General features: G+C 38.3%; 3 protein-coding genes across 4 annotated transcripts in view; 1 reads left to right on the top strand and 2 right to left on the bottom strand.

The window, feature by feature from the left end:
* The window catches only part of LOC140170095 (uncharacterized), a 10,466-nt gene extending 141 nt beyond the window's left edge, over positions 1 to 10,325 (bottom strand). The window contains exons 1-10 of the mRNA XM_072193415.1: positions 9,952 to 10,325; positions 8,596 to 8,993; positions 8,150 to 8,329; positions 7,427 to 7,624; positions 6,433 to 6,480; positions 5,929 to 5,985; positions 3,454 to 3,545; positions 3,082 to 3,256; positions 2,595 to 2,709; positions 1 to 1,860 (exon numbers count right to left, since the gene is read on the bottom strand). The exon at positions 1 to 1,860 is cut by the window's left edge and continues 141 nt beyond it. Coding sequence (XP_072049516.1) covers positions 594 to 1,860; positions 2,595 to 2,709; positions 3,082 to 3,256; positions 3,454 to 3,545; positions 5,929 to 5,985; positions 6,433 to 6,480; positions 7,427 to 7,624; positions 8,150 to 8,329; positions 8,596 to 8,623 — 2,160 coding nt within the window. The 5' untranslated portion in view covers positions 8,624 to 8,993; positions 9,952 to 10,325 and the 3' untranslated portion in view covers positions 1 to 593. The remainder of the gene's footprint in view (positions 1,861 to 2,594; positions 2,710 to 3,081; positions 3,257 to 3,453; positions 3,546 to 5,928; positions 5,986 to 6,432; positions 6,481 to 7,426; positions 7,625 to 8,149; positions 8,330 to 8,595; positions 8,994 to 9,951) is intronic.
* Positions 10,326 to 36,476: 26,151 nt separating this feature from the next.
* Positions 36,477 to 51,988, bottom strand: LOC140170090 (uncharacterized). 2 transcript variants are annotated; one of them, XM_072193410.1, is made up of 4 exons: positions 51,390 to 51,988; positions 43,550 to 43,639; positions 39,744 to 40,183; positions 36,477 to 36,562 (listed from the first exon to the last, which is right to left on the bottom strand). In XM_072193410.1, the coding sequence occupies exons 1-4, from the start codon at positions 51,865 to 51,867 to the stop codon at positions 36,554 to 36,556; spliced, it is 1,017 nt and encodes a 338-aa protein (XP_072049511.1). In that variant the 5' UTR covers positions 51,868 to 51,988; the 3' UTR covers positions 36,477 to 36,553. The 2 variants fall into 2 exon arrangements, with proteins under 2 accessions (XP_072049511.1, XP_072049512.1); XM_072193411.1 differs by having other exon boundaries at positions 39,750 to 40,183.
* A 223-nt stretch (positions 51,989 to 52,211) lies between these two features.
* Positions 52,212 to 68,849, top strand: LOC140170091 (trafficking protein particle complex subunit 4-like). Its single transcript, XM_072193412.1, has 5 exons — positions 52,212 to 52,488; positions 59,174 to 59,351; positions 60,026 to 60,129; positions 61,974 to 62,100; positions 66,864 to 68,849. The coding sequence occupies exons 1-5, from the start codon at positions 52,314 to 52,316 to the stop codon at positions 66,940 to 66,942; spliced, it is 663 nt and encodes a 220-aa protein (XP_072049513.1). The 5' UTR covers positions 52,212 to 52,313; the 3' UTR covers positions 66,943 to 68,849.
* Positions 68,850 to 72,089: the final 3,240 nt, after the last annotated feature.

Genomic DNA, 72,089 nt, shown 5'->3' with positions numbered 1-72,089 from the left:
TACACTGCTCCATAGACAATGCGTTGTAATTTCGTTCTGGTGCACCAGAACGAAATTCAAATTTCACGATATCTTTGCAAAACGAATTAATCTGCAAGAAATATTTTGTACATAAACATTATGTAGCCAGAGGTTTCCAGTGATATAAAATCTCACCTTTTTTTGAGAAAAGTGGGGGGATGAGGCTGTGGATCACGAAATGCCCCTTTAATCGGCGGGACTCATAACATCGTAGATTGCTATAGAATTGCGTACAAACAGCTTGGCGCACCATCTACGCGGACCGCGATTTGCGTATTACTTGACTGATGCTTGCTTTTGTGAATTTACGCAGGCGTAAGTTTGGACTTAATTGACGCGCGCAATAACAAAAACCGAATAATACTCGCCTATTACGAACTGATCATAGTATAATACAATATTAAAAGAGCATGCTTAATTAACAAAAATGTTGCTTTGTTTCATGCCTTTATTGTTATATTTTGATAAAGCCTAGAAATTTATTTATCTTGATCTTTGAAGTTTATTGATCAAATCAGATTTTTAGCTCATGCATTGTCCTATGATTGAACTCTTGATATTCATATTTAGATTTATGAAGCATGTTTGGCATAGCTAACTGACGTGTCAGTGGTGGAAAGATCTGGTGTTTTCTCTGTAACGACATTAGAAATGACATATTCTGTGTCATTAGGGTTGATAAGTTCCAAATATTCTGGCATGGTTTCAGAGACTACATATTCAGTTAAACTCTGTTTGTCCATTGCATTCGGATCGAGTTGTTGACGTTCTTCTATTGATGGAGGATTCTCATTATACAGTTCAGTGGCATCGGGATTAGTGAGTTCCAAGTACTCTGGTATAGTTTCAGGGATTAGGCTTACATATTCCGATGAACTCGGTTTGTCCATTGTATTTTTATCAAGTTCTTGATATTCTTCACTTGATGTGCGATGTTGATTAGAGGCCTCGTGTTTCTTCCCGTTAGGCTTGGACAGATCCATGTACGTCTTGGTTTTTGATTTATCCATATTGTGCTGATCAAGCTCTTGGTATTCTTCACTTGGTAATGGAAGCGAGGTATTATTAGACATTTCATCGGCAATAGCAGTGGAATACTTTGGAGTCTTTAGAACCCTTTGAGATTCAATGTCTGTTACGCTCTTCTTATGCATCGTACATGGATCAAGTGTGTGGTATTGCTTTTCTGACAGATGGTGTGGGCTGGAAATCTTCGCTCCATTGGTTCCTGGCTTAGAATGTTCTGTAACTACATTTGATTGCTGCATTCTTTTTTGATCCAGTTCCGGATACTGTTCATCTAATGTGCGATTAAGATCGGTCAAAAGTGTAGCTTTAAAAAGTTCTTGGTACTTTGAACCGGGCTCTGGAATCAGGTATTCTGACGTACTGTGCTGAATGTCCATCGTGGTTCGATCTAGTTCTTGGTACTGTTTGTCTAAAGTGCGCTCAACATTGGTCATTGCTAGCTCTGATTTAGAAAGTTCCTGGTACTTTGAATCAGTGTATCCTCGTGTACTGTGAATGTCCATCGTTGTTCGATCCAGTTCTTGGTACTGCCTATTAGAAGAACTACCATAGCTGGACTTTATGAATTTATTATGGTCAGGAGGGTAAATTTCTATATATTCTTTTGACGTCACACTTTTACTGCCATTGTTGTCATTTTCCTTAGAATTCACATCTGACGGTAATGGAGGTAGAGACAACAGCTGTCTTTCATAGACATGTGGCCTGTCTTTACTCTCAGTTACTAATTGTAGGTCTTGGTATTCCCCCTCATCGAAAGGTATTTCGTATTCAGTATTGTTGGTTCTCTTCTTAGGTGCCGATGGATATCTGAAATACGAGGCACAAATATGAGATATTTCGTTACATCCTGACTCTGGCGAAGTTGAGGTAAATAGTTCAAGAAATTGGAATAATTTTGGAAGCATGAGTATATCAGAGTTTTAAGAGGACGAAAAACATCTTAGAGAAGAAAGATTTAAAAGGAGTAAAATTAGTAGCAGTAGGAAAACAAAATACCAGCATGGGAAGAAAGAGAAGAAGGAGAAGTAGTAGTAGACGGGATAGAAGAAGAGCTGCTAGAAAAAGAACTTTAAAAAGTAGGAGAAAACAACAAGAAAAAAATAACACAAACAATTCAAAGAAGACGAAGTGGAAAGGGAACAAGAATAATAGAAGAAAACGAAGAAGAGAAATATCGACGAGTGTACAAGGTAAAGGTAAAGGAGACGATCCTGTATAAACAGTGATCGGAGTGCCCATCTCTCTTTCATTGGCGATTGGGCCAGACTCCATGTAGTGTTGCTATAGTGGGATCGCTACACCTCCTCTACAGCGAGTATGTTACCTTCTCAGCATTTAAGAATGCCGGTACACATTTAAACACCGGGTGGAGAGGAGTAATCGAGATAAAGTGCCTTACTCAAGGGCACAACACGATGGCGTCGCCGGGGCTCGAACCCGCAACCTTCCGATTATGAGTCAGTGCCCGTTCCGCTAGGCCACCGTGCTTAGAATATATTGACTATCAAGAACAGGTTATTCTTTTTATTTCTTAAATTCACCTTCGTTTGTAAATAACATATATCAATAGGGCAATCACAACAGCTGTCAGCAGAACAACAGCGGGTATTCCAACAATTAGAAACAGGTTGGTGGAAGTGGTTTCAACAGGAACATCTACAGGAGAAAAGTAAGATATTTAGTAAAACATTATGAAAACTTTTAATAATTATTTTAAGGCCATAAAGAAGTATGTTCCTCTTTCAAAAATCTAAACGGGCATACGCCACACTGATCGCGCTAATTTATTGTAGTTTATTATTACATAAGCATGCAAAACATCATTCGAATACCCCACCCATTTGACGAGAGTGGTCTATTTCAACAAAACCACTTATTATAAGTGGCCCTTATTTTAATTACCTAATGGGTACAGTGTTGATAAATCATCGTTGAATTGAGAGCTGAAGAAATATCTTTCGGATTTAAAAATTTGATTCAACGTCAAATCCACATTTTATTGCCGGGGATAATGTTTTGTTAACATACCTGACGTAGTGACGTCGATGATGCCTACATTAATTAACAGCCCTTCCTGGGTGTAAGCTTCAACCCTTATTCTGTACGAAGTGCCAGGGAGGAGATTCGTAATAACAATACCGTTTTGGTATCCATCCACAGTTACAGAACTTTCAATGTTGCTAGCTCCAGCTTGGTAAAACACCTACAAAATTCACAATAATCATGATAATTCGAACAAACTCATAATTATACCCAGCTCATATAGAGTTCTTTCATGTGTATATAGTGTTAATGTCTTTCAATTAACGATTCTTTTGTCGTATTTTATATATATGATTTTGCTTACAACTCCTCTACGCCTATTCTCTTCCCAAATATTGACAATGTTTAATTACTTACACGATATTGAGATATATTATCATTAATTGATCGGAATGGTTCCCAGTTGATTTCTATGTCATTTGTGTCAACGCGTACAGCTGTAAGAAAACCTGGCAAAACAGGGAAGTAGACTCCATTATATACAAGTGTACTTTTGAGGTTAACATGAATCATGTTGCGTCTTCTAAATAAAAGATAATTGAATACATTTAAAATATACCGGAAGGTATTTCCCATATTTTTTTGGTTGAAATGGTTCTAGCTTATGTAATGGTATGTTTACTATTTATAAAGAAACAAGGGACATATAGGTAGGGATGACCAATGAACCATCAACTTGATTAGAACACTCCCATAGACATGCAGGGAGCTCAACTGTGCACTGCTTGCACAGACATTTCTAAATTGAGCTCATACTTTTATTTTTCATAATTTTTCTGTAAAAATTGGAGATGTTAATGCCAATTATGTTTTGTAACTATCCTGCAAATTACAGCATCATAACTTATTTGGTTTTTCTGTAAGTGTGAGTCAAAATTGGTCCATCGCCACAGTGCGCTTAATTGCCAGTGGCCCAGTGCAGCACTGCTCAGAATGGCACAAAATATTCAGATGAATAAGATCAGGTGAACACCTTGACCTACTGAGCTGTAATTTGGCAGAGTTGTTGTTATTACCTCTATCATACCCTCTGTAAAAAGGAAAAAAAAACGGACAAGTAGATCTCGAGTTAAAAATTAAATCACCAGCTTCCCTTTGGAATTTCCAAACACCTTTCGAATCATGTTAAATAGACACCTTTCTGAACATAAATGTGAAGTTTCATGCTCATTGGTTGTATTATTCACCTGATCTCAACCCTAAACATTTTCTTATATTTATACCATCTACACTGACTTGCTGCTATAGCCTACACGCACAGGAGCTGTACTTTTAAAATACGCGCCTAATCAATAATGAGTCTTTCACTCCATTGTTAAAGTACTGTGCTCACGTAGCATATGGAGTGACCAGTCCCTGGAGTGTGATGGTTTTGTAGCACATGACAGTATTCATTCAAGCCTATCAAGGTCAGTTATTAGCCACTTGCTGAATGGCTGGGCATTATCAGCTATCAAAGAGATACCTTATGCTGCTGCCAATCACAATAGAGGTTAAACATTTTGTTAAAACCCCAGAAGTGATATCAGGACAAAGCTGTGCATGTTGGTACTTGATTGTTTGGATTCCTATGTTGAAAATCCCTTGTAGTACATTAGTATTTTTCTTATGTGTAGTGTATATTGTTGTGGAAAAAAAGTTCACCTGGACTTTTGATTTTGTGCCACTTTGGCCATTATGGATGATTTTTGGCAAATGTTTTCTAAAAGCATGATTTCAGTGCCTCGGTTTGAAGAAATACTTAATGCTATTGACTAGTAAAGTGCCATTTCATAAGAAACCCTTTGATACTTTCACAATATGCTTGTTTCATGTTTGCATATATATTAAAATAAAGAAATATAAAAAGGTAAACATATGCTTATACCAATTTTGCTCACATTGCTATATTTAGACTTTGTCAATTTATTTCGTTCAATGACCGGTCAGAATGGGAAACTTTGAAAATTCATAATTCGAAAAGTTTTTGACCGATTTTGACCATTTAACCACCAAAATACTTCTGTTGATGAGTTCTTTAAAGAAAACAATCTTTTGTAGCAAAAGGGGCAACATGAAATTATGATGGTCATCCCTAATATAGGTATTAATAGAGTATAATTAGTAATGGAGATCATCTCTGAATACTGTTTTAAAAACTGTGGCTCTGAAAAGAGCCGTTCACTGGCTGTTTATTGAAGAACTTATCATAAAAGTTGACCAGACACATTTTTGATCTTGCAACGTCGTCGTTGGGAGGAAAAACTCCAATGTGTCATTGGCCCTGAACATGTTTTAAACCAAACTTCCTATGCAGTGGCGTAACTACGGGGGGGGCAGAGGCGGGCAACATGCCCTGGCGCCACCCTTTAGGGGCGCCAAATTGACCAATTCAGCATTGAATCTGCGCCCCTCGAAGCGATGAAAGTCAAAATTTTCGCGCGCTTCGCGCGCATTTGAGCACAAGATCAATTGGAAGAACATTTCAAGACGGAAATTCAACTTCTAGTAACCAAAATTATTTAGTGTATAGGCCTTATTTGACCAAATTTTCGAGCGCTCCGCGCGCAATTGTTTCAAGGATGGGGGAGCATTATGTATCCTTAGTCCCTCAGCTACGCCACTGCCAGTGTCTAAGATATTCTTGGGTGGGGGTATGGGGCGCCAGCGCCAATTTCGTTCGCTACCAACCCTAGTTACGCCACTGTTCCTATGTAAACCTCTTGGCAGTATTGTTTGAAACATGTTCAAGGGCTACAAGTACATGGGCTTTTCCTCCCTAAAGACGATATAATAATCCAGAAATCACGATAACATAAAACTCAATCAAAATATTGTATATGATTTACAGACCACCAAGTTTCGAAGTAAGCCGCCCTGTCGTCATTTCCAATTGACGTGATGTCAAACCTGACAAGAACAGACAAAAAGTAACATTTTTTTGGTTTAACGTTTGAATGCTGGGAATTCAATGTAAAAAAATCGATAATTTGTTGTAAACTACTTGCTTTAATGACAAACTTTTCTCTCCGATACCATACTTTTCTCTACGTTTGCCATTTTAGTTGCGTGTTTATAATACCTCTGAAAGGAATTAGTGTGAAACTGCTTTTTCGTACTAAAGGATACATAAATATAGTTTATGCGTCCTCGAGGACAAGAAATGCCTTCTAAAAGAAACGCTTCCGAATTCGGAAATCACACTTTCAGTAATAGATATCATAAGAAGAAATGATTTGATCTACTTTATGAAAAGTCATGCGTTATTATCAATTCGTGGAGCATTATTGGCAAACATTATGTGTCCCGGTCATTATGTACGTACATAATGTCTCCCAATGTTACTTTAATACTTACTAGTTGCGACATTGGTTGTAATATCAGATGGATGCGTAGGTAACGTATCTAGAAGGAATTAACATTACACCCGATCAGTACGGATATATTTATTACCATGTTGTTGTTTTCGTATATTTATGGCCTTGATCAAAATGTTGAGAATTTAAAGATTAAGCAGCGTCTTTTCTACTTTTAAACGCATAAACGTTGTGATAGTGTAGCGCTTTCTGTTTTTATCTATCGCATCGTGCCTTGTCATATTTCGTCTTGCTGATGTACATATAGTATGCAATGGTGGATCATCATAAAATATTTACAGCGCATCTGAATCATGTGCTGTACAGAGAGTCGCTGATCACTGAAAAAAAACATAAGCCCTATACATGTGTATAAACGTTGGATGGAACAAGTAAATTTACGTCTTAATGTTTCCAAATGTCGAGCTCCAACGGCAAAGACGGGCGTTTGACAAAGTTTCAAGTATTGACGTTAATGACGATATTCTATCTAGAAATGGAAATGCACCATAGATCGTAGACTAGGTATTGTTGGTCGAAGCAACCAACAAAAATTGATTTTCATATCAAAATCAATATATTATTGTAAAATAACACTTTGTTGTGTTGCAAAAGTTCATTCTACAAATCATATACTTTGAAAACTTACTTGATTTATTGTCGGTAATGAGATATGTACGTTTTACAAAAGTGTTTTTGTTTCAGCCCTCTTTACAAGATAACTCAAGAACCACAGGACCTACAAAAGTATATCTGTGATATTTGAATTCTTCTACACAATCGCTATGAAATGATCAATGCAATTTTTGCCAAAGCTCACTACCATTCGCAAGATGCTATGATCTAACAAATCACAACAGTTTAAAATAGTTACGGTACTAACCTTAAGGTACTATAATTTCTGCCCGTGATCGTTCGGCGTTTCCATGCACCCGAAAGCCGATATTCGAAATTTATGACGTATATTCATATTTTTAGTGTAGAATAAACTATACCTGTCACTGAAATGCCAACATAATTTCTGTCATGACCTTGGCCGAGTTCTAATGCAACAATACACCAAAAACCTCGGTTATCCACCCAATCTACGGCTTGGATCATTAGCTCGCTGAATCCTTGTCTGGATTCATTTACTGTCATAGTATAATTAGGCGGTTGGTAATTGGGTTGGGTATACCGAATCATCGTCAATCCTGCAAAAAAAAAAAAAAAATCCGGTAAAAATAGTTGTTCAATAATGTAAGGGCCAGCAAATAGTCCGACGTCGTGCATGCCTTTTGCTGGTACGACAAACGCGGCGCAAAAAAAAATTGAGCGGAAAATTGTAGCGCACGCAGAAGCAAACTTCACAGCGATGAACCAAAAACGCAGCTTTGTCTCAACAGATTAACGCACTCACAAACGACACTTCAGACCAAAGATATGATGACGTAGTTGGTACTTTTTGGTAGCGTCTTCAGTTTAAGTATTCCTCAGTTTTGGCGCCGAAAACGGAGACCAAATTAATGTACAATCTAAATCAACTAATCATACAATTTCTACGTAAGACAAGCGTACAAAGTATCAGGGGCCGAGCGGTCAGGCATTTTGAAATGGTTCAGGCGAATTGAACTCAAATGGCCTATTGTACGCTGTGACGGGCTCGTGGTGGCCCAAAAACTAAGCGGACCAGGCGGAGATCCCAAAAGTCATAGCCAGTTATATTCTACTTTTCAAACCTGAAATATAGCTTGCGATGGGTGTGTAGTCATCGTCCGATTCCTTCAGTGCCCATGCTATGCTCTCAATTCTATAAGCTGGGTCATGTATGTAATTACACATTAACTTGATTGGTGAACCTAGAAGCACTTGCGTTTTTCCCTCATCAACTGACACTCTAACACGCACATTTGATGCATCTGCAAAATAATAATTTAATGATGATAAGTTTAATTGGATGAGCTTTTGATATAAAAGAGTGGTATTTGTCGGTAGGCTAATCATGGTAATAGCAGAATTTTGCCAATGTATCTATACTACTTAAGTTTTTGTCAGTGCCATTGATATTGTGCTAACTTGCATCAAATTCTCAAATTCAGTAATGTTCTCCTCAAACTATTTATTTATCAAAGCAATGGTGCGTAATATATATCACAACAAAAGGATCAATTTCGTTCGAACTTACCGACAACTGTAAGATCAACCGATTCCATGAGAGTTGCCCGTGCTCTACAAACGATACGGTACACCAGTATCTTCTGTTATCTACTTCAGATGCAGAAAATATGGTCAGCGAACTCCATCCCCCATCTTGCTCACTGTCAATTCCATCAATGCGCATGACATAATTAGGTGGCCCAATTGGATCATTGTATGTAAGGTTGGGTGCACCCGGGGTGAAATAATCGGCATAAAAAAAGAAATATGCCATATTTGTACTGGTGTAGAATTCGTCACCATGTGTAAACGCTAATCTTGCTAGTTTATCTGAGATCAGTTTGGTGTAGTTACAGTACAGGGTAACTTTTGAACCCCATTCTACCGAGTTGCCTTCTTGGATGTATATACGGACACTGGGAAAACCTTAAAAGGGTAACAAAAACAGAAAAATATTTGCAAAAGTTGCTAGAAAAAAGGGCTTGTAGATTCGTATAACTCCGTCTGACTTGTTTGTTGCCCATTTTCACCTCTGTGCATTTCACTCCTGTATCTTGTATGCCTTCTATTTTCACTTTAACTTTATTTTACCTCCACCGGTTTTTTTAATATCTTGCCATTTGTCAGTCTGTTTTCTGATGTCTACCCCTTGTAACGAGGCAAACAAGATTTGATAAATAGCGCCATCATTATTCAACATTTACTTAAAAATGACTAGTTTGATATGCCATCAAACAACCGATCTAAATCCGATGGCTGCATGCTCGTCGGCAACAGAGTGGCAGGGGTGCTAAGATTGCTAAACATGCAAATTCCAAATGTTTGGTTGTCACCTTTGTAGGTACCAGAACTTAGAAACTTACAAACTGACTAAGAAGAATCAAGAAATGAGGATGGCGGCAGAAACTACACAGGCAAGAAGTTGGTGGCCAACCTCCTAAGTAACGAATCACTCGAATGGAAAGTCATTGGCGGTGCACACACTTAAAGTAGTGCAAAGCAGATAAACACTCTAATGATTAATCACGAGTGTCACAGTGCATGAGTGCCGAGTCCCGGTGGCTGCACGTCGGCAACAGAATGGCGGAGTGCTAAGAAAGTGCTTGAAGTTTGGTTACTACACTGGGGAATATTCAATATAGCCATCCTGCAGTGGCGTAGCGTCAATTTAGAAAATCCCACAGGAAAATCACCAAAAAATGGCCTGTGCCCCTCACCAATCAGACCCGGTGCCCCCCCCATCATGCTCCCCCATGATGAGCCACGCTACGCCACTGCCTTCCAGTGTCTTTATGAAACCTACCTGACTGAAAAAGAAAGTCTCATAAGGAGGAATTCCGGGGAGGAATTATAATACTATTGATTATTTCTCATAACCACTTACTTGGTGTAACTTGGATATCTGCATAGTCATGACCATTATTTCCGTACGTGATTGGTTGACACCAGTATCTTCCCTCATCCTTAGATTCTACAGGATCTATGGTAAGCGTAGATTGTCCAGAGCTCACGTCTTCGAATGATACGTGATGAGTTGAAGCGCTGTAATTGTTATGATAGTAGATAGTATCTGGATCGATCACACGCCAGTCGACGATCCTCGTGGTATCGGTTAATCTAGGACCGAATTCCCATCTGACTTGGGCGAGTACATCGGAGCTACCGATGATAAAATTACAAGAGAATGTCACGGATGACCCTTCTTGAGGAGTTGCTATTGTTACCGTGACATTGGTTGATATGGACTGCTGGGACAACACCGCTAAAGAAAATGGACAATATTGACATTTATTTTGAAATTTCGAAAATGCGTAGCAAGTTCATTTGGCGGCTCTTTATTGGCGCTGCGTGAAACATGAAGTATATGAGTGAATAAAATATATACATTGACAGCCGAACGTTTATCAAGGATTAACTAATATTACTTCTACTACTAAGTCTTTCTCCTCATTTTCTTTCGCTCTTCTTAAATCTGCACTTTATATAATGGCCATTAATGTGAGTGACACCATAATAAATGTATTTAGCCAATAATCGGATGAGGATAACGCCAGTCTGCTCGTTCAAGCTCTTGATCGGCTTGTCTTCCAAAAACCAAATTGATTACAGAATACAACTCGGATGAATACAAATTTCCACCTTTTGCAGCATATTTGCACGGATATTATGACGACATGAGCTGGCATCCAGGGGGGGGGGCACTCACATGAAAAGTGGTACGGGTATATGCAGGGTTCCTTTTTCAGGCTCTCCGGCAATTCCTTAAAGACCCACATTTGGATATGTACTTTGAGCCTCAAACTCTGACTATTGTAGGTCTTTAAGGTCAATTTTTTTTTTGCTTCACATCCTATAATTTGGCCCTAATTTCAGTTCATCGATCCCCTATTTTGCCCGAAAATCAGTACTTAGTTCCTAAAGTTCGGCGCTCCGTGCCGCATACCCTATCAAAATCATGGCCTAATTACTTGGCAATAGAACCAAATCAGTGCGATCTTTCGATCGAGCATTAATGCTTGGTGGATCCTTATTATTTATGAAATACCAATTAGTTGATCATCGAACATGTCAAAGCAATATCGACGGTCGATCCAAAGATCGAACTCATTTGTTTCTGGTGCCTTACAGTGGTATTAAAGGACGAAGTTCTAAAACGTGTGATAAATACAATACAGCCTCTCTCAGGGCCAGATTTACCTTTTTTGGGGCCCTGAACTAGGCAAAACTTTGGAGGCTCCAAACGCACCGTGAGGAAGGCATGTGCACTCAAATGGCAAAGCGCGCGAAAAAAATCGATTTTGCTATAAACAGTCCAGTGCGCGCGAAGCGGGAAAAATTTTGTACCCTATTTTGGTCCAAAACATGGTGTTTTTCGCCTAAAGTGGAAGATGCATACTGCACAGGGCAATTTTGGGGGCCCGGACCCATCTGGCCCTAAGGTAAATCCGGCCCTGGCCTCTCTACTCTACTTTACTCTCCCTCTTTCTTGCCGACTCTCCTACATTTACATGAAATAGTCATACTTCTGTGATAAACTTACCTTCAGAAAATAAAACTATACACAGCTTAGCGAAAATCAAAAGTTTTAGTGGCATTCTGTATTACTAATGCTTATGCATCCTTTTTGGAAACGTCAGTAGTTTCTCACTCTGGTTCAATTCTGTTTTCATACTGTTATTAATTTTGTTTCACACTAAGAGCCTGCAAAGCAGTATACAGCAGACCACTGTAGACTGCTATAACTTGATTTCGACGCAACGTACAAAAGATAAACGAAGAAAACGTATTCATTACTGTGAGAAATGTAAATAATATAACAATTGCATTTTGTTGCCTCGTTAACTTTGATGCTAACAATCAAGTTTAATGCTTCCTGCGTGACAATAATACATGTTAAGGTCCCTTCGAGTTCACGGCTCATTAATACAGGGTATGTACAGGGTGTATCAAAATAAAGTATAGTTTGGATAATGCCACTAGATTAAAAAGTACATGTATGAGGCATTTAGTCAAAATGCTATGGTTGACATCTGAATCAGCATCTTGCCCTCCCCTAACGGTAAAATCACTGGCGTGTGACCAATAAAAAATGAGCACCATATAATGTAAACTCACGGAAGCACATTTTCTATCAAAAATTATTTGACACCATCTCCCGACACACCCCAATACATATTTAACCCGTGTGGTTTATGTAGACCCCTTTCAGATTAGTCTACCCCTTTCAGATTAGTCTTGAAGCTTCGTGAGTAAATATTCCATACTAAATGTCAAGTCTGTATTAGTAAAACCTATACTTTGTGTTACTGAGCTTCAATTTGGAGAGTCTTCAGCTGAGTCCTTGCAAATGTAAAAATGTTTGGTAAACGTCAGGCTAAACGTGTTATTAACGCGTTTTGATTTTGGTCAGAACATTTTAAAGTCGGGTTATATAAAGGTCATGAAAATATTTTCAAAAAATTTGATATGAAAAAACAACAGAGCAACATTAAAAAATTCTTTTGAAAATATATTAGTCCCAAACAGAAATGTTTGGTAGACTCATAACCGGTGCGATCTTACCTTTCCGATGTTGATTAAGATACTTCTTCTTGCATCGATCCCGAGATGCGGAAAAACCAATAGTCATTTTGTCCCACATAAATGAATAAATAACAAAAAAACCGATCCCCGGTGGACTCACCCAAAAGGTGACGTCACACCATCTGAACGTCCCTTATCCGACTTGGGATCCCCTACTCGGACCAAACTTGTAGGGGTGGCCGGGGTCGGGATAATCAACATCGGAAAGGTAAGATCGCACCGGTTATGAGTCTACCAAACATTTCTGTTTGGGACTAGACTCAGTACACCGGTCGATCTTACCGTTTCCGATGTTGATTAAGATACTTCTTGCATCAACATCTGAAAGATCGATCTAGCAAGTAACCGACGGATGGAGGTACAAGATTGGTCAGCATCTGATCAGGGATCGGGAGCGGGTAACGATGGTTTTCGCGAGGTCAGAAAATATTTTCCCCCAACGGTCGGGAAAACAAAAAAGACCACGCGATCACAGACATAAACCTCCTTACTTAATAAGTTCGGTGGTTAAGAATAGAGACACTGGTTCTTACCATGCTGAGTATTCTGTATAGTCTGAAAACCTGGTACCCGTACACCACCGTATTATGATCGCCCGAACAATGTCCCGGTAAACCTCCGCCCGTCTCTGATTACTAACGTAAACGGAAGTATCGTAGAGAAGGGCGAAGGTGGCTTCCGGGACACCGTCTGCTAGATCTCCTCAAGGGACAACCGAACGGTATACCCAAGATGATGAGATAGCTCGTGTCGAGTGGGTCATGGGACGCGAAACCTTCGCGATCGCCCGGACTCCACCAACACCTGGACCAGCCATTGCGACAGCGGCTGGACCGAAAGGCTCTGTAAGGGTGATGAATGCGGTCGTGAGTCCCTCGCAAGGCTTGTGTTCGGAAGAAATAGTGCTGCAGCGCCTTATCGGACACCCCAGCCTATCTTTGGCTTCAGCCGAACCTTGCCCAACCCTGGGGATTGGAGAGGGACGAATGTCGGTATGCACCGCGCCCGTTCGTAACCATGAGAACAGAGCGTCGAAACAGTGTCGCTCCAGTGTTTGTGAACACGGAAGCTAACCTCGAGACCGTGTGCAACTCAGCACCGGCGTCCCGAAGCCAACGCCAAACCGGAAAGCCATCTTGAGAGTTACGTATTTAAGCGTCGCTTTTGACGGAAGCTCAAAAGGGTGACCCTTAAAGTAATCTAAGACTGTGTTGGGATCCCTTAGGAGGATCACTTTCCTTTTTGGCGGACACTCGTTGAACATACCGTCGAGGCGTAGACTAATAAGGTAACCATCGGCTATGATAGTCGACCCGTCTCGAAACCTCGGTGAATGGAGAGGATAGCTGACTTATAGCTGGCCCCAGTGGCCCGCTGAAGTCTTGCTTGGAACTTTTCTGTCAGAAACTCCGGCACTAGCAGCGCAGAGGCTCTAGCGGGAGAGCTATTTGTCTCATTGCACCAAGCGTAGTATGGAGCCAGACTCTGGCTATACGTACGGAGGGTAGACTTCCGTCTAGCCCCGGCGATGAGAAAAACAGCTTCTGATGAAAAGTATCCTCCGCTGCGCGTTCCTGGTAAGGGCCATGCAGCTAACTGCAGGTGCTCTAGTGATAGACTGGGTACCTCCGCTCCGGGCATCCGGAGTAGATCTGGTACCTCGGGGAGTGCCAGCGGCCTTGCCGCTAGCATAATGACAATGCAGTCTTCCCACCCGATCTTGGCCACCACCCTCATGAGTAGTGAGATCGGAGGGAATGCATAAGCTGTCATCCCTCCCCAGTCTATGGACAGAGCGCCCACGGCGAATGCTTGGGGGTCCGCGACCCTTGAGCAGTACACCGGCAGTGGATGATTGCGATGAGATGCGAACAGATCTTTCGAGGGTGGTACATCCCCTGAAGATCGTCTGAGCGACCTGCGGAGCAAGGGACCATTCTGTTGGTCCCGACACCCTTCCTCGTGACAGATTGTGCGTGAGGATGCTGGTGACGCCCGCGATGTGTATCGCTCTCATCGTAATCTGCCTGAACTTGCACCACCCTATCAGGTGTCGTGCATGCAGGCACAATCGTGGTGGCCCGTAGTCCCCTTGTCTGTTGGGGTAGGCTACCACGGTTGTGTTGTCCGTCAGGACAACGGTATGTGATTCCACGATCACCTCCTCGTAAGTGAGGGAGGTTGATGTGAAACTCTGTCTCTATGGCCCCCATAAGCCCGAGACGGAGTCTCCGTGGATGTGGACCCCCCAGCCCCGTTTTGACGCTACCGGGGGTGCAGGAAAACCTGACACCCTGGGTCAAGTTGGGCTGATGGGTCCACCACCAGAGTTCCTCTCGCGCGATCTCCGACAACGGAACCGCGAGGGATATTGGGTGACGACTGGGCCTGCAAGCAGGCTAGAAGGTGTAGTTGGGTAAGCCTAACGTAGAAACGGCAGTACGGTACGAGGTCTACCATACTGGCCATTAGGCCTACCACCTTCATCCATGCCACAGCGGGTATTGCCCGAGACTCGGCCAAGAGTCGGGCACACCGCACCATGTTCGTCACCCGCTCTGGTGAGGGCACCACGAACCCCTCCGTGAGGGTGATCTGAGCCCCTACAAATAGTGGTGTCTGCGTCGGGACCACGCTGGGCTTTTTTTGAGCTGATCAAAAAATCCAGGGTCCCGCACCCTACGGACTATCAACCCCATGAGACCCGTAGTCTCCAGTGGAGTGCGTCCGTATATGAGCCAAACGTCCAGGTAGCAACTGATGTTGACACCCATGTGCTTCAGGTACGCTGCCACCGCTCTGACCAAGAGTGTAAACACCCTGGGAGAGATGGACAGGCCGGATGGCCGGTATCAAAACTGGTAATTTTGATCCTGTACCTAGAAGCGCAGATACCTCCGATCTTGAGAGGCGATTGGCATATGCAGATAGGCGTCCGAGAGATCTAGCGATGCTGTTCCCATACCCCTGATGGGGCAGGCTAGCACCGAGGCGAGAGTCCCCACCCTGAACCTCTTGGGCCTGAAGAACTTGTTCAACAGCCTGCGGTTCCGGATGGGGCTCCCGTCGCCGGTCTTCCTTGGAGCCAATGGCTCCAAGATCACCCGTAGAACGGGGGGTAGACCGGGACAATCGCCCGCTTCGTGAGAAGCTGTTTGATCCCTGTCAGTAGTGCCCGACGCTGGGGGCCGTCTGACGGCACTACTGTGGACCTCTGAAATGTGCAGACGAATGTGGGGAGACTGGGTTGCCAGTCTGTAACCCCCACTCACCACTGACCATACCCAGGCGCCCAAAGAGATGGTTTCCCACCTCTGGGCGAAAGCCATAAGCGGTCGTCCACTGGGAGATCCCCCTGTGGAAAAACCGCCGAGCCCCCAGGAATGCTCCGCCTAGCTTCCCTTGGAAGAGCGCTTGCTCTTCTTCGGGGCTTGCCAGCTGTTCCTGTGCTACCCTTGCGCCTCCCAGAAATGGGTGCTGCAGAGGTAGTGGGCTCGGGTACTGTTGGTGGTGCACTCCCCCTTAGGGGGTGTCCGGAGGGAGATCAGTGCTGTTGCTCCCCTCACGGGGCAGCGGGGGAAGGAGATTGTAGTGATGTCGTCAGACTCACTACCGGACTCAGCTTCCGACTCCTTTCCCTCGCCCCCAGTATCCGTATCATGCTCCGATGATGACGGTAACTGGGGACGGGCATCTGAAAGCGGGTAAGAAGGCATAACCACCGTGTGGCTCGCCGACTACCTGCCAGCAGAAGAGGAGTACTCCGCAAGACCCTGAGGTACCCGTTATGGCACCACTGGGTCCGCATGCTCTCGCAGCCGTCGCCCTAGCGCTAGCAGCACGGGGCCTACCCTGATCAAGATCTGGGTTAGCCCCATGCCGGCTGGCCTGGTCAACAGCTGATGGTACTGCGTGGCCATCGCTAGGCGACACTTGCCACGGTGCTAGACCGTGGAAGAAAACACCCTGCGGCGGGTACCACGGGGCATACCCAGCCGGCAGCTGACCCTGAAAGGATCCGCCACCAGGGTAACCCCATGGTACTGCAGTACCAGCACCGCCTCCCCCTTGTTGCCACACAGACTGTGGCGACTAAGGCAGGTGCTGCGGTACCGGTGCGGTATCAGCGTGGGTACCCGTGAGGGTTCCCCACTGTGGACCGCTGTACCCTCGCCACACTGCGTGCCCGGTTGGGGGATCAAGCTGTGTGCTGGCGTGGTACCGGCGCGGTACTAGCATGGGTACCCGTGAGGGTTCCCGGCTGTGTACCGCTGTATGCGTGGTTCCAGCGTAGGTGCCCGTGAGGGCTCCCGGCTGTGTACCACTGTACCCATGCCTCACTGCGTTCCCCGCAAGGGGATCAAGCCGTGTGTATGGGTACCCGCTATACCGGCTGTCCCTTGGCTAGAAGGAGCTTGCCTAGTACCACGGGTAGCTGAGCGTGCATACCCCTGATCAATCACCTCGCCACCTGAATAGGCAGCGTCAATCAATGGAGCTATGCTCTGTTGATTTGACAGTGATCGATCAAGAGAGGGTAATTGACCCATTGACGATAATGGATCACCCACGCTCCGCTGGCTCTCGAGGACATAAGTGGGTTGTTGATCAGCTAGGCTGTTCAAACTACCTACTTTACCCTCTAGAGCTTCGCCCAAGGTCGCTGTGTGTGGCGGACCACTCACGGCAGCTATGGGCGGGTGCATAGCGGCTACCACTGAAGTCAAGCCGTAGCTCGTCTTTGTAGCTGCCACCGAATGCACCTGGGTCGCTGTCCCGTGAGAGACTGCGAGCCCAACCACTGAATAATCGCCAGCCAGTCCCTGTGGACAGCCAGCAGCTATTCTAGGGCCCAGGCATGGAATAATTGATAGGAAGAGGCACTCCCTAATTAGCATGAGGCCGCATTCTTATTTAAATTAGCCATTGTGCTATAAATTCATATTCATGTTTACCAGTAGCACTTTACACCACCAGGTAGGGTAAGCCATGAATAATTTAGTGTTGTAAAGTCAAATAAGCTTCATTCTTTCCAGTCTTGAACAAAATAGTAGGCGGAGGCGGGAATCGATCTCGGTACGTCTCGGTTGAAAGGCACAGCGTACGACCACTACGCCAAGTAACTATCTGCTGTGAGACGTGTGATTTTAATCCTTGATATTGCTCAATGGAATAAATCGTGAAATTAAATCAATAATAAAAGAAGCAGAGTTTTATTTTGGGCTCAAATTGGAGACAGCTCTACTAGACACGGTTGTTTGATGGGATCATTTATTAGTTTTTCAAGCAAAACATCACATACTAGCAAATCTTAGGCTTAAACAGCTAAAAGTGATATCATGCTAATGTATACAGATGCTTTTGAGTCATTCTCAACTTTAATTTCCCCTCTTAAACAAAAATTATTCACTTTTATCGTATTTTTAAAGCTTTTTCTGATATAAAATGTATCTATTAATGACAAAATTGGTGGCGCTATTTAATTACTGGAAATTACTTTTTCAAGCTTTTAATACAAATAATTCCTTTAAATGTTTGATCAAATATGTTTATAAAATTTCCTTGTTGCTTCTTTCACCTATTCAGCTGTTTTAATGGCAATATTAATCACCTAACCCATGCAAATAAAGAAATATGATTTAGGATAAATAGCGCCATCTATAGTTTGCATTTACTTAGTAATGAAGCCAATTCTATATACATCAAACAACCGTGTAGAGAAAAGGGAAAATATTTGTCTTTGCTCTAAAGAAAATATTTAAGTTAGAAAATAATCAAATAAATTTAAATAAATATTTTGAAACAGAATGTTATGCCTCTATTGGAAAAAATATATTACAATAACTTGTGTGTACTATAATTTATTATTTATTTATTATTAATTACTTACTTACTTAATTAATTAATTTTAATTAGGTCGAAATATGGTGAAAAAATGAAATGTGTAAAAAACGCGTTTGAAAATTTAAAAAAACGTTGTTTAAAAAAAATTTTATCCGATTTGCATAACTTTTGAAAGTTTGTTTAATGTATTATCAAAAGTGCATTATGTTAATGTGTCTAATAATGAAAAACACATTGATATAATGATGATTTTTTGATTTCTCTTGACACTTGTCTCACTTTAATTTCAAAATGGCAATTTATTGCTCGCATTTATTTCAAAAAAATTAATTCATCCACCAATGCCAAGAAATCTACCGTCACCACTGTTTATTTTACCATAATGACAGATTCAGTAATCATCCATCTTACAAAATAATATTGTGTGAAATAATATATGGTCAGTAAATCAATCAACCAATCAACTCCCTCCTCTCAATTACTCTTGCATTCATTCATTTACCTGTTATACCTTCACACTTTATTCCAACAATCAATCATCGATCAAGCAATCAATCAATCAATCAATTCATCAATCAATCAACCCATACATCAACATATCAATCAGTCAATCTGTCAGTCATTTAGTCTCACGTCATCACAAGTCATAAAATTAAAATTGATCGACAACTTGATTGGTCGATCAGTTCATTGTTTCATTGTTTGATGGTTTGATAAGTCTATTGATCGAAATTGACTATTATATAATTATTAATATTGTTATTGTTTGATTGATTGATAACTTGAAGAATTGATGTATCAATTAATTCGTTGAGCCGTTGCAAGTGAGTACGTGAAATGTTTAAGAGCTGAGTCACTTCAATAGGCCTAAATTAAATAAATAAATAAACAAGCAAATAAATAAATTAATAAATGAATAAATAAATAAATAAATAAATAAATAAATAAATAAATAAATAAATAAATAAATTAATAATTAATTAATTAATTAATTAATTAATTAATTAATTAATTAATTAATTAATTAATTAATTAATTATTTATTTATTTTTATTTATTATTTATTTATTTATTAATTTATTAAGTAATTAATTCATACATTCATTCATTAATTAACTAATTAATTATTAGATGAATAAATAAAAGTTGTGCAAGAAAAATCAATGCAATAGATGTCCCATTTCGTTTACGGCTATCTATCTGTATATTTGTTTTGTTTTCATAAAATTGCTGTAGGCCTATTTTCTCTTTTGAAATCATTAGGGGCTGTGCAATAGTTATGATCCTGGGGAGGGTAAAATTGGGGGGGAAGAATTTTTGGCGAGCCGCAAGGGAGGACAAGCAATTTTGGCCAGCCGAGGGGGGAAAGCGATTTTTGGCACACATCCATGGGGTGCGTTTTAAATAAAACGCTCTAAAAAGGCTTCGAAAAACAGTACGGAAACGCTTTAATATGCAAATTTTCCTGCTCGCCGCGCTCGCAACATAATAAGCCATACCGCATGATACCCGCAAATCATTGGCATGTGCAAGAGGGGGGGCTAATTTTGGCGGACCGAGAGGGGGTGCAAGCGATTTTGGCAGGCTGAGAGGGGGAACGATATTTGGCGGGCCATTCGGAAATTTTACCCCGGTAACGTACTGTTATCCTAAGCCTTTTAGAGCATTTTATTTAATAGGCGTAGGCCTACCATGAATAGGGCCTATGTGCAAAAAAAAACCCTCCCCCCCCGCCTCAGAATTATTACACAGCCCTTGATAATCTCCGGGGATAATCTCCAAAATCATTCAATCATTCTTTTGATAGACCTAAACTCTTCTAGTAGGCCATAGATTTTAAATACTATGAGTAGGCCTATACGTATTCAGCAAGTGACATAAGTAGCCTACAAGTGCTATAAACGCCGTGCATCAGTGTGGAGTTATGTAAGCTATCCACCAGTGGAGCTTCTGCGACCCCTACGCAGAACTTCCGATAGTGGATTATCTGCGCACGGTGGACGCAAGGAATCCACAGTCGGATTTTCTGCGCATGTGCACTGAAAATCCCCTCCGTATATAGTTACGGTGGAGTATTTCTGCGCATGGTCGCAGGGAATCCACTGACGGATTTTCGGCGCACGATTTAATCATCTATTAAACATTATTAAATGGTAGAAAGTAAAAATATTATTTTAGGGCCTATATGTTTAGAGTCAGTTCTGCGCATCAAGTTTCATGTTTAAAAAACATGCGCAGAAACTCCCCTCCGTATAGAGCTCCGGTGGAGTAATTTTGCGCACGGTCGCAGGGAATCCACTGACGGATTTTCTGCGCACGTGCTCTGAAACTCCCCTATAGTTCCGGTGGAGTAATTCTGCGCACGGTCTCAGAGAATCCACGGACGGATTTTCGGCGCACGTTTTAATCATCTCATGAAATGAATTGTTATGATTTAATATTATTAAATGGTAGAAAGTATGAAATATTCAGGGGAAAGAAGAATTACGCATCGCACACTAGCACAATTAAACATGAATTTACAAATGGAAACATTACATGCATAGGCAGATATACCAGAGTAAAAACTCTGGACATACCTGCCTGTGCGGGGACTCGAACCCCAGACCTCTCGCTTGTCGGGCGAGCGCTCTTACCACTGAGCTACACAGACTGTCCCTGATAAACAGGACTCAAGTCTGGTACTTATGGATATGAGCAGTCATGCAGGGTAAACAGTACAAACAACACATTACATACCAGTGTACGAGATCAATTAATGATGCTTACCCGCCGGCCTAATATAATCATGCAAACAAGGGAAGAGGCCTACGCATCATACACTGGAACATGGAAACATTCAAACATTACAAACTAGCGCACGAGATCAAATTAATGATGCTTAATCGTATTCTTAATATATCAATATACAGGGAAAGAAGAATTACGCATCGCACACTAGCACAATTAAACATGAATTTACAAATGGAAACATTACATGCATAGGCAGATATACCAGAGTAAAAACTCTGGACATACCTGCCTGTGCGGAGACTCGAACCCCAGACCTCTCGCTTGTCGGGCGAGAGCTCTTACCACTGAGCTACACAGACAGTCCCTGATAGACAGGACTCAAGTCTGGTACTTATGGATATGAGCAGTCATGCGGGGTAAACAGTACAAACAACACATTACATACCAGTGTACAATATGAAATATTATTTAGGGCCTATAGGCCTATGTTTAGAGTCAGTTCATGTTTAAAAACCTTGTTTAAAAAAATAACTTAGAAAGTAAGAAATATTATATATATTTTTAGAGTCAGAACGGTGGAGTTTTTCTGCGCACGGTCGCAGTGAATCCACGGACGGACTTTCGGCGCACGTGCGCAGAAAATCCCCTCCGTATATAGCTCCGGAGTTATTTCTGCGCACGGTCGCAGGGAATCCACGGACGGACTTTCGGCGCACGTGCGCAGAAACTCCCCTCCGTATATAGCTCCGGTGGAGTAATTCTGCGCACGGTCGCAGAGAATCCACTGACGGATTTTCGGCGCACGATTTAATCATCTCATGAATTGTTATGATTTAACATTGTTAAATGGTAGAAAGTAAAAATATTATTTTAGGGCCTATATAATGTTTAGAGTCAGTTCTGCGCATCAAGTTTCATGTTTAAAAAACATCTGCGACCGTGCGCAGAAATACTCCACCGGCGCCTATATACGGAGGGGAGTTTCTGCGCACGTGCGCCGAAAATCCGTCAGTGGATTCCCTGCGACCGTGCGCAGAAATACTCCACCGTATTAAAAATAAACTCTAAAAATGTATACATTTCATACTTTCTAAGTTATTCTTTTTAAACACGAGACATTTGATGCGCAGACACCGTAACTTCTGGACTCTAAAAATATAGGCCTAAATAATATTTCTTACTTTCTACCCTTTTTATCTTATCACTTATTAAACATTCTAGGGTGGCAAATATTAAATCATAACTATTCAAGAAAAACGTGCGCCGAAAATCCGTCAGTGGATTCCCTGCGACCGTGCGCAGAAATACTCCACCGGCGCCTATATGCGGAGGGGAGTTTCAGCGCACGTGCGCCGAAAATCCGACTGTGGATTCCCTGCGACCGTGTGCAGAAATACTCCACCGGCGCCTATATACGGAGGGGAGTTTCAGCGCACGTGCGCCGAAAATCCGACTGTGGATTCCCTGCGTCCACCGTGCGCAGTCAATCCACTAACGGAAGTTCTGCGTAGGGGTCGCAGAAGCTCCACTGGTGGATCATGTACATACATGCAGTGTGTCACTTCATTAATATTACTAACCGGCTCACACGCTGTAGTGTATAAATCAAAATTCAAAACACTCGGGTGATTACATAATCAGTGGCCTCAGCTCAATTGAGGGCGTTTCAATTTATTACGTGATTTGGGAAATGCACAAGATCAAATAGAACGGCGAGTAATGATTATTTACTTGTTTTTAAAACAAACTGCTTAGGGCGGTAATACAACGTGTACGTCCGATAACTATAGATTGAATGATATTTATCATCACACGAGGAAACAAAACAAACGAGGTCAGTGGAGGTCAGTGGTCTCAGCTCTCAGAGGGGCGCACTTTCAAGCTTGGTACTCGCATTGAACAGACAAAGTTCGCAAACTGAATGGCGGCTTTATTTGTCAACCGTAATTAACATAATCAAGGGGTCGAACATGCTAATATCCATAACCGATCGATAACTGGACTCATTTTCTACCAAGCAAACCAGCGGGATTTGTCATAGGTTTGCGTGCGTAATAGAATAACCGTGAATTTAGTGTCACCCCCGTGGCCCAGTGTATCACTCGGCGGCCCAGGGTATCACTCGGCGGTCCCGCCATGGAACGCTGCCGTGTGACAACCCCAGTTGGTTCTGCTAAGACTACACCCACAGCGTTAGCCGCGGTATCGTCTCTGCTGAACCCATGCATGCTAGGGTTCAACCCAGGCAAGCCAGGGTACCCTTGCATGCTGCCCGTCGCTGGCTACTACTGTGGCTGTTTGAGCCCGTAGATATGCCTGCAACAGACGGGTGTCCTCCTGCTAAAAACCCGTGAGGATTTTTGCTAGAGGACTGGTATCCTCCTGCTACAAAACCCGCTAGGGTTTTCGCTGGTGGTTACCGCTCTGCTGCCTGCTACTTTGCTCCGACGTATAGTCAGTGCTTTCGCTGGCTGCTGAGCCTTTGGACGCGCTAGCAGTCCCCGAAGGAACCGCCTGCTTGTCCGGGGACCGGAGCCCCTTAAGCAGACCTGCCATGACCCATAGGGGCTGTCACAGCAGAATCTACCGTATCGACTGGTATCCTCCTGCTATAAAACCCGCTAGGGTTTTCGCTGGTGGTTACCGCTCTGCTGCCTGCTACTTTGCTCCGACGTATAGTCAGTGCTTTCGCTGGCTGCTGAGCCTTTGGGCGCGCTAGCAGTCCCCGAAGGAACCGCCTGCTTGTCCGGGGACCGGAGCCCCCTTAAGCAGACCTGCCATGACCCATAGGGGCTGTCACAGCAGAATCCACCGTATCGACCTTACCAGTGCCCTTGGTAGATTTCTTCTTCGTCTTATGGCGATGACGGAGCCTATCCCAATCGTCAAGCTGGAACTCGGAGAGTCCTAAGCAAAAGAAAGACATCTAGAAGATCGTGAGCACGCCCTGTGGGTGAAACAGAGCGGGTGTGGGTCCCACTCCGTCACCAGGGAAGGGCAAGCCCGACAGGGCCGAGGCGGAGCGAGGAGAAAGGGAGGGGCACTACCCCCCCAACACGCGACTCAAGACCAGTAAGCAAACCTGAGCACGGAGGCTGGTCGCTAACGTTAGAGGTAAAGTAAGGACTGGCTAACTTTATTACTAAAATGTCAGACGGGTCCCTACCAAGCCCCACCGTATGAATATCTGATTAACTCGTCTTATCGGACGGTAATGAAGACATAACGATAGAGTAATCACCCTAACATAGCAACAATAACCTACCGTACATGAAATACAATGTGCATGTACAAACATCTATTGTAACTTACAGGCTGCAATGGTTGTTTTACGTGGGAAACAAAATGTCGTCAAAACTATCCTCAGCCGAACAATACCGGTTTGGTTTTACCTAAGGTGTGAAACTACAACCGTATATCTCGCCTTGGTCGAGAAATTGATACACAGTGCTATGAACAATCGATAGGCACGTCTGTGTCAGTCGGAGACAAAGGAGGATAAGGGACGTTCAGATGGTGTGACGTCATCTTTTGGGTGAGTCCACCGGGGGATCGGTTTTTTTTTGTTATTTATTCATTTATGTGGGACAAAATGGTTTTTCCGCATCTCGGGATCGATGCAAGAAGAAGTATCTTAATCAACATCGGAAACGGTAAGATCGACCGGTGTACTGAGTCTATAAAATATTCTTGGCAAACATTTCTCCAAAGTATTTTGTCAACATAATGTTAGAATGTTTTGCCGCAAGTTTTTTAATTTTATTAAAACAATTTATAAGCAATATGTAACCCGATATTTAAACGCTTTCCATAAAATAGTTGGTCTTTGCTGAGTAGATCATCTCAAGTACTAAAGTAGCAATCTTTCTGAAGCACCCTGTACATAAGCTAAAGTACACTAGACAACTGTACTTAAACGGTATACATGACTTCCGTACGTATGAAATGTGATTCAACGTCCCAGATGTAACTTTTTCAAAGCAAACTTTGTTCTTTTACATTGCATTCTAGCAATAAGTAATCATGTGTCGAAGTCAGTAGCAATTGAATACACGAATTCAAAACCCACCTAAGTCCATGGAAAGTGATTTTGAGAAGAAAAAAAAAACGTGTATCATTTTAATTCCTTCAGTTAGATTTACCTGGTCAATATGGTAAGTTGTACGTGCAAATGAGTGGGTTAAACTGTATTAGGTATGACGATTAGCATTTAAGGGACTACGTGGGGGTTCATTTTAAATGCTGGACTTGGGTGTTTTTTTTAATCATATACAAAGACAACAATGTTGGAATGAGATTACCACTAGTATTGGATAATACAAAATAGAGCACACATTTGTGTATAATGTTGATAAGCATACTGCCATGTAAAATAAACCACACACTTTCCTTGATTAAGCCCCCTTTTTTCAAAAGCAATGAATCTCCAGCAATGAATGTGTTACAAGTGGACTTTTATACATCAATCAATGTGTTACAAGACCCAAATCCTGGACTTGGGTGGTTCTTTCATACATGCTATTTTTCACATGCTCAATAGACACAAAGGATGAATTTGAGTTGTTCTTTAATACATATAACAGGCATATGTACATTTATAGCAACAATTTCCCATGCTTAACTCAATTTAGCCAAGTGTGGACTTGGGTGGGTTTTGTATTCATATATTCAATTGTAAATTTTGATTTTGAATGCTTATTCTCACTGACCATTTTGGAAGAAATTCGATCACTCATCAAAATCTATAGGTTACATCTACCCGTATTCTTGGTAAAGTTATACCAAAAGGCAATATTTGACTGAGATACTCTGACGTCCATCAAGACTCTTTAGTTATACTTTAACATCAGCCTCCTTTTTTTTTAAATCGTGGCTCATATTCCTTTTATCAATTTTATGGGGTTTTATTCATTTATTTATTACATCTTCTTTAACCCGGGGATACCCAATCAGTAATAACACTGCTTTCCATGGGTGCCCAGGGGTCAAACAAAATACATCAAAAGGTTAAAGCATGTACATGGAATATACACATTCTTAAAAGTACATGTATAGAGAAATAAAGCTAAATACAACAATACATATTAATATACAAGTGTAAAAAAACAAACGTTAAGAAATAATCTGTTTAAAAATTGAAACACTAGCAGGAAGAGGTTATTTGGCCAGGCAGATTAGGCCTATTCGTTGTTGATTTGAATTCAACTCCCAGCGGTGCTGCCGCTTGGACAAAGCGGTGGAGTGATCGATATATCGGCTTGCCGCTGGTCACCGCTATCGTTTCTGGTGCGGCTGCACAGTGAAGCAAAATCATCTTCAGAGCGGCAGGAGAGTAGGCCCTATATGAAACCAGCATTAGCCCAGTACCTCTCTGCTGCCTTTCCCTATTGAGCTATTCCCCAAATATCATTAAATTAATTTACCACAATAACGCATGTAGATAGCTACAAGTGTCCATTCGGACACCACCACCCCAAACACCATTACCCAAAATGTGACATTTTACCCTTATATTAAGCCATGCTCAGTCTTATCACTTGCAAAAAGGCAATAATCTGATTTTTGATGACTGTTCGATTTCTGATTTAAGAGATCACTCATAGATCCCTTAAATTACTCAGGATTGAAAATCCAACCATCTTTACCCGACCTAAGATGACCTAAATTGTTGACACATAATGAAGTAAACTCCTGCCATCTTTATCAAAATGAACAATTGGTTACTCAAATATTCCATATTCTGCATGACCTTTGACCTGATGAATAAGACCCCAAAACTTAAAGGCCCATTCTGTGATTTAGTCATTGTATAGATGTGCTAACATACCCTGCAAGTGGTTCAGCCGAAAGCCATGTATTTAAGATAAAATAAGGCATTTTACATGAATCTGTAAATAAGCTACATGACAAAAACTCTTAAAATAATATTACAAAGTTGCAAAGAAATGACAAATTTGGTAGAAAAGTTGGACATGCATCCCGCGTTTCCAACTGAAATACAGAGCAAGACCATCCACTGTTCAAAAGGTCACTTTTCCGAGTAAATGTATTTTTATCATTGACATTGTAGTTATAGTTGTAGTTATAGTTATAATCACATTTTTATAATCATTTATAATTGTAGTTGGATTATAGTTGCATTTATAGTTGCAGTTAGAATTGTAGCTGGATTGAGAGTTATAATTAGAGAGTCATAGTTGAGTCTAGAGTTATAGTTGAGTTTATAGTTACTTTATAGTAGTCTATAGATTCAAATCTTCTTAGACTATACTCCAACATCAGATACTCTTTTTTTCTGGAAGACCTGGGTAAATTACTTGAGGGCACAACAAAAGGGAATTAGTTTTATGGCCATAAATGTTTTCACTGTGGGAGATTATTAGCATGATTAGTAGTTGTGAAAACAGACCCTGGAAATAAATTCCAGGATCTGTGACTTGGTATAGATCTGATCACCTAGCATGCCTATACTAAAAATAGTCATGATAGTTAGGTGGGTGTAACAATGCGGTACTTAAAAACAATTGTGCCATTTAGTACCATTTAGCATTACATAATTAGCGCAAATTGCACTCTATTAGTTTAATTAGTGTTCAGTGGTGTAGTTCAGGGGTTGTGGTGCCCAGGGGCCAATGATACATAATGGTGCCCCTTTTTTTTTGCATCAGCCCCCCCCTTACAAGTGTTTGTGAACGGTCCCTAAATAGTTTATTTGCGAGCATAGCAAGCATGACACTTTGCACACATTTCTGTACTGCCCGGGGTACTGCCCCCTCTTTTAAAGTGCCAAATCCCCACAGCTCATAATTAGTGCACAGTCCAAAATGAGGGGTGTTTGGGTGATGGAGCCAAAAGTAAAACCACTGACAGGCCTGTACATAGAACCCTATTTATTTTCACCTTCAAAAGACAGCGTACAATGTATAAACAGGGTACGAAATGCAATATGGAAGGCATTTGACTACAGGTATAGCATAGTATCAACAATGCATTATGGGAAGCTATGGCATAATTTCATCAATACTTTGTATGGGAATATAAGGTACAGCTGATGCATTCTGGGAAGAATACATAGTGTACATGTATTTAACATGACAACAACATGGTTTTAAAAATGTATTATGGGCAAGAGTTCCAACAATGCATCATGGGCAAGAGTTCCAACAATGCATTATGGGAAAGCATTCAAATACAAGCAATGCATTATGAGTATTATGTATAGCATATAGTTTCAACAATGCATTATGGGAAAGCATTCCAGTACAGGGTACAGAATGCAATATGGAAGGCATTTAACTGCAGGTATAGCATAGTATCAACAATGCATTATGGGAAGCTATGGCATAATTTCATCAATACTCAATAATTCCAATTCCAACTATAAACTCAACTATAATTACAACTACAACTATATAAACTCAACTATAATTCCAACTACAACTATAAACTCAACTATAATTCCAACTATAACTACAACTACAATTATAACTACAACTATAAACTACAACTACAACTATAAACTATAAAATGTTAACACTCCACTTTTCCAGACTTCTGTCTAGACGCTGTAATACAGTAATATCAGCGCCCATCTGGTCACGTGCGCATTAAATTAAGTGCCTTTATTTAAATACCCTAAGACGACCGATTAACATTTTTAAGGTTATTAATGATTTTATACTGTTGTGATTTGGTAGTTCACAGCATCTTACGATTGGTGGTGAGCTTTGGCAAAAAGTGCATTGCTCAATTCATAGCGAGTGTATAGAAGAATAAAAATATCACAGATATACTTTTATAGGCGCTGCGGTTCTTTAGTTACGTTGTAAAGAGGACTGAAACAACAACACTTTTGTAAAACGTACATAACTCATTTACAACAATAAATTAAGCAAGTTTGCAAAGTATACGATTTGTAGAATGAACTTTTGCAAAACATCAAGGTGTTGTTTTTCAATAATATATTGATCTAAATAATGAAAATCAATTTTTAGGTTGCTTCGACCAACAATACCTCGTCTACCCTTAAAAGAATGAATTTAGGCCTACAATAGATAAGGGCTTGAATGGACATTTAGGGTCGGTTTCTCGAAGCTTGGCTAGTGGCCAGGCTTCCTAAGCCAGAAGGCTAGCCCTACCAAGTAGATCCATTTTATTGATTTATCTCTTTAAGTGATTTTCAATGTGAAATTGTAAACTCTGGCATAGGACTAATTGGGCTCAAGCCTGATGGCTTTTTAGAAAGCCTGACCAATAGCCATGCTTCGAGAAACCGGCCCTTAGAGATTTGGGCTTATTTTGAACACTGGTTAGGTAACTTGTTTAAGGTGTCATACATTAGCCTTTCGAAGTATGGCGTACACAAAAGGAGGGCAGGCTTCAATCTGGGTAAAACCCGGCAAATTCAAATACCCACTTTGTGCAGTGCCATCCTATTGTGTCCGCCATATCTCGAAAAGGCTAATGGTCATGCATGTGTTGTGTACTATACAATACTCAATTGGGTCTCCCAGATCAAATTCACCATAATAATTTCAGTCAATGAAAGAATGTTCAAACTCAATAATAGTATTTGGTTTCAAATCTTCTTGGTTTATTGGAATACACGCAACCAAGCTCAATATTTATTATAGTTACAAAATAGTAACATAGTTATTTACAATGCAATTATTATCTGTTCCAATACGTGGATTTAGGGTTTCTCTACTGGAAGTCAATTTGTGCCGAAATTCCTTCCCACAATGCAATAGGCGTATTGCATAACAAAGGAGATGGATTAACCTCTGAACTGTATCTATTGTTATGCAATACGCTTATTGCATTGTGGGGAGGAATTTCGGCACAAGTTGACTTCCGCTAGAGAAACCCTAAATCCGCGTATTACAGTGACACCTCATGCATATTGTCCTGGGTAGGATAGGCAAATGTTCACAGGATCAGTTCATCAGGATGTGCACAGAAACTAACACTATAGCCCTGTTACATGTATATTTGATTTTTCAAAGTAAAGTGCTAATACCTATCACAATATACCACTTGCCATGTGACGTCATTGCCCAGCAGTATGCACACAAATTATGTCAATTTCCATTGTTCTTTGCCCTGCAGTGTGCGTACGCATCGTAGTTTGCTAAGGGCACATGCACATTTCATATAGTACAAGAAAGCTATTGAACAGTGTAGCAGCTCGTTCAAGCATATCGATAGACGAGTCCCTCACCTTTGTTGATGAACAGTGATGTCAAGTGGTCTATACATCGAAAGGTCCAGAGGAATTAATGAGGTGTCACTGGAGCTGGAATAGAATTATATACAATGAATGAATGAAAATTAACATGTACAAGCAGGGAAGGAAGTTTTTAACAAATGTACATGAGCTGCATAATGGGCAATTAACCCCGAGGTTAGATTTGCTTCACTGCTTGAACTGACGATCTGCAACCACTGGTGGCGCATCATATTGTGAATTGTGAGAATGGATATTACGCAGACCACCTCTAGGTGGATAGCTGCATTGTCGCAGAACTTATTGGTTCAAACTCTTAACCAACTTGTGAACATACACTTCTACACAATACTACCGGTACTCTAGTTTGGCTACGAAAAGGGTGATAAAAGTACCCTCCATGGGATTTTAGATATTGATAGAGCTGTCAATAGGGTATGGTAAGAGAGATTAAATTAAATTATATTTCACTGCAAGTAGCTTCATCATTTATGTCTCCTATGGATGACAACATGACAGGGAGTATAAATTTCAAATGGTGTTTCCTTAAAAGAGCGACTCCATTTGAATTCTACACCCCTACACTATACATGTACATACATGTTGGAGAGTAAGGTCAAGTCTTCCACAGATAGAAGGTGTATAGACCACTTGACATCACTGTTTATCAACAAAGGCGAGGGACTCGTCTATCGATATGCTTGAACGAGCCGCTACACTGTTCAATGGCTTTCCTGTACTATATGAAATATGGCGGGCGATTTAAATTGCACATGCCCTTAGCAGACTATGATGCGTACGCACACTGCAGGGCAAAGAACAATAGAAATTGCCATAATGCGCACGCATACTGCCGGGCAATGATGTCAGATGCCAAGTGGTCTATAGGATTTCAACTGGAATACTTGCAGCCCATTGATGTGTGCATGTGTTGGCTAGAAGTGAAATTGGCCAAAATGGTTTATATTTGCAATATATAGGAAATTGGTGGCTTGATTTTATCACCTTTTCATAGCAAAATCTAATACTAGGCATGTCCACTAAAATTTGAAGTAATTTTACATTGATTCAGACCTAACTTATTGGCTGGAAATTGATTAAAGAAACATTTTGGCATTTAAATAATCTTAATCGGACATTTCATTCCAGAAATATGGCCTTTCGAGTGTCACATTTTTCTATAGGGCTGCTATAGAACATGTTAAAGTTTAAGTCCAAAAAGTGCAATTTTAAGGTACACAGAAAATCACTGAAAATGGCATTTTTGCTACCAAAATAAAATACTACGAAATACTATGAATGGTCATTAAATTCTAAACACTATTTTAAAAGACACACAAAAACTACAATACCTACTACAGATACATGTATGTTGATAAAATACTTTAAAAGCCATTTCCATAAAAACTAGATAAGTATTTCTTTTCCATAAAATGTTAGCTTTTACTGTCAGATATGTCGCCTTTTAATTTTTAGCTGAACAACTGAGGTAAAGCGAAGAAAATGGGAATTTACTACCAGCGGCCAGCGCCAATGTCATCAATGCATGTTACTCCATCGGTCATACTACGATGCGGCCCTTTGATGTGCGTTGAGTGTCCTGCACGCCATGTATGTACTATCATGGAAGTACTAGAGATGAAGATTGTTATATTACTAACTAAATATTTCCATCGTAATAATTAAACGATGGTTCCTGTGTTTTATTCAAAATCTCTTGATTTTTGCTGGGTACAAATGTATGTTAGTTTAATAACATACAATATAATCGTGTAAAAAACAAGATTTTGAAAAACATATGAGGGCGTCCCTCTCAGCAAAAGTTACAATATGGCTTTTTAAATAGATACACACCTAAAAATAGCATCTAAAACTGGTAAAAAGACAAAGAAAAACCCATCTAAAATTTGTTTGTCGTTAAAGGAATCCTAAAGCTTAAATAAATCTAGCCACAGGCACTAACAATACCCTAAATACTTCACTGAGCTCATAATGTATAGTGTTCACTTTGGTTGCAAAATTCTCTTTCTGCTGCAATTCTCAAATATGCAGATCAATGCTAAACCTCACATACATGTATATAAATTGTGACATGATCAAGGGGAATGAGTCGGATGTCGCTATTAGTGTTTTTGAGATATTGGCAAAAACAGTATTCTAATTCTTTTGTATTATATTGTTTTCAGCCATTGATAAATTGCTCATAACTCGGTAACCAGATGTCCGATTTTGATGGGGTTTGCATCAAAATGTAGCATTCGTAAACTGCCAGAAAATTATGTAAAAAACTTCTAATTAAAAATTGCCGACATGTGACTCATTCCCCTTGATCATGTCACAATTTATGAGAGAGACCACTGACTTATACATGTAATGATGTATGTATTACTACCAGATATGTATGCTTTACCTAGAAATACACTTTACTATACTATGAGCAGCTCGTAATAGATGAGAATTTTTGCTCTTCTTGTTACTGCGAACATCATTAAAGTCCACTTATGCCCACAAAATTCACAAAAGTATGCATTAGTCCTGCAAAACACAGTTTACGTATGTACGTAGGTGCTGCGCTCAGCTGCGTGCGTGTCTACGCCATCTTTATCGATCCATGATGAGTCCAATCTATAAGCTGATCATAGTATACACCAATATGTGACCCCTCGGCACAACTGAGCCCGGATGTCGCCAGTGCCACTATTGAGATATGCTCCATCGAACTTAACAATAAACAGTAGGAAACAAAGGATTTATTGACTGTTTTATTGATTTTTCACTACTTAAATGTCAAGTACTTTAGACATGATATACATCATTTTAAAGCTAATTTCAAGCAGAATATTTTGGTTGAATATCTCAAAAATGATGATTGGCGACTTCAGGGCTAAGTTGTGCCGAGGGGTCACATATATGACCTGCTGCCACAATATGAGCATAATAAAGTCAGGAGTTGGGAGTTTCGAGATGCTCCAACTGTTGAGTTGCTTGTTGAGTTGCTGTTCTTTGTTGAAAACACCTAGTTGGTTGTCCTTTGTGAATGGGGAAAGACTTTAATACAGAGTACAGTCATATTATGTCCCCATTCACAAAGGAGTAAAGGACAGGTGTCTCTGACTACCTGCATCTTCAAACAAAGAAACTCAACAGTTGGAACATCTCGAAACTTCCCAATTTGCGACTTTACGCTCATTTTGTCAGCAGGTCACCACTAGAGGGCAGACATAATATCCTAGACATAAGGATTCTCTCTGTATGTTGAGTTCTGGATAAATAAAAGTCCAACTTAAGATTATTAGCATAGCTAATAACTTTACAATCTGAATTCAGTACATACAATTTAAACTGATTACAAATTGTACGTTTAAAATACACATACAATGTAATATAATTTATGAAAAGTTTATTTTAAAAAGAATTTTGTGAGTACTAATACAACTTTGTTACACTATCTTACAAATGTACATTAAAACATACTCAACAGACTGGCACATCATTGTGGCCCGAAAAGTGGTAAATTGGGAAAATATGAGTGATAGGTTTGACAGCAGACCTTGAAATAAGCAGACTGGTTCACTGGGATTTTAGAAGAACCAGGAGCATTTTCTAAAGAAGCAGTCAAGTAATTTTCAAATAGTAATCCTTTTCTGCATATACAATATAGCATACATGCTCTACTGCATCAGGTGCAAAACTGGATCCAGGAGCAATTTGTTTTAGAACATTGTAAAATTCACATGAACCAGAAGCAAAGACCAGGCGCAATTGGTGGCTTTACGAGGGCAAATTTGCTCCCATACATTCCAAGGCTTGTATGACATCTTACATTTCCATCAAAAAAGACCTGAACAAAATGCTTAAACAAACACCCAATCTGAGTATTTCCCATGTACATGTAGCTGTCAAGGACTGGTTACACGGTAGTCGACTTTAAAACAAACTGTGAATTCAACTTTTACGCCATTGCACTTGCTCATGCTTCCAATAATCATTTAGTGAACTCAACTTCTAATTGCGTGTTCATCTACACTGCAAAAGTCGAGTTTGAAGTTGAGATTGAATTCGATAGAAATCGACATCTGAAGTCAAGTTTAAAACACGACGACCCTGTTTACACACAAATTAAGTCAAGTTCAAATTCGACTTAAAGGAGGATTTTGTGATCCTAGCATCCTCTTTTTATGACATTTTTCAGTAGATATCCACGAAAAAAGCTTATTTCCAAAATTTCAGTTGATTCCGATTTTTGCGTTTGTGAGTTATGCATGATTATGTGTATTACACTGCTCCATAGACCACTGTTGTAATTTCGTTCTGGTGCACCAGAACGAAATTCAAATTTGGCGATATTTTTGCTAAACAAATTAATCTGCAAGAAATATTTAGTACATAAACATTATGTAGCCAGAGGTATCCAGTGGTGTAAAAATCTCAACTTTTTTTTTTTTTTTTGGGGGGATGAGGCTGTGGATCACGAAATGCCCCTTTAAGTCAACTTCAGGCTCTGTGTAAACAGGGTATATAAAACTATGATATTAAAATGTGAACCAACTTGTGATACTGAAAATCACATCAAATTAACAGTATCACTGAATTGAGAATAGATCTGGAAAAATGCTGATGTTGTTCATGTTTGCAAATAATCAAGTGTTGTCCAACCTAAATGAAAATAGACTAAAAGACAGATCTCTGGAAATCATTGGCAATCATTTATCCAATTAAAATGGATTTAATCACACTGATGAGCTGCCCATACAATGTATGGAAATTACTGCACCAGATTGATCATTGATCATTATTATTGCATAAAATAACCAGTTGTCCCAACACTGAATAATGCCTTGAAATACATGTATAACATGTGCAAAGAATGTCAGTGCTACTTTTTCTTGTCTAACGAATTTCAGCATACTCTGCTATACTTGTATTTTTTGATGTCTAAAGTTTCGTGAATAGCTATCAATGTATTTGAATACAATAATAAATCTAAATACATTTAATAATTCTAAACAGTGCCCAATTATGGGATGAACTGGAGACATCCTAGTGGATTTAATCCAGGTTGATATTCTTGGTTCTAATTGGCTTGGTTAAAATCAATCAGTCCTTGACAGCTACATGTACATAGTAAACATCCCAATGCTACCTTACATGTACATACATATCAAGGGTTCAGAACCAGAAAATCGTAACTCACTATGACCAGCTCTCACAAAATGAGCATAAGTTGGCTCCTTGCTTTGGCCTTCAAAAATCAATCTTTCCTCCACAATGTTGTTTTCTATTGAATTTTGTCATGATTTCTGGTTCTTAACCCTTGATATGGCCATTCGTCTGGTAATGAAAACAAATGCTGCGCTGGATGAAGAACAGCAACTTCACCTTGATACATCGTTTTGAACAGGTAATGACCAATTCTCGCTATTCACAATAAGGGCGCCGCCAGCGGTTTGCGATGTAATCGTGATGTATCATGTGAAAAGGTCGACATCCAAGTCCGCGCAATACGAATATTACCATGCTATTACATAGGAACATGTGACAATATTTTTAGTTTGTCAATATAACGGTATTACACGCAAATCGATAGAGAAAAAATTAATTGTGCACATTTCAAATCACATTTGAGTATCGATTCGTGTGTAACACCTTTATTTTGACAAAATAAAAAAATATTGTCACGTGTTCCTATGTAATAGCATGGTAATATTCAGTATTGGCATGCGGACTTGGATGTCGAATTTTCCCATGATACATCACGATTACATACATCGCAAACCGCTGGCGGCGCCATTATTGTGAATAGCAAGAATTCTCAAAATAAGGTGAGCCCAGAGCCCCATGGCCAGCAAAGTTTTTATCAGGGCCCCAAAGAAATATAAGAGGCCCAAATGGCACACAGAAATGCTGGCTTCTTTACAGACTTGGTAATGATGTCAGTGCTCTTTCTCGTTTAGGCCGAAAACATGCTCACAAACTGCCAGTCCTTGTAGGCGTGTGTATACACACATAGGTTAGCTTGTGTGACTACCATACTCGAGGCCAGACTTGAAGTATAAAACATTAATTCCTTTCGAAATCCTGACATTGTAGCACCATACTGTTAATTATCCTGCAATCAATCACACAAGAAAACACAAGTTTAGAAACAAAATTTTACAATATTTTCTGCTTCTTCATTAATTTTTTCCTATGTATGTACATGCAGCAGGCTTTGCCAATTGTTACGTGCAGAGGAGCTTTTAATCGTTCTCCTTGAGTGCTACAGGAGAGCATTTTTACTGTACTGTACACAATATGTGATTATTGTCACAACAAAGGTAGGCAAGCAATAAAAGGCTCTCCTCAGCTTTATTTGAGGGGAGTGATGGGGGACGAATTGCTCTAGCTCTCCTCAAACAGCAAAGCTTATTGTAGCTAGGTAAAATACACAACTCAAATGCACTGGGTTTTCTATGTATTTCTATATGATAGGGGAATGATAAACACAAATTAGTTTAGCGTGCACTAAAGATAAACAACTTGTAATTTTTTCCAAATTTTTCAAACTTTTTTTTTTCAAATTTAAAACTATAAACATCAAAATACGTCCATGGGTTGTCTAAATCCACTGAAAATTAATAGAAAAACCACCAAAAATATAAAACCAATTGCCGCAGGAAATTGTATATTTGTGACATGATCAAGGGAAATGAGTCACATGTCAACCTTGGTAGAAATAAAGTTTAACACAGTGCAACAAGTTAAACTCAATTTACCCTTGCTGAGAAATGGACCAATCCATGTTATTGTTTACGGGTCAGATGTCAATCATTGTCATGCAGATAAATTTGTATTGTTTGGCTCGACCGGGAACTAATGGGATTTGCCGCCAGCGGGTTTCGAGCGTGATTAGGTGGTGATTTATTCACTGTTGGTTTTGTATTGGACACGACAACAACAAAAATCTTCCCACCCCCCGCTCCCTGTGTGGACATGTGAGAAGGAAGTAAAATATAATTATGTGTGACAGTAATGAGATAATGACCTGTATAAATACAGATATATTTTATCTACTACATGGTAGTGTGTTAAATAATAGCTAATTAAAGCATTTAACTGTCTGTAAGTTTAAAAGAAAAATCAAGAATTATGGTCCCTGTAGATAAGGAGGGAGGAATAAAGAGTTGGCGCCGATCATTAAAATTACATGTGACTTGCAATTAATTTCCCTTTCTCAGATCTTCATAGTTACAATGTACACTGTTTAATTAGATCATGTGTTCAATATGTTGCTACATAAAATTTATATAATTGTTCTGTATCAAACTTTTTAGAATGATAGTTCAAGAGGGAAAGTAAGTCGTCAAAACTATATATATGTACAGGAATTGACAATCGTATTGTTACATGCAGGCACAGGTCCGGTGTCATCAAAAACAGTTAAGTAGTCTTTTATAAGGTCAAAGACTTCACACAGTAAGCAAAAGAAAATAATGCTGGGTTTTGAATTATCTTTTCTGTATTTATTTATTATGATATATGTATATGTCATAGAATGCTAACATTAAGACTTGATCCTTCGAACTTCAGGTAGATCACCTGTTGAAGAGTCTCAGGAATTCCACTTGGGAGCGTGGGATCTGTATGCACCAGTACCATAATTTATTGTTGAGTTTCCAGCCATGATATTTGATGAATGATCCACGGGTTCGGGGTCAAACGCTCAGAATTTAGCCTCGGGTGGCGGCCACCAGAGTCAAGTTTGGATCACATTTGCTTTTGCTAAAACGAGATTTTCTGCGCCTTTGGTCGTTGTTTCGCTAGAGTCTTGGGTTGGGTAATTCGCTCGATTAGAAAATCTCCTATTATATATTTGGCTATAATACGGCTGAGAATTTGTTTGTTTGTTTGTTTGTTTGTTTATTTGTTGTAGGTACTGGTGCGGGTCTTAAACAAAAGTCAATAAATGGTTGTCGTGTCTGATTGCCAACATGCATGCAAATTTTGCGTCCGAGTGTTTTCAATTTCTCTGTCTTGGGGTAAATGAGATTTACATTTGTTTCTAAAGAGGATATAAATAGCTTTCAGAAACAGAAAACCCCATGTTAATATGACTTTTCTTTGCAAAGTTATGTCAATTTATCAATCGCTAAAAACAATATAAAACAAAAGAATTCTAACACTTTCTTTGCCAATACCTCAAAATCAATATTAGCGACATCCGACTCATTCCCCTTGATCGTGTCACATTTTTGCAATATCCCTAGGGTAGAGCAATATTCTTGGTTGGGTTAAAGGTTACTTCACTTACTTGGGCTAAGATTAAGTTACATAAAATTTTTGGATGGGTTAGGGTTTATAAAGGTTACGAGTATGACCAAAATGGGGGGGGGAAGTTGGGAGAAATATTTTAAAAAAAAAGTGTTTCTACAATTGGTGCAATGTCAAATTTTGATTCCAACTTTTTTATTTAATTTGAAAAGTTAGTACTGTTCATGCCCCCGTAAGAGGGGTGGGGTGTAAATTTGCATGCATAAAAGTCTGCACCCCTCTCTCAAAAAAATCCTGTTTACGGGCCTGGCTGTATTAAATGTACACAGAGAGCAATCCGTCAGAATCACTAGAAGATGGGGAATCACAAACTAAACACATCAAAAGAAATAAGTCCCCCACTGAAAATTTTGTCATAACATCGTAAAGTAAAACTTTGTACCAATAAAACTTACTTAGAAATAATTATATGATTGTTTACTAAGTGTTTTAATGAAAGATGTCCATGACTTCATGGCTGAATGAACCCAAATTGAAGACAAAAACTGCCCTTTCCAAAAGTCACAAAGTAGGCCTATACGCTTGTTAACTGCAAGGCGTATTGGGACAAGGAATGAAACTACATGTAGCCATCTTACAACTCACTGTGCCGAACTCTGCACCAACACCAAGGGGATTTGCATCCATGATCAAGAATCGATACACATTACAGTAAATGTTCACTTGGTGAGGATTTTAAACTGCACTCAAACACATGGGTTTTTCCATTAGTAACAAGCCATGAATCAACTTTTGTGACAAGTATATATAGGCCTACTTTAATAGTGACTTTTGATAAGGGCAGTTTTTACCTTCAATTTAGGCTCATTCAGCCCTGAAGTCATGGAAATCTCTCATTTTCACACAGCACTTTGTAAACAGTCATATAATTATTTCAAAGTTAGTTATATTGGTACAAAACGAAACCTTACAATGTTATGACGACATGTACAGAGGGGAACTTATTTCTTTTGATGTGTTTATATAGAGCATTATATCACCTTTACCTGTCTACTAGGACCTGGTTCCGGGCTCACATTACGACATTCTAATATCGCTGTGCCTGGCTCAGGATTCACAATGTCACTGGATGTCTCCATTATTGCTGCAACCTCGCCACCGCCGCTTTCAAAATGCACCTCAATACTAGTGTTCTCTTGGTCTTCAGGACCATGTAAAGCCTGGACAAGTGCTTTGCAAGCACTAATTGTGCTGCTTCCGATGGCGGCCACCGCTTGTCTCAACAGCGCCACCTGACCTTGCTTTATACCTGTAGTCCTTTTCAGATACTTTAAGTCATCCTCACGTATTGATGAGATGGAGAGTAGGGAAGTGAATCCCTCGTCGACTAGCCCTTGCAAAGTTTCGTCGGTGATCTCAAAGTTATCCCAGTTGTACATGGACTTCAGAAGCAGCATTTCAGCTTGTCTGCCATCATCAACTGCAGAAATGGAATGAAATTTAAATGAAAATGATCAGATAAAGTGAAAATAAACCACAACTATTTAAAGACTGAGTTTTGAAGAAAAAAAACTGGTGTGCTGCAAACTGCACACCTTGTTTAAAGCTGTATGTGTGGTTTTGGTGTGTGATTCCTTAGATATTGGGATCTCGACATTTGGCATTGAGATATGTCCTGCACACCTTCACACCAAATCTTCTCATCCATTGCGATGCCATCCCTACATTTGACTTAACAGCACCGTACCCATAATGCAAGAAATTACACTCTTTAAGGCCAGAGTAATGGAAAACACATATTCGTCCACGCCCGAATTTGAGATTTGATATTTATCAACACTAAGATGTATTCTTTCACTTGAAACTGATAAAATACAACTTGCTAATTATTTACTCGTATTTTTGCTTGATTTATTTCACTCTTTTCAACTCTTAAAAAGTCACATGGCTCAAGACAGCTTAGTAAATTGGCGGGAAGAATGAGTCAGAAATGCGCGAATGCCAAATATTGTGATTACGCACGCGATTCGCGTCGCGTGATGCGGCGAAACTCTGCGCGTAGGCCGTATGTCCAACGTAGACAAGGCGCATTCGGTATGTTGTTAACACCAGCAAATGTGGTGTAAACAAAACAAAAATTTGCAGTTAAAATGCCACTTAGATTTTTTTAATTATTTTGAATTTTGGCGCACTAAAAGCAGACATTATAGATTCATTGGTGCAAAAAGATGCATAAACCATGCAACTTTTACAAGTGTGAAAGTCTTACCGCTTTAAAATATAAGGACGTTTAGTGCATAATGTTGACATTTTTTTAACTAAAACATTGATTTTGCAGAGTTCACTTTTGACAATATTGCACGATTTTTGTGACAAGATAACTTGAAAATACATAAGCAAAAGGTAAACTTTTGCACTATCGTTTAGAGTACATCAAGGTCTAGGGAAGGTTTTCTAATTTTTTCAAAATATTTGTTTCAAACAAAAATATACACCATTATATGCAATTTTTAGCTTAATAGAGTGACAAAATTGCTTTTTGCACATGTTTTTTTCAATATTTCGAAATTTAGAAAAAATAAAAAAACCTTCCCTAAGTTAATGTCTCTTCTTCATGAAAAGCTAACTGATTTTTTTTTACTCCAAACAGATTTTTTTCTAAGTTGTCAAAAAAAAATTGGGGTAAAAAAGTGAATTTTTGTGATTTTTTCAAAAACTTGAGGTTTTTGAAAAAATCTGACGTCACCATAGGATTCCTTGACTCATTTTCTTTCCAAAAATGTATAGTTTTACATACTTTGGACATACAATTCAGAAATAATGATGCTCGAAAAGGTCCATGTTCTCTGACATTACTCTGGCCTTAAGTTGTTCTTGCCGCCCCCTGTTTATAGTTCAAGTATGATAGTGTACATGTACACATGCGTGACCAAAATTTTTTGAAACACCCCTTTTAGAAACAAGTTTTTACCCTACCAGCAAATGCAGCCCCTTAATAAGGTACCGTAATTTAATATGTGGTCGCATGTCATAAGTTGGGTATGCTAAAAGGGTGGAGGGATTACACTTTTCTGAAAATTGCGATACAAATTTGACTGGCTTTCCGTAACCCCATATCCTACAGCAGTGGTTGATACCTCATTTTAAGCCTAATATTATACTCTTTCAGTCTACTGAAGCATATAATTATACATTATTCAGTAAAAAAATCACATCAGTTGAAATGAAAAATGCCAGGGGTGGAGGAGCAGGCGGATGTGGAGCAGGCGGATGCGGGAGTGTACAATAGGGCCTATGTAAAAATTCACATGTCAGCATGTCAAAACTACTGGTTACTTTTTTCAAATCTAGGGAGGGTATGATGTATTGACAGCTTTGAATGTTAAATTTGTACAATTAAAACAATTACTGACTACTTAAGGTGGTACTACACCCCTGATAAATTTTGTGACTAATTTTGCATTTTTCTCAAAAAGTAACTACACACTGGTAACAAAAGTTATATGTATATTATAGGGGCAAGAAATCCAAATACTTCACTGAAATTTCAGTGATTCAAGACAAGGGTCATTATATATGTTAAGGAATGAGGTATGTTCTAGCGGTACCTCTTTTCTTATCATAAATAATGTACCGCTTGTCTTGAGTCACTGAAATTCCAGTGTAGTAACTGGATTCTTGTCCCCTCTAATATACATGACTTTTGTTACCAGTGTGATATTATTTTTTGAGAAAAATGCAAAAATAGTCACAAATTTATTAAGGTGTGTAGTACCACCTTAAAGGGTTATATGTCCCATTTTTTTCATTTTTAATGAAATCCTAGTTGAATTTCAGTAATTTTAGCAATATGCTAATGTACATTTCTCTTCTTGATATTCATTTCCTCAATAATAGAATAACCATCTTGCTAATTACTCGTAAAAAGGTCATTGACCTTCACAATGTAATTAACTTATGTACAATTATTTTAAAAGTTCATTTGAAGCATTAATGTATTCAGAACATATCCTCCAAATCTGATGACATTCTTGCATAAAATAAAAAATTTACAGTCATTTTTGTAATTGAGGTCCGATTTGAGAAAAACGCATTTGAAAATTGAGATTTACATAGACACCTGTGTATTAATTAATTACTAATTAAGCATTATCTCAAAAATTAAGCATGTGTTAAGGTTAAAATGGTGTTAATTATTAGAGATTGTCAATATATACAACATATCCAAAAACACATTTTTTGTCATTTTTGACCATGTAATGGAAATTGTACCCAACTTATGACATGCGACCATGTATGTAGAATTTACCCTTGGGCAATGAGATTTTTGCTAATAAAAATGCAACAAATGTACACTTTTTTCTCAGACCCACCTGATTTTGTCATTCAACCTGTTTACCAAGCAAAACAAAGTATGAGCCATTTAAAGCCCATCCTACTACCATATTCGTTCCAATAAGCGCCCATACCCCAATTTATATAGCACCCACCCAGGGTATTTTCAATTTGCTAAAGGGTACCATTAATGTTGAAGTGACTGATAGACATATTGATACAGTGAAATAGCTTGAGGATTTGAAGTCCTGTGTAAACTTGCAATACATTTACTGCATCAGAAAAGCCAATAACGTACATGTAGGTAAATTTGTCTCTAACAAACGACCCTTAAGAAAAAAATTGGTAAACCAGGTAAAAAATAAGCACCCACCCAAAATAACTTTGTAAAGTGCCCTGGATGCTTATTGGAATGAATACGGTAGGCCTACTATAGATTTCAATCTTTTGCTCTCCTCTACAGTGCCTAGCTATGGCTCAGTTGAAAAAACATTTTTTTTAAATTCATTACCTTGTTGCCTTAAGTTTGCTACATTTTGTAGCTTTTTCTTCCTTAGCTTTCTCTTCATTGGCTTCACCTCTTCTCCCCTAATTGTCTTAGCTACAATAAGAATACAAAATCAAATATATACATGTTAGAGAAGAAGAAAATAATATTTATGGTTCATGAATCACTGCAAATTTCAATTTAATCAGGGTTGGGGTTGCACTGCACAATGTACCGGGGTATCACTAAATAATTTAAAGGTGGATTTTGTGATCCTAGCTTCCTCTATTTATGACATTTTTCAGTAGATATCCACGAAAAAAGCTTATTCCCTAAATTTCAAATGATTCCAATTTTGCATTTGCGAGTTATGCATGATTTTGTGTACTACTGTACACTGCTCCATATCGGCCACTGTTATAATTTCATTCAGGTACCGCGTACCGGGGTATACCAGAAGTCCAGAACGAAATTCAAATTTGACGATATTTTTGCAAAACGAATTAATCTGCAAGAAATTTTTGGTACTGTACATTTTGTACATAATCATTATGTAACCAGACGTTTCCAGTCAGGGTTTCAAATTCTAGGAGAACCCGAGAACCAGTTCTCCTGAAGGTTCTCGCTGGATTACAACTAGGAGAACCAAAATTGGTTCTCGTAATCTTCAAAGTCTCAGATTGCATGTTGTGTTATATTTTACCTTTCTGCAGCAGAAATATGATAGTGCAGGGCGATATATTAATTGTATTCATAAATTAATGCTCTGGTAGTTAATCTATCCCTTGTTCCAAGGCAAAAGTTCAATCAGTGACAAAGGCAACAGTGGCTGATTGGTCAGATGAACTTAGAACTAGTTTTAAGTTTGAGCATTGTGAAAGGGTAGTGAAAGCAACATGCATTGTCTGTCAGAAAAACTGCACAAAAATTAAGGTTACCTATTTTTCTCAATATTTTGCAGGAATCAGAAGCCTGGTTTTGATGAGAACCGAAGAGCCCTTTGCGAGAACCTAAACAGGTTCCCGCAATTGATTGCGAATTTGAACCCCTGCCAGTGGTATCAAAATCTCAACCTTTTTTTGAGAAAAGTGGGGGGATGAGGCTGTGGATCACAAAATGCCCTTTTTAAAAGAGTTGCGGTTGTCTAATGACTAAGCTCCATCAACAAAATGTAGACTTCTTCATGCATCTACAGTACAACCCTGGTGAAAAATGCTGCCACACTAGAGTGTTAATTGGCCAACATCCTTCCCCGCCCCCCTATTGCAATGTTGATTTGGACAAAATCGTCATAATTTCTACATTATTATAAGTCTCCCAAGCCCAACATTGATAAATGGGGGGTGGGGAAGGGGCGAGTGAAAGCTGATGAATGTGTATTTGCAACTATTATACAAAATATTGCGGAACTATCACATATTTTGCTCCGATTGCATGCTTACGAGGGGGTATCCAAAAGTTTTTGACATCACACAGAAGTGAAAGTGCTATACCGATGAAATTTTGTCAGTGTAATCACTGGTCCTTATGTACATTGTGGTCCAAAAATGGTCTCATAAGTATGTTTACTTTCTTCACAGGTGGCGCTAGATGGGAAGTTGGCGCATAACCTTTTCGTGATAAGATCCTCCACTTTCTTGAGTTTTTTCACTGTGGCCGCATCATCCGTAAGTGATGGACGCCCACTTCTTGGCTCATCTGTGAGGGACATGTGGCCAGTTTGGAAATTCCTTTTTCAAAAAGCAATAGTGCCATATGATGGGCAATCATCACCGTAGATTTTCTGAGCATTGTAGGCCTAACCCTTCAAATGCAGGAACTTAATCATGACGCATGCCTCAATTTTCACCATATTGCAGGTTATGAGCCTACTGCCCATCTAGTGCCCCATGTAAAGAAAGTAAACATACTTATGAGACCATTTTTGGACCATAGTGTACATAAGGATCAGTGATTACACTGACAAAATTTCATCAATATAGCTCTTTTCCTTCTGGGTGATGTCAAAACTTTTGGATACCCCCTCGTATATTACACCAGCACATGCTGGTGTGGCGATGAATTTCCACCAAGATTATACAGCTAAAAGTTACCTTTGAACTTGCGCACCGATAGAGCTCTCATACATGTACATGCATGTAGCTCACATTCTAGGCTAGAGACCATTGCATTCAAAATTCGCTGAAGCATGACACTGCAATGGAAGTTCAGAAGTGGTGCCGTCGTCGACATGCCTTATGTCGACATCGGCACGTATCTCAACATGTCGACATCAAAAAACTAGAGCGATAACCGCACCATAGCTGAACCATGTGGCTTCAGCAGTATATTGTGGTAGGCCTATACCACTGTCACCCGGAGTCTGTAATGGACATAATCTCGAAATGCTACGAAGGTATGACCGCCTGAGTGGTGTTAATGAAAGAGGAAAAGTAAAGAATATAAAATAAACTAGAGCAACTGTGCCCTTTGCAAGGGCACGAGGCCTTTGCAAGGGCACGAGGTAAGTTAGGCGGATGACTGTGACGATCTGATCAAGCAGCAATACTGTGCTGGATAGTATTCATTTTAATAAGACTGTTTCATTAATTGCCGTTTTAATATACCTTGATTGTGGAAAGCTGGCATTTTGAAAACTTGACTTTTGACCTCTGTATGACCCCCTTAATGACCTTAAATGAATTTTAAAATATTTAAAACATGTTAAGAATGTCATAAGGATCATTGCATTTAAATTTCAGCTCAATTGAAGCATTGTAAAACTTGACCTTTGACCCCTTTATTGCCCCTCAATGACTTTAAATGAATTTTAAAATACTTTCAACATGTTTAGAATGTCATAAGGATCATTGCGTTTAAATTTCAGCTCAATCGGAGCATTTTGGAAAACTTGACCTTTGACCCCTTTATGACCCCTTAATTGAATCTTAAAATGTTTTTAAAATGTTTAGAATGTCATATGGATCACTGCATATAAATTTCAGCTCAATTGGAACATTTTGAAAAACTTGACCTTTGACCCCTTTATGACCCCTTAATGACCTGAAAATGAATTTAAAAATATTTTTTAAATGTTAAAAATGTCATAAGGATCATTGCATTTAAATTTCAGCTCAATTGGAGCATTTTGAAAAACTTGACCTTTGACCCCTTTATTGCCCTTAATGACTTTAAATGAATTTTAAAATACTTTCAACATGTTTAGAATGTCATATTGATCATTGCATTTAAATTTCAGCTCAATCGGAGCATCTTCGGTTAAAATGACCCTTTTTGACCTCTGTGACCCCTGGATGACCTCTGACGTTTGGAAATATTTTTATTATATTCTTTACATTTTTTCTTTCATATGACACCATTTGGGGGTCATACCTTTGTGGCATTTAGAGATATGTCCATTTTAGACCAAATGGTTAGTCAGTAAGCTAGTAAGTAAGCTAGTAAGTAAGCTAGTAACATACACTAATATAGGCTGATACCATTTCATGGTTCAGCAAAAAAATGAAAAAAAAAAAATAGAAAAATTTAAATTTTCAAAAAGGCCATGCATGTGTTTTAACTTCGCCGACTTTTCGTCACACACTGATTTTTGAAATTCGCGACACTCTTTCACCTTCAAATGCCCATATTTTTAAAACCATAACCCCCAGCATGATAAAAGTATACATTTTCTGAATGGAAATTGAACAAGGAATTTAGCAAGAGGCTAAGAAACACTGTCAGATGCAAGGTTCTAATGCTACATTTATGTGAATGAGACAAAACATCAGCTGACAGTGGTACAGGGGTATAATGTCACTAACATTTCTGTGTTACCCCTGCATCTTATTTATGTCATTTTCTAATAGATCAGAGTAAGGGCTTTCCTGCAATATAAATGTATGGGGGTTAACACTTTCGTAAAATGATACAGCCCTTCAAAAAGTGACCGAAATAGAACTAATTTTTCTTATTGTCTTGGAGAACATTGGCCTACCATATCCTAAAGCAGCTAACTATTTTAACTTTGTACAAAATAAAAGTGTAGATAATAATGTCAGCTTTCTTTTGATACCAAATTGTTTGATAAACACTCATTTTCAAGTAAATAGCAACATATTTGCACACCGACTACGAGGCTCCCAAAATGAAACCTTGGCTTTCAGTTTTGTGCAGAGTGCCCTGCTACCTCCACCACCACCACTGCCTTGGCCAATTGGATTGAGTCCCATCTATGTTCAAGATATCTTATTGACACTTTTCCATAATTAATGTTTGGTGTTTTAGCTGTCATTTGATACCAAATTTACTATCAAATCTATTTTTATTCCAATGATACATTAAAAAAACCTAATGATTACAGTGAAAAATGTGATGCCACTCTCACCCATTTTAGATGTCGAGTTCAAAGCACATGCCCCTAGCATTAGCTCAAGGCAGTTTAATGTTTCAACTATTTTACAATAAAAGTTCAGATAACAATGTCAGCTTTCTATTGATACCAAATTTATTGATATACCGGTACACTTACATTGTAGTTTAAAAACAAATTTCAACATTTTTGCACTGAAATTTCCCATTGAGTTTGTACATAGTGAGCCGCTGCCTCCACCACCCCTGACTTGGGTCACTGGATTGAATGTCATTCTGCTTCTGTTCAAGATACCTTCATGTAACTTTCCATAATTCATCATTAATATATTAGCTTTCATTTGGTACCAAATTTAATGCCATAGTTTCTTGTACTTTTTTAAAAGATATGCTCAAAAAACAAAACGATCATGGTGAAAAGTGTGACACCACCACCCTTTTTGGGTTCAAAACGCATGGCCAAAAATATTTTTGGCCAGAAAAGCAAGTTGTAGGCCCAAAATTAATTGCTAATGCTATTCAAGGTTGGAACCAGAGAAATACTGCTACTAAAAAAAAAAAATGCTAATTTTTTTACAAAGTTGGATAAATTTGTATTATATTTTGATTACCGTACCTTTGCTTCTATTGAACAGTCAGGGACACAATGAATTAGTATGCATTGCTAGCTGTTCAATAGAAGCAAAAGTAATTAAAATGTACAACTGTATCCAACTTTGTAAAAAAAAAAATGTTTTTGAAAATTAAAAAAAAAAAAATTTAGAATTTTTTTTGTATGTCGACACACTGTCAACGTCGGTATACGAATTATATCGACATCGACATGTCAACATTAAAAACGGTGCCAACGACAGCACTATTCAGAAGTAAACACACTAACACAGCCGATTACGACAGGCAATCGAATCAACAATATTGCTAAAATTACACTTCAGTAAAGGGCAAATATTACTCTTATAAATCATAGGGTGGCCACAATGCTAGCTATTGTGTGTACCCTAGCTCGAGATACTCTAGCTAAAATACAGGTTTACATTTACTATCTTACATTATCTTGCTGTATTTCAGCTAGAGCTCCAAACGACAAGCTTCCGGTTTTTTGGAGAACAATACTGTTACGTAAGATGAAGAAGAAACCCGCCTCTGAGCCCGCCCTACTCATTATTTCATTGTACTTTTTGCAATTTACCTCCACACATTACGTAATCAACACAAAGCTTTTGTGAGGATTAGTGAGTGGATAAGAAATTGACAGCGGAGGATCTGAAGGACACGCCGATTGTTAGTTGTCAATCATGAATTGCCGCAACGTATTAATATTTTACTGCATGGCATTCCGCAAACACCAAGACAAATTATGCCGTATTTTTCCAAAGATCATCTCATATGCAGTAAGCTGAATGCGATCTGTACTTTTGTAACATTCCGATCGCTTTTGATCACCTATTATCGGCGAATTTGCTTGAAAACACGTGAGTTCATGTTGTGTAAACATAATTAGCATAGACACAAATGAAATTACGATGCAATACAATGCAATTTGAATGCGCAGCAGATCTATAGAAATAACGTTGCCCGGTTTTATGCAGAATTAGACCCTGTCTGGTGTACCCCTGCCTACATGTACATATACAAATGTATGGTGGAAATTGTAACAGATTCTGCAGCAGTTGGAAAACTTTTGGGCATTTTGAATTCCATATAATTTGTCTCCTACAATGTAGTAACCTCTGTGCAAACCCGACTACCTAATTAGATAGAAAATTTTGTGCTCGTAATGAAGGTGAATAGCATTTTTGTACGGTCACGCATAAAAAAGTTATGCACAAAATAAATTTTTGTCATCAAATAAAACTATTTTCCCAAAGATGTACAATTATGCTTTATTCAGTTTTACAATCTAGACCCTCAGAGCAAAATCCTGTGCAAAAATCAGATCATTTTTTGGTTGTGTAGTTTAGGAAATACAGGCCTTTGAAGGTCATAATTGGCACATAATAGCGCCCTCAATGGTGAAAATCACACATATTTACATTGTACCGGTACCTTAAAAGTCCTGGCAAAAGAGTTATTTTTGTGATTTCAGCCATTTTAAAAATGTTGTAAAGAAGCAAATATAGCAATTATGACCCCCGTTGGATTTTTAATATAAATTTGCATTTAATGAACATTAAATTTATAAACAAAAACAATACATCTCATGCCTTCTTTCGCTTTATTCCCACAATTATCGCTTCATGATGAATATAAGTTTATGACAAAATCAGGATTTTCCTAAAAATGGGGTAAAAATGGCAAATTTTGTGAATATTTAAAAGACCGTATCTTCGCAACGGATTGTCCGATTGAGTCAAAACGTTTTTTAAATCATTTTGCAGAAGGAACAATCCTGACAGAAAAAGTAATTCCGGGGGTGGGGTTGAAATTTTCATGTGACGTACCACCCTACTCTTAATAGATAATTGACTCGATTTTACGTTGTCAATATTACTTTCGCATGGACGGACATTTTTTGTGGGCTCGCTAGGATTCTAGCGAGTAGATTTCTTGCAATATTTGGCTTATTTACCATCCAATTTATATCCTTCAATGTACCTGTACAACAGGGTTGTCACTAGGCTGAATTTAGTGCCGGCTAAATTTCCATGATATTTGTCCAAAATACTCTCATGCGTCACTTTCCAGCTGTTTTTTAGGGTAAAAAGTACAATTTCTCTACTTTAGTGCCGGTTGGCAAGTCCTCATATTCCCTTGAGTGCCGGTTGGTCTGCCTGAGTGCTGGTTACTACCGACCGGCACCGACCAGTGTAGTGACAACCCTGCTGTACAATGTATATCGTTAGCATATCAAGCGCAGTCAAAAAAAGTTTTTTGATGTTTCTGATCGTCACGATGAAACATTAAAAGAAAAACCACGACTTTCTCAGTTCTCCCAGCCATTTTGTTTACTCGTTGTTATCGACGTCACCAATTAGTCTCGACCTCACTTGTGCACGTGGCTGTATCGCGAACACGACTTGACGACAGAAACCGGCTGTACATGAGGTGGGTCATCTCGTGACTTGCATTGTTTCACCACCAATCACGCTTGTCGGACGTAGGGGGGTCGACGGCTTGGAAATTATCTTTAAAATTAAAGTATCAGAAATTCCAAGTTTAATTTACTTGGATACATTGAATAAGATAACTAATGTATGATTTGGAGATATGTGAGTACCAATTTCATATATAAATTGACTGAATTGCAAAAAAAATTGTTGAAATGTTTGAGCTGCGCAAAACGTTAAGTGTGTAAATCCCACACACAAAATGGCATAAGCCGGTCTCAGTGTACAAACGGCGTACACGAGACTGGCAAGCTAGTCTAATGTGATCGCCCTTTGTGATCGGCTGTGTTTTGTGTTTACGTACTTCTGAACTTGGTTTACACGATATCACATGTCATGCTCCTCCTTCAGCGAATCCAGCTCTAGAGATTGAGTCTGACAATTTGACTGTTACAATAAATACTTACACTGTACCTCTCTAGCAGTTCTTATGAATCGTTCATTAATACCAAACACCTCCAAGAAGGCTCGTTGGCACACTTCTACCTTTTCAATATCATCTGCATTCCAATGAGCCTGAAAATCTTCCATTTTTGGTAGAGCGGCGGGAATAAAATATGTCCACGAAACCTTCTTGCGATGCTTACTGCGAGATCCAAAGTTACTTATCTCACAACCTCTCATGAACTGTAAGACAAACTTATGTGCTTCTTCTGGATCATCTGGATCATCAGTATCATCGGACGCGGACAAGGCCCGGGACAAGGCTTCTTTCACTTTACGTTTCAGTTTCTTCCTCACATGTTTTGACACTTTTCCCATACAAAATTTTGTGCAACCGACATCACCACAGCATTTGGCTCTTATTTTATGATGTTTTTTATGACGTTTTCTGTCTACTTCACCCTGATTACTTGTGTGACTGTCTCTATCTGGTTCTTCCATTTTGCAGACTTCTAAATTATGTGGACTCTTGATCTTTCTAGCTAGCTTTATAAGCTTTCCACCTGATCTTGCGCGCGGCTTGTGTGATCAGTGTAGACCCGGAAGTAAAAAGATTTGTTTACGAATGAGGTTGTGTTCCCTTTATGATGAGGAGCACCAATCTAGAAAACGTTAGTTTTGTCATTTTTAACTATTTATATATGACAAAAAAGCAGCAAAATATTGAAACAATATTTTTCTATACATTTTAGTTTCAATTTGTTGCATTTATCTAACGAGAATTAGAAATAACACGGAAGTATAAATTTATTTTGGTTCTCCTCACAAAACGGGAATTCCTAATACTTTCTAAAATATTACAATGGTGGACTACAGTCAATGAAAAATACGCCCTAGACACAGCACTTTTTCACCAATATTTCACTTATTTTGAATTGAATTTTAATATGACGATATTTAGCGTGTATATAGTGAACAGGGCCGGAGGTCTGATATATCAATTAGACCATAGCCAACCTAGAACGGAAGTGGAAAAGACTTTTAGTTACCCGCTGGAGCTAACGCTAAAAATCTACGATGAAAGAGTTGTAGTTGCATTCGGTCAAAGGGACGGAATCAAAGGTAATTTGCAAGTGTAACATCCAGGTTGTAACATAGATATCAGGTATAAGTTTAAAAAAATGAAAGTGTGTGCAGGGTTGCCAAACCCGCGATTTGGTAGCCCAATTGGGCGACTTTTGAAGATTTTTCCGGGTGTTTCCCACAATCAAACTTGCCCCATTGCCACTGCAGGATTTTGCAATAGAAGCTACCGGGAACCAAATTACATGGACCGGCAATGGCGCCACTGCACGACCCCAATTGAAACCAGCCAGTCCACCTAATTAATTATTCATGAGCCCAGCACATGACCAGATTCGGCAGCCATCGGAAAAAGCCGAGGTGGATTTATGAATGAAAAAAGCTTTTATGAAGATCCGGAAAGTGCCGATTGATGATTTTCGGAAAATTAAAGATGGCGGGCTGTCACTACAGTTTTCAGAATGGGAATACATGCTACCGAACGGAAGTTATAGCTGTTTGAAAATGACTTTTTACCAGCATGAAAACACACAAAATTTGTGAGTGTCATGGAAGCTTAAATTTCATCCTTTCGTAACTTGATTAAAAAATTTGTTATGGTAAAGAAGGAATTAGTTTAGCGTAAATGGAAGTTTGTTTCATGCAGTCATGCTCTTGTTTACATTGCTCGGTCGTGCATTTCCTTGTTCGCAAGCAATATTCATGATGGTTTTTCTCATGAAATTAAAAAAAAAAGTGACCAATCTCACGCACGTGATTGGCTGGTTTTGAGCATGTGATAGTCATTAGTTATTTAGTAGTAGTGCTTTTGCTCATTTGCATAGATGAAATTCGGTTGGCAAGTTTGATTGTGTTTCCATAACCTGACCACATAATCACATTTTTAGGTATGCTAGGTGAATTCAAATTTGACATCAAACTGCATCATTTTATATATCAAATTAAAGCCCTTGAGTAAACAAAGCCAAAACTGAAACCCTTTTTCATAGCACTTTCCGTAGCAAAGTTACATCTTGTCAAAGATTGACTTTCATCAAATTTTGTCAAAAAGATTCAACCCAAAACGGCATTTCGGGGTAGTCCGAGGTGCTCTGACGATAACACTCCGATCGCCAGGCAATCTACGTTATTAGGCCAGTGGGACAACGAAACCGCTACGTGAACGAGCTAATTTCGGGGGTGTTTCTAGATCTTAATCTCATGATAGCAGCTTTTTTTTAATGGAACTGCTATCAAAATCCCTCTAAAATTCCATGTGCGAGTGACTTATCACCATAAAAAATCATATATTTGAGTAAAGTGAAGTATAGACTATAGAAAACATATTTATGTAGGTTTCTTTCTTCGCCAGTTGTTTTAAATTTCTATGTAAAAATGCATTGACATTGTCGGCGAAATTGGCTGACTAGCAAATGTGTTTGCCTGGCATACCTACACCTTTTCTGACTACCTTTTCTGACTACCTTTTCTGACCAGCTTTTACAGTGAGCCCTGTGATATTTGATTCTTACACTATAGACCACAATGGCCTTATCCCAATGCCATAGTCCAATAACATTAACTAAACAATCATAGTGCAAAATTTGACCTCAAGTTGCAGAGTACCGGTATGAGTTTTGTATCCCAATTTTCAAAGGTCATTCAATGAAGACAAATCCTAGTGATCCTAGTGTTTTACACCATAATCATAGACAGTCGTGCTGGGTGATAATTTGCAAGCTTTTCTCTGGGACTTGTTAATAGATAAACAACATTTTTAAGGGTACATGGTTGTTATTTCTTTCTCACTTTAGATTAATCATTTGTACCTTTTGCTTGTCGAGTATCCTTTGATTTTGTTTTGTTTAATACAGTATTTAAATTTTAATGTCTTGGATGCACCATCGGATCGAGTGCCACTGATGTAAAAAGCAATTTCCAAATAAAAACTTGAAACTTAAAAATTACAACACTTTCATGGTAAATGAAATTATTTAAAACAAATAAAATAAAATTTTGCACACATGATCCAATTTTCCTGACTTCATTCGAACGAGTGCTCCCTAGTGTTACCTTCAGCACTTCCCTGTTCAGACTTTGTCTGTCTGATGGACAATTAAGGGTATACGATGTATTGTTGGTCGAAGCCAGCGTTCGAAATAGGGCCGGTCAGCCGGCCATTGGCCTGTAACTTTTTGGCCTGGCCGGTAACTTTTCTGACTGGCATCTAGTTGCAGGCCCAGCTGGCCGGTAACTTTTTATGGTCAAGCCCGGCTGGCCTGTAACTTTTTGAGGCATATGTCGAACACTGGTCGAAGCAGCAGAAAACAAAGTAGTTCACAGCACCTTGCAAATGGTAGTGAGCTTTAGCAAAAATTGCAAATGTTGCTCAATAAGCCCAATCGGCATTGGAAGTTTGCAATGCATTGTGGGACACATTTCGCAGTTTTGGGACACTTTGTCCTTTGACCTATCGGGAAAATTCAGAAAAATTGGAGTTTTGAGCGTACAAAATATAATTAAAAACGTGTTACTAGAATAAAAACAAACCCAAAAATTAGATTATTGTATAAATTAATTACCGGTATTTTATTATTTATAATGATAACATTATTACAATAATAAATTAATGATTACAGCAATTTTCCAGAGGTCAAAGTGTCCCAAAAAACCTGAAAGTTATGGCGATTGGGCTTATTCATAGCGAGCGTGTACAATAATTCAAATATCACAGATGGTCGCATGTCATGAATTGGTCATCTTTTGTGTAGAACATGATGTAAAATGAGAAAAATATCACCAATTTTGATTCAATTCAACACAACTTTTAATGAATACATTTTAGACCATTATAAGTATATATTTCTGGAAAGCTTATATTACAAGGATGCCAAATCAGCAAAGCATAACATTATAATACAGGGTGGGTGAGAAATATACAGGGTGGAACAACAACAAAATTAGCATCTTTTTTGTCATGGTGAACCCCATATTTTTCCTTTTCTGAAAGCTATGTAGTTCAAAATAAATATGGATTCAGAAAGACATTACATGGGTCCTTCAAACAAATTAGGAAGAAAGAGTTTAGTATCCCTTGCGTTAAACATACAGGGTGGTCAAAAATTGTAAAATAATTTCACAATTTTTATGACATTTTTCAATAAAAACTGTTTTCCTCCATTTCTGGCACTAAAACTAATAGCATAATTAAATTCCTCATCAAATTTCCTTAAAAATATGTGTTCTTTTGAATAAGCAGGGTGACTCGGGCAAGAGATAGTCCATTTAGAAATGTCGGAGCATAGTATGCACACTTTGTACAGTAACATCTAGGGAAAACTGTCTTAATTAGCATTTAATTAGGCAATTAATTGGTTACATCTTTTGTTACAGTTGATGTACTATGAGGTAGATCTATAATCCAGGATGATATATGTTCAATTTGAGGTCCATGCTAGTTGTACTTTTCAAGATACAAAGGTTTGAAGTTTGCCATATTTTCACAATTTTGTGTACAACCCTATGGGGCTCCCCCGTCCCGGCTGCTCCATTGGCACATCTTACATATTGAAGTATAAATCTCAAAGTACTTGTCCAATTGACTTGGGATTTTTTGTATTTGAAAAAGAACATAATTATCTAAAAAATGACACCAAACTTTCTACACAATAGGTATTATACTTTTAGAATAAACCTAACTTGAAGTGTGAAGAAAGCGTTTTCATGTTACGGCTGCTCCATTTTTGGGTGACCTATTTGTGACATGCGACCAGATATACTTTTGTAGGTCCTGTGGTTCTTGAGTTATGTTGTAGAGAGGGCTGAAACAACAACACTTTTGTAAAACGTACATAACTCATTAACAATCAATTAAGCAAGTTTTCCAAAGTATGGTCACATGTCTTATGGTGGGACCCCAAAATACCTGGTGATGTTACATTTTTCTCTCCTCTTTCAGATTTAACTTGTTGTCACAGGGGTATTCTTGGTCCAATTGCATCAAGTTTGGGCTCATTAAATACAGCCTGATTATTCTAATTTTCAAATATGTTTCTCAATTTGGAATGCCAATTTTGTTTTAAATTAGTGAAAAATACCAAAATGTTAACGAAGATAAACCTGTTGGATAAGCGGTAGTGGATAAGCGGTAGTGGAGTATGTGCATTCTCTATGGGAGACATGGCATCCTTTTGAATTTTAAATTACATGTATATCATTGCCAAATTGCGTGCTATCCTTGCAAATCATACTTCAAATGAAAGCTTAATCATTCATTATTCATATTCAGCTATTAATTTTATCTAACAGTGTTAACAAGTATTCACTGAGAACCGCAAGTCACAAGAACCTCAATTTTTTCCTATTCACTTACACACAAATGCCAAGATTTTCAGTCACGACATGCGTTTTGACTTTCAATTGTTGTATCTTGAGAATTATACACCCTAAGATACATGTAGGAAAAGTATACATTTTTGGAAAGCTTTTTACCCCAGGAATCCAAATATGCAGTTAAAATAAATGTAGGATAGGCCTACATTCTAAAGAAAATACCTTCAAAAATGTAATCAACATTTTGTGCGTGAAGTTACGTATATTTTCACACCCTGTATCACCACTTTGGTCAATCATAACATGGCAAAAGTAAACATTTTATTTAAGCTCATAGTGTTGCCTGCCTCAAAATTATATTACATTTGAGGTATTCCATATCAGTAGCAAATGCAATAAATTATGAATTTACTAGTAAAATTAATTTTTTTCATGATATCACCCTATATATTTTCTTACGCACCCTGTATACCAACTTCATTTTTGCCTAGTTGGATTCCTTGGAACATAAGCTTTCCAAAAATGTATAGTTTTGTTGATGTGAGATGTATAGTTTTAGAGATAACAATTTAAGTGAAAAGGAGGACAAATGATCAAAATCAGTGCTTGTAACGCAAATGTGCCCCACCATATGACACATGACCGTATATGATTTGTGTTATTTTTCAATAATATATTGATTCAGATAATGAAAATCTGCTTCGACCAACAATACCTCGTATACCCTTAAACCCATATTCACATTCATGCTGCAGTCTGCACCCTTAATATATCAGGGCATGTTTGACAAATATCATGAATATGACCTTGTGAAGTGGTAATTGTGTTTACTTTATTGATTATTGACCCAGCACCTGAAATGATAACTGTCTCCTCTCTAAACTGAGAAGTTAACTGCCCTGTGAAAAACCATGGAAGTATGGAAAAACAAAACAAATTTCACTTGATAATTTCAATTTTATGTCGCTTTTAAACATCCAGAATGGTACAACATTATTGTGCAAAGTGTAAAGATAATAACAATGAAGCAAACATCAAAATAATGTCAAATAAGATTGTCAAAAAAGATGGTCAGAAAAGGTGGTCAGAATAGGTAGTCAGAAAAGGTGGTCAGGTTATGGAAATTCCCGATTTTTCCCGCAACTTTTGACAATTGAATTTCCTGTCCCATAGAAACTAATGATTAAGAAAAAAAATTGGGCGACTTTTCAACATTGGCTCCCGCTACTTCGGATAGTTTCATGTCCCATAGAAACCAATGGTAAAGAGAAAAATTGGGCGACTTTTCGATTATTTAACCCGCGATTCGGGCTGCAATTTTTTGGCAACCCTGCCCTGAGTGTGTGGTATAAAAAATCGTCCAGTCCTCCTCAGTTATAATGTGATTAATGTCAAGCCCCAGCCCAGCCCCAGGTTTAAAAAAAAAAAGAAGATATTTTATGAATTTGACAACATTTATTGAAGGCGATCCTGACTTTTTAGACCACCCTCACTATACATTGTAAGGACTAAATGTTTCCTTTTACATGATGATCAGGGTTTAGTTTTGCACCAAGGTCACGAAGGTTAAATAGTTGCCAAACGCCTTTGGGTTTGGTGTCATTTATATTTATTATCATCGACATCGTGAAAATGTCAGTGATTGTCTCCTTGTATAATTATTCACTATGAAATTTTGTCAATGAAAAAAGCACATGAAAAGCAAACCTCAACACTGAAATGACCAGAACAAAAGAAAGTCAACTCTGAAATTGTGTTTCAGAAGTATTTCAGTGTATTTTCAGTATTTTGATACTTGCTATAATGAGCAACAATTCAGAGGATAAATTTACATAACAACAGCACATGGCCAGCTCATTTCAGTGTGATTAAATCAATTTCAGTGGGATTAAAGAATCACCACTGCCAGGGTTGTGAACAATTTCATTGTGATTTACCAAGAGATCAATTCTTTTCAGTAGATTTTCAGTGTGATTTTCCCCTGGTTAAAGTTTTCAGAGATATTTCAGTGAAAATGAGCATTATTCTCATTTGCATAGCTGCATAACAAAGGGTTTGTTTTCAGTGTGATTTTTCACACTGAATTTTTTTTCAGCATGTTTTCAGAGTTGAGGTAAATATCAGTGTGATTTTCATTGTCAAAATTTCATAGTGATTGCACCTGGGAAAGAAGTTGTCAAGCTGAATTTTACTCGATCACTAAATCACTACGTGAAACCACCTCTCAAAAACCTCAACATGGTTGTTAAGAAAAAAGCATGCTGATTTATTTATTAGCTTAGCAATTGTCCAAGTAGTTTTTTAAACCAATCACAGGTTAAGACATACCCGGTACTTCGCTTTTTGAGGTCCCATTATTTTTTTTTTGCAATGATCTTTTGCTCAAGTTTCTATAACTTTGACACCTTTCCAGTGGGGCACACAGTATTGGCCATAAATGGTGAAGTTGTCCGAGGCAGGCAGTTGGAAGCAAGTGGTAAGGATGTATTGGAAATGATTGCTGATTCCAACAACTATCCCATAGCCATAAAATTTGGACGACCAAAACTGTCAACAAATGAGAGGATTATGTTAGCCAGTATGTTTCACTCGTAAGTATCAAGGTCTCATTGTTATCATATACCCATACATGTATGGCATCAAGTGTTCAGTAATTCAATAAAACTTTTTTCTCAGAAATCAAAAATTAAACTTCTACGCTACTGTACTCAAATTTAGTATAACATTAACCGGGGCGCTTTCACCGGGTCAACTGGCACCTTCAGTGGATGAAGATTTGTTGTTGCTAGTGATGTTGAGACACCTCAAATGATGTAGGTGACGTCAAACCAGAAGATTTCTGGTGAACCCGAAGATGTTTCTTTGGCCTCAGAGGTGTCTCAACATCACTAGCAACAACAAATCTTTAGAGCAATAACATCCGCTGCAGATGCCGGTTAACCCGGTGAAAGCGGTAGGGTGAGTGTACCAAATTTGAGTAGCGTAGAGGTTTAATTTTGCTTTCTATTTACGTTACCACTATGTACGAATATACATTATACTAGTTTTTTGTACATACACAAGTTTAGCTCTCAGATAAACTTTGTTTTCCTGAATAACCAAACATCTGGTGTCGATATCAGATTCATAAAAAGTTAATTTTATCTGAGAAAAACTTGGTTTGTTACTCAAATGTAATGATCCATTTCCATTACATGTCCAATTCCCTATTTTTTATGCATTCTGCAAAGAATTTCAAAATATCTTCTTTTTTTTCATTTCGCAGATTATATGCCATAGGATGCCAGTTATCACCTGAACATAAATCATCAGGAATACAAGTACTTGAAACAGATGCATTCAAGCTTCATTGTTTTCAAACTTTATCAGGTATGTAAAACTAAACACACAGAAGTGTGGGTCTGATTGGCTGGTTCAATCGGATGATAAACGTCACACAGTCACATACCAAAAGACCGGTAATCTGATTGGCACTTATGGATTGTTACAAATGTCGGTCATTAAAAGGGGCGCATTGATGGTGCCGGACTCTCCGCCTCCAGAGGATCCAAAATTCTGCCGCCCAGCTCATTGTTAAAAAACATAAATATGATCATATCACCCCCATACTTTATGAGCTTCATTGGCTACCCATAAAATTCGGATTCAGTTTAAATTATGTGTTTGCTTACCGGCACTTTGAGGGTTCCTTCCGTCTTACCTCTCCAGCGGTTGTCTGTACTTATGTTCCTCAACGCTCCCTCCGTTCATCATCTGAAAAAGTTCTCAGGACCCCGCATTTTATAATTTATCATCTGCCGGTATGCGTTCCTTTCATTATGCTGCCCATGTTGCTTGGAATTCCCTTCCCAACAACATCCGCAATATCACTTCTCTTGCTCAATTCAAATGTAGTCTTAAAACTCATTTTTTCCAACATGCTTTCCGTGAATCTTAAGGGCTGGGGTATGAACGTTTGGACAGTATTTATCTTGGGACATTAGAGCACATCAGACATATCGAATTGCATTCTGAATACGAAGAATGTCATTCTGATATCAAATAATTTTGATTTTTGAAATTCGCAATTTAATACACATTTTATGGCAAATCATTAAAAATTGATATTTTTGATATTTAACAGTACTTGAAGTAAACTTTATAAATCTGATGATTTATACTTAAAGTGTATGTAGGTGGGATGAAAAGCTGACGATCAATTGAAAATTTTGACCTTTCGTATTGAAGATATGGATTTTTTTAAAAAAAAAAAAAAAAAAAAATTAGGTCTTTTGGGGAAAAAATCCATATCTTCAATATGAAAGGTCAAAATTTTCAATTGACCGTCGGCTTTTCCTCCCTGCTACATACTTTAAGAATATATCATTAGATTTATATAATTTACTCGAGGACTGTTATATATCAAAAATTTGAAAAATATCAAATTTTTATAATTTGTCATAAAATTTGTATTATATTGTGATTTTCAAAAATGAAAATTATTTGATATCAGAAAGACATGCTTCAGATTCAGAATGCAATTCGATAGGTCTGAGGTGCTCTCATGTCCCAAAAAAAATACTGTCGAAACGCAATAAACGCTCATTTTAGATCCCTTAAGGTTTTTTGTGTTTCACTGTGTGTCCTTTGTTTTTTTGTTTTTGCACTCCATTATTATTATTATTACTTCTCTGGAAGCTAGTGTAGAAGAAACTAGAAACTGCCAAACAAATTAAGAAACAAAACATCTAATAAACAAACATAGTTGGTTGTTGATGGCTTTAGGAAGAAAGAAGCCCACTGATATTTGAATTTGCAATAATTATGTGTATGAGGGGAATGAATTTCAAAATGATGCTAAAGGGTTCAATCAAAGATTTTTGGACTGTTTGTTCATTTCTTTTCAAGGCAGAATATCGAAAAGTGCTTCTAATTTCAACAACCTGTGTGAACTTGAATTTATCAACACTCGTAAGGTCATATGCACAAAACAAGTTAGACCTTAATGGAATTAGACTTAGGGAGCAGTGGCATAGTGTGAGTCATTTTATGGGGGAGCACTGACCATGAATGGTGGCACTGGGCTGGGGCACAAGCCATTTCCGGCAATTTTCCTATAGGATTTTCTAAATTTTCAGATCAATAGGGGGGAGGGCACATGACATGCCCCCTCCATAACATGTTTTTTTAGCATTCTTTTTATTGATCTATGTTAACTGCTTTTTATTTTCCAGGTATCAAGATATTAGTATTAGCAGATCCAAAACAAGCTGGTATAGAGGTATTACTTCGAAAAATCTATGAGATCTACTCGGATTTTGCACTAAAGAATCCCTTTTACTCAATAGACATGCCCATTAGGTAAGTGGCTTGAATATCACTTGATTGGGAATGAGGGCCTGCTTAAGAATTCTAGATCCAATTCTATAATTATTTTCAGCAGTCTGTTATAATGCAAGCCTTGAAATAAGCTGGCGCTGGGAGCAAATTTGCCCTTGCAAAGCCACCACTCCTGGTCTTTGTAAAATTCACATGAACCAGGAGCAATGTATAAAAACAAATTGCTCCTAGTTCCAGTTTTGCACTTGATGCAGTAGTGCTGATATGCTGTATGCCGAAAAGGATTTACTACCGTATTTGAAAATTGTTCCTGTTTCTTCAGAAATTGCTCCTGGTTCTTGTAAAATCCCAGTGAACCAGGAGCAATGTTCAAAAATAAATTGCTCCGGGTTAGTCTGCTTATTTCAAGGCTTGGTTGAATGGGTATTTGTAATGTTTCCACATATCAACAACAGTACTTAAACCTTACTGGAACCAGCCACATTTGTTGTGTTTGTAGGACAACAGAGCAATTCGTCGTCTGTATTCCATAGTGGCGTATAGTGGGGAGCAGCGAATAAACAACTTTTCGAGAAAATCGGGTTTGAAGAAATGCCAATTTAAAATCGAAGTTGTGTAAATCAGACATTCATTATATTTTGTAAATGATGTGAAATTTCTGTAGTAAACTAAATAGATTTTATTGTTATAATATATGTGACGTGTCATGTCAAAAGGAGACACTTTTGGGCAGGTTATCAATTTTGAGGTTTTTACATATCTTAAATATAGAGATATTTTGCTCCACAACGCCGTTTTCCCCAATGAAATCGGGCATTCCTTAGCGGAGATATTGAGTTCGTAAGTTATGGTCTTATAAAATTGGAAATTGAGATATCGGCCTTTAAAAATATTATTGACAATGTTGAGAGTAGGAATTACCAAGAAAAATATCTCAAAAAATACAAGATGTCAGTTATATTCCGGTTTGAAACTATCAGACAATATTCTAAACATTAATAACATCACAAATTCACAACAAACCCAAATTGTGAAAAAATCACTCCCGAGTAGATTTTTGGCTATTTCTCCATTTACGATCCTGCCCAAAAGTGTCTCCTTTTGACATGACACGTCACATATAGTTAATCAAAACAGCTGAAAATAGTGCTCGATACTATTAGATAGTAGAGCGTGTAATAAAATACATAAAACAACGTAATTATGTTATATCAGCATGATTTATTACTCGGAGTTTCACGCCTAAAACGGCGATCATCAGATAAATAGCTGAACACTGAACTGTAACTCCAAAACAAAACAAATAAATTCACAGCGTTGAAAGCGTACGCGTCTTCACTAGAAAAGTATGACAGCGCGCATGTTTAAAAACGAATGACACAGTGTATACGCACGCATGTTTAGCGAAAAACGCGATAGGCGCAGCAACTACGCATACAGTGAAGTGCGTAATTATTTCTATTCATACACACATGCTCGTAATTTTGAAATGCGAGAAACAAATGCACGCATGTTTAGCGAAAAGCGCAATAGGCGCAGCATATACGCATGTAATGAAGTGCGTAAATTATTTCTTTAAAATGCGGAGGCGCAGTAGGCGTAACAACTTCACGCAAGTAATGAAGTGCGCAATTTATTTTTTCTTTGCGCTGGCTTGGTGGTTTCCGACCGTGTCGGCATTTTGAGATGAGTTCGGTTTTATTATTGAGGGTGTTAGGCCCTTTCGCACGCAGTATTTCTAATTTCTCTTCAATGCATAGGTTGCATTGTCCTGAGTCACGTCTGTGTGTGTTTGATTCTTTCAAGATTTCCCAGTGGATAGAGTAGTTACTTCCTTTTCTTTTAAGTTGCCATACATATTTTGAGAGTTCTGTTTCCTTCTCATATTTGTCATGTTTGAATGATTTGGTGTGGTTGTTGAACCTCTGTTTAAAGGTTCCACCTGAAAGTCCTATATAAGATTTAGATTCTGTATTCGAAGCAAGGATAGAGGTTGGAAGGCTTCTTGCTACCCCTTCGAAGTCGGCTGCCGTGGTTTTGTTGCACACTCTTTGCAGAAGTGGCTGCGTAGATTTAGGCTTCAACAGGAGAGAGCTAAAGTCAGTTAGCAGGGCAGCGTCAGAGGCTGCAGAATCAGGATCGTCGTGGGTGTGGTCCAAGTACATTCAGAGGAGTAGATAATCTGGAAGTGAAGTACATCATCAGTATCCTCAGCCAGAGCAGGCAGGCCAGCTAGCCATATCTTTTACTTGTTCTCATTCCTTCATATCAACTCCAGTTAGCTAGGGTTAAGTGATTCCAGCTGCATGGTAGGGTTAGAGGCGCCTTATCCCGTCTGCTTACTACAGACTAGTTTGGTCATCTGGGGTACATATACACAGATCCCCTTTTGACGGTGATGGCGTATCCCCATATGGGCAAAGCGTCTTGCTTTGTCATGCTGACATAGTATGGGTGCTAACTGGTGCTTGATCTTCTATTTTGGTTAGCTGGCCTGTGCCGGTTTCATTTTCTGAGAAGCAGATTGTTTATTTAGCAACAGATGCTAGAAGCAGAGTTTTATTTTTATTTAGTAGCTCACCAGCGGGAGGTGGTGTTTCTTTCACTGCCGCCCCCCCACCTCGAGGGAGTCTTGATTATTAGAGGGCCGAAACTCCCCAAGACAGGTGGCAATCAACTGATGATCTCGCTGGTGAAAGCACAAGACATTTTCCATCTGGTCTTTGTGTATATTTTTAACCTGGATTCAGCGTGACCACTTGATTTCAGAGCTTCGTCGTATGCGGGGGCGGCTTTCTTGAAGACGTCGTGGTTGGACGAAAGTGTGGAGATTCTTTTCCCAATGGCGATAGGGATGTGGTTGATGACGTGAGGTGGATGGTTGGATTGGGTGTTGATGTAGACTGGATGGTCGTTGGGTTTTCTGTAGGCTTGATGTATAAAGCCAGTGTATCTTCGAATACAGAATCTAAATCTTATATAGGACTTTCAGGTGGAACCTTTAAACAGAGGTTCAACAACCACACCAAATCATTCAAACATGACAAATATGAGAAGGAAACAGAACTCTCAAAATATGTATGGCAACTTAAAAGAAAAGGAAGTAACTACTCTATCCACTGGGAAATCTTGAAAGAATCAAACACACACAGACGTGACTCAGGACAATGCAACCTATGCATTGAAGAGAAATTAGAAATACTGCGTGCGAAAGGGCCTAACACCCTCAATAATAAAACCGAACTCATCTCAAAATGCCGACACGGTCGGAAACCACCAAACCGCGCAAAGAAAAAATAAATTATGCGACTTCATTACTTATGAAGTTGTTACGCCTACTGCGCCCCGCATTTTAAAGAAATAATTTACGCACTTCATTACATGCGTATATGCTGCGCCTATTGCGTTTTTCGCTAAACATGCTTGCATTTGTTTCTCGCATTTCAAAATTACGAGCATGCGTGTATGAATAGAAATAATTACGCACTTCACTGTATGCGTAGTTGCTGCGCCTATCGCGTTTTTCGCTAAACATGCGTGCGTATACACTGTGTCATTCGTTTTTAAACATGCGCGCTGTCATACTTTTCTAGTGAAGACGCGTACGCTTTCAACGCTGTGAATTTATTTGTTTTGTTTTGGAGTTACAGTTCAGTGTTCAGCTATTTATCTGATGATCGCCGTTTTAGGCGTGAAACTCCGAGTAATAAATCATGCTGATATAACATAATTACGTTGTTTTATGTATTTTAGATTTTATTGTTATATATTTTTCAAAAGAAATAAATACATACTATTGCTGGCAAACTGAAAATAAAACTATACGTCACTATGGAAAACAAACAAAACGCAATACCCTAACCTAACTTTAACCTTACGCCACCTCGGTCGCCGTGTAATCCCTATGGCGTTATTTTTTCGTCGTTCAGTATTCCATAGTGGCGATAGGTCCGATACGTACGCCACTATGACATACGATGTTTTTCATTTTTGCCGATATTTCATAATTATAAAATGTGTATAAAAAGTGGCGTATGGTCGTATACGCCATACTATGGAATACAAAAATGTCACTTTGTAACTATATCGCCACATTTAATTAATTAATTACTAATTAATTAGCTAATTATGACTGATGAGACTTAGAAAAAATGAAAGAGAACATCATTAAAAACATATGTGCCAATTTTCAAAAAATGACCAAAAATCACCATACGCCACTATGGAATACAGCCGACGAATTTTTTTTTATGTCTTAAAGAGCTCCATGTTAAATAGCTAAATTACAGACAAGTGAATTTTCTTCTTTTTTTTGTACAGGAATTCCTTTATTTTTTTTGCCTGTTTTTTGAGCATTTTTGCCATGTTTTATGCATTTTTTCTATTTTGTTCCAAATATCCATTGAACTGCATTCTCTTGTCCATAATATAGCAAGTTGACTTGTCATTTTACATCGTCATTTTTACTTGAAATGGACAACAACCTCAAAATTAAGTATTATGTCACCATTTTTGATAAAGAACAACAAACGTTGAATGGAAATTGTACATTTTATATGGCTAAAGTTTCTTCTCTATTTCAGGATATGGTTGAGGGTCAATGACCTTTAACCCTTTCCCAAAATTACAAAGTCATTTGGAATCTATTATGTTGTCCGATGTTATTATCAAGTGAAAAGGGATGGGCACTGCAACCTGTGAGCATTGCTCATGGTTGACCCTTGAGTCTTGACCTTTACATGACCAACAAACAAATCTCTTTTCTTCCCATTTCTGTTCCACAGATGTGAATTATTTGATGTCAATTTGCAGGCAGCTTTAGAATCATCAGAAAAATCAGGACTATATGGAGGAACAATGTAGACTAGAAACTTTGTGCAATGTAGACACTTAATGGCTGTACAGAAATGAACAAGCTTTCACTGTATGTGGAGCACATGGTGGATTCCCAGATTCAGCGACAGACAGACATATCTCCACCTAGTCGCTTTGTGTATTTGGCTGTGATATGCTGGAGTTCATGCATGCATGCATGTTTGCCTTTACAAATGCATTCATATACAGAGGTGTTTCTGAAAGATTGGTCCAGTGGGTTCCTTTAAGGATAGCAAAATGAAACTCAAAAACACCATTATTATACATTTTAAATCATCAAAATTAGGAAATACGTACATTCTATTCCCCAAATTTCATGATACTGATTTTTTCCACTATTACACACACATAAATGACTGATGAAATTCATGCATGCCAAGAGGTTGTATACCGCACCAAGAAAGTATCCTTACACTTGGAAAAATAATCACAATTTCAAAACTGAACCATAATGGGGTAAATTTGTTTTTGTAATAGATGCACTATCTAATCCTGCACATTCTCCAATGAATCCAATGTGACCTCAAGAAGTAAAGTTACAAGCAATTGAATAAACGAAGGTCCAGTTTTAAAACTGACAAATTGGCCTATACAAGGCGCAAAAAGATTCCAACAAGCGCAACAAAGAGACTACAGTTTCTTCAATGGAGCCTTATTTAAAGCAGTATTTATTACAGTTTTTACTTCTCTGTACTTTTCATAACTTGCATTAGATTTACCAGCTCTTTTGTTTTAGTTTTCTTTTGTTCCTCTTCTAAATTAAAGGCAAACACAAATTAGCCATTTACCACTCCCAAACCAGATGCCTAGTCCGTGAAGTTTTGAATAGACCAGTGTGTCACTTTTAAAACTGGACCTTTGTCTAATCAAATGCTTGTAACTTTGTTTCTTGAATTCACATTGGATTCATTGGGGTGTCAAAATGTGCCAGATTACATGTAGATAGTGCATCTATTAAAACAACAAAGTTACCCCAATATGGTTCAGTTTTGAAATTGTGATTATTTTTCCAAGTGTAAGGATACTTTCTTGGAGCAGTATATTTAGGGTGAAGATACAATATTAGTTATTGGGTGAAGCAGATATGTAACCATCCTCCACAACTGAGCCCGGATGTCGCCAGTGCCACTATTGAGACATGCTCCATTGAACTTAACAATAAACAATAGGAAACAAAGGATTTATTGACTGTTTTATTGATTTTTCACTACTTAAATGTCAAGTACTATAGACATGATGTACATCATTTTAAAGCTAATTTCAAGCAGAATATTTTGGTTGAATATCTCAAAAATGATGATTGGCGACTTCAGGGCTCAGTTGTGCTGGATGGTCACATATATGGTATAAGTTAAATACCATGCACGAAATGGCCAAGCTTAGTATGACACAGCGCAGTCAATGCTGAACCCAATAACAAATTTATCATGCATTTATTTTAAGGGCTCGGATAGCAACGTTTTCACATATTTTTTGTGAAACCTGAGAGCGCATCGGACACACCAAATTGCATTTTGAATACGAGGAATGTCCTGATATAAAATAATAGTCCTCAAGGTAAATTGTATCATCTAATGTTGTGTACTTAATGTTGCTGGGAGGTAAAGCTGTCGATCATTTTTTCCCAAAAGCACCTAAATATTTAAAGTCTTTTGTGGTAAAAAATGTATACACATATCTTCAATACAAAAGGTCAAATTTTTCATATCATGGACAGTTTTTCCTCCCAGCTACATACACTTTTAAGTACATATCCTTAGCATATAACCATATATTCATTGCGATTTCATACAAAAGCACATTCCAAATGTTGAGGACGCTTAAAATCTTATAGATGTAAATACTGTACAGACAATAAAATCAAACAAAGTAAGCAATGTTGAAGTTTCTTCTGTGAATTTATTTTGATCTGCATTGAGGTAAACATATAGATTTAAGGAATATTATAATACACTTTTTTTTTGGTTGAAAATGGTATGATTATACATTTGGCTGGATAAACACAAAGTTGAAGGCACTATTAACATTAAAGCTAATATGGGTTGGCCTCTTGGAGCTATATATCAAATTTGTGACGTGATCAAGCTAAATGAGTGTCAAATGTCAATCAAAAGCAAAATTCCGTTGTCAATTTCATTACCCATTTTCAGGCTTTATTTTGTATAAAGTCCCATCATAATTAGACTAGTTTCTGGAGATATGACCATTTTAATGTTGCTCAGAACAATAAAATACAAAGAGTTGAATACTTATTATTGGCTATGTCTAATAAATCAATTTTCCCCAAATCCGACTCATTTTGCTTGATCACGTCACACTTATTTTCAAGCAATATTCATGTAAAACAAGTATTTTGCCACTGTTGTGAACTTAAAAAACCCCTGGGTACATATTGGGCTATTCTGTTTAAAAACCAAACCTCAGTGGAAAATTTTGAAATTCCCACAGTTTCAATTATAGATCTAACCATTTTCAACAATAAAAAGTGGAAAAGGTATGAAAGGTTCTGGAATTGCAAGTTTGTCTAATATTAGGTGAGATTATGCAAAATTCAAATTGATTTTACAAATTCAACAATTTTCAATTGGAATTTTGCACAAAACTAATAAAAAAATTGCAGTTGGATTTAACTAAGATGCAACTGGAACTAAGATGGCGGTAACATTTTCTTCTCAGAGGGTGTGTGGATTTTAAATAGAATAGCTTTTGCATGTCCAATTCCCATCATGACAAAACTTGTTCTTCCTGACTGGCCAACATGTACTTTTAATTTGAACCATGGCTCACCTCTAAAACTTTGGAATTTGCAGGAGAGCATTAAATAGGTTAATGGAGTATGAGTTACCCCTTCTTATTTGCAGAAACATGCTTGGGTCATACTATAAAAAGACTTAATTATAAAAGCCAGGTTTTAATATGAACGTAACATACTGACCTAAATTGAAAGAAGAGATACTTTATGCATTTTTTGAATAACCAAATTATAATTACTAAAAGAAGAAATACTAGACAGTATCTAAAAAAAAAATAAGATATTATTATTTGTTCTCAATTACCTTTGACACACAGGTTATATTGAAAACTTATTTATATTTGAAAACAGAAAAGCATTTGCATCCTAGGACCTAACAAGTTTTCAATCAAAGATCACTCACTGCATGCAGGCTTATGTGTAACAGTAATTTTCCAACATTAACATTAACAGGTTGAAAATATGAGGCTTGCAGATTGGCAATAATGGTGCTAGATAAGTTGGGTAACAAGGTGTATATGAAGCAGGATTTTCCGTTTGGGATATTTATTTTGCCTCAAAATTGGCATGAGCCCAGAAATTAAATTATTCTTATTACTCTCTCCACTTTGTCTCAAATTCTTGTCTTCCTAATATCAGGGCCAATATGTGACATGATCAAGGGGAATGAGTCGGATGTCGCTAATATTGTTTTTGAGATTATTGACAGAAACAGTGTTCAAATTCTTTTGTTTTCAGCCATTGATAAATTGCTCATAACTTGGTAACCAGATGTCTGATTTTGATGGGGTTTGCATCAAAATGTAGCATTTGTAAACTGCCAGAATATTATGTAAAAAACTTCTTATTGAAAATTGCCGACATGCGACTCATTCCCCTTGATCATGTCACATATGAGCAGCATTTGACCACTGAAGGAACTAATAATGATCTGTGCCAGAGTACAATGTATACAAAATATCTAATTTTTTTTCTTTTAAAGATCATCTTACTTCTGTAAAATGCACATCAAATCAGCTTCACCAATTTACAATTCAAAGTATAAGCATTCAAATTAAATACCTATAGACCACTTGACATCATTGTTTATCAACAAAGGCTAGGGACTCATCTATCGATATCCTCGAACGAACCGCTACACTGTTCAATGGCTTTCTTGTACTATATGAAATGTGGTGGGTGATTTAAAATGCACATGCCCTGAGCGTACGGTACGCACACTGCAGGGCAAAGAACAATGGAAATTGCCATAATTTGTGCGCATACTGCCGGGCAATGACGTCACATGTCAAGGTCTATAAGCATATCCTGCCAACTGAGAAGTAATTATACTTTGTTCAATTTATAAATGACAAGACTCAAAACATCATGAATTGATAGATGGTATGCAATATACTATGCATGCAGCTGTGTGCAGCACCTACATTTACACTAGTTGTGTAAAATGTGACCCATCACATCGAAACACGGCAGTTGTCGGAAACCCACATTTAAAGATAATAAAGAAAATGTGCCCCCAAAAATAAAGAAAATAATAAGAAATTTGAACTGTATTTGTCACATAAAATTGCCATTTTACAAGCGATATTAATGAAAGAGGTGTCATTTTAAAGCTTAAAAGCAGTCCTTTTTCTTGGTAAAGAAGTCTACAAGTTCATTTCTGACGACAACTGCCGTCTTTCGATGTGATGGGTCACAAATATGAATTTGAGCATACATTTATGCATGGTCGGAGTAACCACAACCTAATCATTGCCACTTTAAAGTTGAACTAAGTCTAGCAACTTCTCATTATCACATTGTATTAATTTACAGTACTTTTTAACAATATATTTGTGCTTTTAAAATAAATCATGGTATAAAGAGTGCAGGCAGACCTCAAAATTTGTGCAGTTGGACCTAACAATATCTAACTTTATACATATATGTGGTTCAACATTGTAAAACCTTTTTGTCAGTTTTCCGACACAGATGGCCTCTGCATTGCATGTTGTACCCACAATATTGAACACGTTATCAATTGTGCATTTTAAAGTTGCTTCACATAATTATATTCTACATGCATGATAGACTCTAATAATTGTTATTGGAAAAGAAAGTTAAAACATTGAAGAAAAATATCTATCAGAGAAAGAAACAAACAAGAGAAAAAAAATCGACTGTTCTTAAAGTTTATCTTTTATGATACTTAAAAGTGGATCCGTCAGTTTGGGGGAGGTAGGGACCTATATATACATGGATGATTGACAATATATAAAGATATAATCAAATGAAACATAAAAACCATCATAAAATATCTATAAGAATTTGAGATATAACAATGTCTTTAAAATAATCCCATGGGCATGCCTCTATAAGAACTGTTTTGATTGGTCACAAAGAG

Source organism: Amphiura filiformis, chromosome 14 (genome assembly GCF_039555335.1).
Source record: "Amphiura filiformis chromosome 14, Afil_fr2py, whole genome shotgun sequence".
Classification (NCBI taxonomy): domain Eukaryota; kingdom Metazoa; phylum Echinodermata; class Ophiuroidea; order Amphilepidida; family Amphiuridae; genus Amphiura; species Amphiura filiformis.
This window is presented reverse-complemented; position numbering and strand designations above follow the sequence as displayed.

Bases quoted from the DNA above. Each gene is read 5' to 3' on its own strand.
- LOC140170090 (XM_072193410.1), bottom strand. From the start codon at position 51,867: ATGGAAGAACCAGATAGAGACAGTCACACAAGTAATCAGGGTGAAGTA. The intron at 43,640-51,389 runs GTAAGTATTTAT...TTCTTATTGTAG, and splicing joins AACTGCTAGAGAGGTACAGT to CTAAGACAATTAGGGGAGAA. The intron at 40,184-43,549 runs GTAATGAATTTA...CCATTTCTGCAG, and splicing joins AGCAAACTTAAGGCAACAAG to TTGATGATGGCAGACAAGCT.
- LOC140170091 (XM_072193412.1), top strand. From the start codon at position 52,314: ATGACGATATTTAGCGTGTATATAGTGAACAGGGCCGGAGGTCTGATA. The intron at 52,489-59,173 runs GTAATTTGCAAG...ACACCTTTCCAG, and splicing joins TCAAAGGGACGGAATCAAAG to TGGGGCACACAGTATTGGCC. The intron at 60,130-61,973 runs GTATGTAAAACT...TTTATTTTCCAG, and splicing joins TTGTTTTCAAACTTTATCAG to GTATCAAGATATTAGTATTA.